Source organism: Benincasa hispida, chromosome 5, assembly GCF_009727055.1.
Source record: "Benincasa hispida cultivar B227 chromosome 5, ASM972705v1, whole genome shotgun sequence".
Taxonomy (NCBI): domain Eukaryota; kingdom Viridiplantae; phylum Streptophyta; class Magnoliopsida; order Cucurbitales; family Cucurbitaceae; genus Benincasa; species Benincasa hispida.
Genome location: NC_052353.1, coordinates 24,803,854 through 24,875,942, shown reverse-complemented (window position 1 = coordinate 24,875,942; position 72,089 = coordinate 24,803,854). Strand labels below are relative to the sequence as shown.

General features: G+C 35.7%; 3 protein-coding genes and 1 long non-coding RNA gene across 9 annotated transcripts in view; 2 read left to right on the top strand and 2 right to left on the bottom strand.

Moving 5' to 3' along the window:
- Positions 1 to 1,416, bottom strand: part of LOC120078754 — a 2,368-nt gene extending 952 nt beyond the window's left edge. For both annotated transcript variants that reach the window (XR_005482085.1, XR_005482086.1), the window contains exons 1-3: positions 912 to 1,416; positions 676 to 818; positions 1 to 554 (exon numbers count right to left, since the gene is read on the bottom strand). The exon at positions 1 to 554 is cut by the window's left edge. This is a non-coding gene — a long non-coding RNA (uncharacterized LOC120078754). The remainder of the gene's footprint in view (positions 555 to 675; positions 819 to 911) is intronic.
- A 5,986-nt stretch (positions 1,417 to 7,402) lies between these two features.
- Positions 7,403 to 21,426, top strand: LOC120078171 (UDP-glycosyltransferase 74E2-like). 3 transcript variants are annotated; one of them, XM_039032398.1, is made up of 3 exons: positions 7,403 to 7,467; positions 8,781 to 9,495; positions 20,533 to 21,426. In XM_039032398.1, the coding sequence occupies exons 2-3, from the start codon at positions 8,827 to 8,829 to the stop codon at positions 21,262 to 21,264; spliced, it is 1,401 nt and encodes a 466-aa protein (XP_038888326.1). In that variant the 5' UTR covers positions 7,403 to 7,467; positions 8,781 to 8,826; the 3' UTR covers positions 21,265 to 21,426. The 3 variants fall into 3 exon arrangements, with proteins under 3 accessions (XP_038888326.1, XP_038888327.1, XP_038888325.1); XM_039032399.1 differs by having other exon boundaries at positions 7,435 to 7,457; XM_039032397.1 differs by lacking the exon at positions 7,403 to 7,467 and having other exon boundaries at positions 8,610 to 9,495.
- A 10,790-nt stretch (positions 21,427 to 32,216) lies between these two features.
- LOC120078145 (transcription initiation factor TFIID subunit 6-like) lies at positions 32,217 to 52,949 on the top strand. 3 transcript variants are annotated; one of them, XM_039032366.1, is made up of 13 exons: positions 32,217 to 32,371; positions 32,655 to 32,832; positions 33,824 to 33,910; positions 34,506 to 34,607; positions 34,688 to 34,796; positions 48,293 to 48,393; positions 48,511 to 48,648; positions 48,742 to 48,837; positions 49,870 to 49,994; positions 50,746 to 50,878; positions 51,712 to 51,837; positions 51,927 to 52,041; positions 52,473 to 52,949. In XM_039032366.1, exons 2-13 carry the CDS (start codon positions 32,707 to 32,709, stop codon positions 52,841 to 52,843), a joined length of 1,629 nt encoding a protein of 542 aa, XP_038888294.1. In that variant the 5' UTR covers positions 32,217 to 32,371; positions 32,655 to 32,706; the 3' UTR covers positions 52,844 to 52,949. The 3 variants fall into 3 exon arrangements, with proteins under 3 accessions (XP_038888294.1, XP_038888295.1, XP_038888296.1); XM_039032367.1 differs by lacking the exon at positions 32,655 to 32,832 and having other exon boundaries at positions 32,261 to 32,371; XM_039032368.1 differs by lacking the exon at positions 32,217 to 32,371 and having other exon boundaries at positions 32,716 to 32,832; positions 33,776 to 33,910.
- On the bottom strand, positions 52,903 to 53,761 carry LOC120078146. Its single transcript, XM_039032369.1, has one exon. It carries the CDS (start codon positions 53,668 to 53,670, stop codon positions 53,098 to 53,100), a length of 573 nt encoding a protein of 190 aa, XP_038888297.1. The 5' UTR covers positions 53,671 to 53,761; the 3' UTR covers positions 52,903 to 53,097.
- Positions 53,762 to 72,089: the final 18,328 nt, after the last annotated feature.

Genomic DNA, 72,089 nt, shown 5'->3' with positions numbered 1-72,089 from the left:
CTTCTATATTCATTAATTTTGCCCTTTTCCCATAAAAATAATCATAATAAAAATATTCTAACTCTTCCTTATTTTTCTTTCTTAATTAAAATACATATTTCTTTTCTCCCTCCTCTTCATCTTCTTCAACTTCACCTTTCATGTTTTCTTTTTCTTTCTTTCTTTTTTTTCCTTTTTTTTTTCTCAAACAACAACTCTATCTATTCTCAAGCATACTTCTACCTAATTTTAGATTAACATTTCCTCCTTATCTTGCTTTCTTTCAATTTATTCAATCTATCCTCCATTTAAACCCAAAAAGTAAAAATAGACTTTAATCAAACTTAATTACTCCAAAATCCTTTTCTCAAACTGAGCAAAAAATCAACAACTACTTCTTTACAAAACTTGAAAAAGAGAGAGTTCTAAACTAGTTTATAGTAAACGAGCAAAGCTAGAATAGCAAAATATGTAATGATCCGACAAAAATGAATGTTAAGAGATAAACCCAATCGTCAGACTTGAGAAGATTCACGACAGTCATGTCTTCATCATCAACCTGAGCTCTCGGATCCCTAAAATTCAAGTACCAATAAGCAGAATGAAAGTATTTAATTAAGACTAGCATCATTCAGCAGAGATATGAACATAATTAAACAAAATTTACAAACTAACATTAACCACACAATCATATACCGCGCATTTCTAGGATTTGAGCGCAACTGAACATCTTCAACATGACAGTAGTTCTTGAGCTTTTCAATATACTCATCAATGAGAAGCTAAACGCCACAAGACCTCTTCTTCCCCACAGTTAAAACGTGTATTGGCGCCGCTCTCTGTCCATTGTCCATATAACCACTTTCATATTAAAATTTAGCCTTCTTATCTATTTTTCAAACAATCTTAACAAAACTTGTAAATTTTCTTACCTAGAAACGTGCAGTCCTTCTTGATTTGGCCCTCTAAGACCAATTTCTTCCATTACACCTTTTTTCCTCAATCCATATCAAATAAACAGTGGATCCGGTGGAGGACTGACCAGATCTAGAATGGGGACAGCGAGGCTGTACGGCGAACGGCGTCTGGCGCGAGGCTGGGCGACTCCAACAAGGGCATCGCGGTGGCAGGGGTGCGAGCAGCGGCGTCTGGTCGGCGCGAACGGCAGGCGGTAAACGCTCCTTCTGGCTTGGGCGAAGGAGACAAGCGGCAGCATCTGGTCACGCAAACGGCTGGGCTCGACGACGACTGACAGCTTCGGCTGGACGCTAGAGGGCGGTGGCTGAGGGAGGAGCTAGTCGACTACTAGCAGCGGAGAGAGGGAGAGTTGGCTGGGGCTAGTGAGGTGCTGCGAAGAGAGGGTTTCGAGGAGGGTTTGCAGAAGAGAAAACGAGTAAGGGGAAGCATTTAGCCCTTTTACTCGTTTAAAATAATAAGTTAATTATTTTTTTTATTTTATTTGATAATTTTGATAGGTGGTAAATCAAATTTGAGAGGGAAATGAAAGAAGAAGGAAGAGAAATAAAAAATAAAGATTAAAAAAATATATTATATTTTATATTTTACTTGACATGAAAAATATGTCAAGTAAGAGCTTATTATACTTGATACGAAAAATGCGTCAAGTAAGACCTTATATTACTTTACACGAAAAACGTGTCAAGTAATGGTTCGTGTGAAAATATCTAAAACAGTCCGTCAACTCCGCTTTTTTAACTCTTTTACTTACATTTTCTTTTCTAAAAGGTCATTATTTGACTTTTTTTTCCAAATAAACGTCAAGTAATTTAAAACTAAGTGTCAAGTAATGTAGATTTTATAGTAGTGGATCCCGAGAATACAAATTAAGAGACAAGAGAAGAAAATTGTTCTCTTACTTACACGATTTAGGAGAAATAGGAACTTGAATATTTATTAACTTGCTTTTCTTTCTTTTCTTGCTTACAAATGAATAATCTTACACATATTTATACTAGTATAAAAGTACATTAAAAGGCATTAACATTAAATATCTACACATGTGACTCTTCATCAATACATGAACATTCATCAATGTATTTAGTAATTCATGTATCTAATAATGTAATTCATATAGTTTAATAAAAGTCTAGATTAATTTTAACATCCTCCCTTAATCTAGACTTGAGTAACTCCAAGTTTTGAATGTGTATGGCTAAGATCAATGACTCATCACATTCGTGGAACATGTGGTTTGTCTTCTAGTAAAAATCTTCCAACGATATTATACAAAGACTGAAGGAACTTGGTTAAAGGTCCTCGAGCGAAAGTGGATCGTCTCAATTTTTCAATTTTCACAAAATATAGAATTTTACAGAAGAAGAACAAAATTATGCATTTATAACAGAAACTACAGCATGCTCATAAATAAAAACAGAAGAATAAATGGGTTTGAAACTCTTACCTTTGAAGATCTAATCTTCACTATAAAATCCCTCAAATTCCAATTGGGCGCCACCGCGAAGGAAACCTTGGCATTCTATGGGATGAGAACTCAGGAGTTTGTGGACTTTAACTATTTTGGTAGAGAGGATATTTTTTAAAGAGGAGATGAAGAGAAGAATCGATCTCACAGAACTTTTATGTAGAGAGAAAATTTCTCTGCATCTTTTCACACGGCGGAGAATTGGGAACCACTTCCCCAATTACAACTCCCTCCCATAATTAGTTTTTCTAAATAAATTAATAAATTTATTTATTTAATGAAATATTATATATATATATATATATATTATAACTACCTTATCCTATAATATATAACTTATAGTTTATAGGGGCAATTGCAACTTTAATAAAAAAAAAAATTAAAAAAATTAAAAATTGGGCGTGTGTCCCTAGGGTTTGCTATTTTGCAAACATGTCAAAAAACTTCTGTCTGAAAATTTTATTGCTATCTGATTGTTATGTGATTGCTATGTGATTGTCACATTTGCAATTACAAAAAAGTTGAAGTCGTGACTTTGGTTCCTTAAAATGTATTTGTCATACAATGTAATTTCCCTAGTTTTGTATCAAATACAATACCTTTAGTTTCAATTATCTCCTACCAATGGCTTTTAATATAAATCCCATTAATATTAAATTTAATTATATGAATCTATGTTGGGTGAAAATTTAACTTTAAAAAATAAGAGGGAACCAATCTTTGGTTGGAGAATCTCACATTGGAAAATTTTGATTTGGAAGCCTCCCTTATGTACGACAATTTTGAGTTGTGGGTTTGAGTCCAAAGGAGTACCCATGTTTTGGAGGGAGTGAGGAGATAGATCATTGTTGGTTCAATGGACGTCCCACACGCGCGCCACCGTCGTCCGTTCGGGTGAAGCGCATGTGTGTGTGATTATTAATTTTAATAAAAATATTATTTTTTTTAAAATCGAGAAAAAAAAAACAAAAGAAAAGTCTTATCGGTCTCGCGAGTCCGTGCACATTCTGAGGCTCTCCGCCTCTTTTGCTCCCTATCGTTCCACGTTGAAGGCCTATAAAAGGCGTGACCTTCAGTAATTCTAAAACACGAATTTTTCATTCATTCGAATGTTCTCTTTTCCTCTCCTAACTCTTCCATTTTCATCTTCCGAGTGGTGGGTTAGAAAGGGTGTGTGTTTTGGTCGGTAATGGTGCATTTTCGATCGGGTTTCTTTGGCTGTTTTATCCTGGGGACGACGTGGCAATTTACAGACCTGCTTGCACACTTGGGCAAAGCCCGAAACGTCTTTAAGAGAGCGAGCTCCGCGACTCAGCCTATAATGAGTTTTGTGCATTTACCGTTTATTGTTTGTCGTTCTGAAGGTTTTGCCGTTTCTAACAATATAATTCATATAATTAAAATTTGAATCATATTCAAATATTTATTTCCTCTCAAGTATACTTTATATTATAATGTCTCAAATACATTGTAGTAACTATATCATATATAATTAATATTAAATTAATTATATCATATATAATTAATTCCTTCACATAATTTGAACAATTCAAATTAATCCAAAAACTAATTCTCATTTATTCCCGTTGAGCTACCGATGGGACCTCATGAACCTGTAGCTTGAAGCTCTAACAATATGTGAATAATTAATTAAATTATTCACCATCCGTTAACTGTCAGATACTCCACTAAAGACCGACAACTGCACTCTTCACACTAAAAATATATTTTTGTGTCCATTGGATATAACCAGCCAACAATATGAGGACTTTTCACAAATTGCTCGTAATTATAGTTGAGCCAAAATTACCATTTTCCCCTGTAGTTACATTTAACTCCTTAAGTACCATTGATCCTTCTAAAGAGCAATAAGTCATAGTCTAGCTATGATTGAACCCCTCTCGGGTCAGGAGAGGGTGTAGCGCCATATTGTTCAAACCCTGAAATCAGCCCTTAAAGGGAGCAATTTATCTACTTACCCCGACATTGGGGAATGAGTGAATTCCTTCTTGTGTAGCTGTGTTCCCAACTCCCCAATTAGACGAATCCTAAAATAGTAGGCTTATTGAGTCAGCGATCTGGTCACTCTCACCCATTCAAATCAAAAGACTGTCTTCATAAACAGGAGCTCACAACTCACTCATGATTCAGGTCATGTTACCTATGGTTATCCTAGTGAAATGTAAGTCTCTATTATGAACGACATTATATAATGAGATTAAAGATTTCGTGATCCAGTCTTATATAAACTTCTTTATATAGATTATCCTCGCTCACATTTCTCCACATGAATGATCATGATCAAATCATTTGAAGCACTTTACAACAATTGTAACATTTACAAAGTGAGCCATACTCGTAGTGTCACCAAGATAAGGTATCCAACCTTATTCATCTACTACCGACCATTTAGGTTATCACTTAAACATTAACTATCAGCATGTCTCTACATACATGTTTAAGCTTGAATTTTAGTTTATTGGTTTGTGTGGTTAATGCAACTAAAAATGAAATAAAAACATCATATATTTTATTAAATAAATAAGATGTTTGTACATTATAATTACAAACTATAGAATCCTATGAGATTTAGGGCATCAACCCCAACAAAGACAACATAGTATGCATATCTTAAATCAAAGGAGGATATATTAAAGGAGATAGAACAAAACATATTTCACCGAAGCTTTTCTACCCGCATGATCTTGAAGAAAATGGTGACATCACTGTACAACAAATTTGTTCGAAAGATAACTTGGCAGACTTATTTAGAAATGTATTACCTATTGGAACTTTTGAAAAACTAGTGCACAACATTGAAATGTGACAACTCATAAACTTCAAGTGATGTTTCTATGGGAGGGAGTAAATATATCTTTTAAGAGTATCAAATTATATGAAATATACTATTTTTCCTTCATTGAGATTTTTTTCAGTTGGTTTTTTCCTAGTAAGGTTTGAATGAAGCATATTTCATATATAATGGGCATTTAAGGGGAGTATTATAAATGTGTTAAATTAGGTGTAATGTAGATGCCTATTATTAGTGTCTATTGGTCATGTATCATTTATCATTACCCTATGTGTTGTCTATATGTCTCAAGATTACACACTATTAGTGTTCATATAATCCACCATCTACTTACTAAGTTTCCTATAAATAGTGTCATTTGGTGGGTTTTGAAAGACACACATATTGGTGATCAATCCAACAAGATTGGAGAAAGTTGAGAAATCCATTCTTTGTTATTTTATTTACTTTTTGTTATTCATTTATTTTAATATTTTAATATTTAATTATATATTATTATTATATTATATTATCTCTATATTCGTTGTACACCGTTGTGCTTATCAAATTATCAACAAAATCTTAATTTTTTAAACAAAAACTAATATGTTTTTTTTAAGATGGTCTATTTGCTGTAAATCCTTGCATACACTAGGGTTATAAATGGAACAAAATCAATTCACACTCCTCCCTAGCCTATGTGAACCCAAACCATACCGTATTTTTTGAAAGTCTAAGCAAAATCCTTTTCAAAATACCAGTTGGGATAGTCTGGTTGTAATTAAACAAACAGATATGCCAGTGATATAAATGAACATAAATTTCCTCAACTCTCCTCTCTAAAAATTTGTGAAGTCATATAGGTATCGTAATTTGTCAATTTTTTAGGACTTTAACCTAATTCATATTGGTTAGGCAAATAACCTCTTAGAAATATGAATACCAAAACTTTACAAAAGGCCAACAAGAAAAAAAAAAGGGTAAGTAATAGTAACTAGAGTCATCATTTGCATATAAATTACGTGCAAAGTTTGGAAAATTTTCAAAAACAACCTCCTCAAATTTTCATTTTTCAAAATTCATTACAATGGTTTTTCTCGGTCCATCTCGTCCGAGATCGACTATCGAGATTTACATAAAAATTTAATTTTTTCTAACTTATAGATCGTTTTGATTTTCTGGATGAAATCTCGGGCGGTTAATATTGAGATTCTATTAAATTTTCTAAATGATATGTAGTCTTCCCAAATTTTACATCAAATCTTATCTAATTTTTCAAATTTTTTAGTCTAAAAGTCAAAGTTTGCCCAAAAAATAAGATTTGGGAGATATAAAGAATCTCATATAACTTGTCAAAATTAACACCGAGATTTGATGTATTTGGACTTTCTTGATGAAATCTAAGACAGATTAATACTGAGATTCTTTATGTTATCCCAAATCTTAAATTTTATTTGCAAATTTTGATCTTTCACAAAATTTAAAAATCATAGTCCATTTGAGATCCATTTGAAAATCACAATTGGTAAATTTATTTGAAAATTTGGAAATCCATATAATTTTTGTAACAAAAATTAGAGTGTAAAGATTTGAAAAATTATGTAAAAAATAGATATAAGATTTGATAAATATAATTGAATTTGAAGAAAATTTGAAAAAGTATAAGATTTGGAAATAATATATAATATTTAGAAAAATTAGAAGTATCTCATTATTAATTCTGTCCAAAATTTCAACAAAAAGACTTAATACTAGAAAAAATCAATTTTTAATTAAATTTCAGTAGTAGATCTTGTCTAAGATAGACTAAAAAAGATTAATTTATTAACTTTTCAAAAAACGTGTTAGTTTTTTTAAAGTAAAAACTTGATAACGTTATTTCTCATCCTTTTCCACCAACTTTGTACAGTTATTCCTCAAACCATGTGAAAAACGTGGTCCGAAACGAAGTAAGTAAAAATATCCACTCTTTGTTGAACTCCAAAGTAATAATAATAAATAATAAATATTATGATAATAATATTAAAATGAAAAAAATAGAAATATTCACTCTTAATTAAATAGTATAGTACGGTAACTAGCCTGTCAATTTTTTCATTAAAGTTATTCCTCCAACCATGTGAAAAACGTGGTCCATAACGAACAACTAGAAATATCCACTTTGTTAAATTCCAAAATTAAAATTATAATAATATTAATATTTTGGCTTCTGAAAATTCCACTTTTTTCCGGAGAGCTTCTTTGGTAGGGAGAGGTTTGAATTTCTTACATATAGCTAACGTTTTAATTTTCAATTTAATTTCATAAATTTTAATATTGTTTTGCTAAAATTTTTATTATTTTTTTCTTTTTTAGTATAACATTTAGATAGACAGAGATAGATCTTTCAGACCTTTGAAAGAACATATCAGTTACCGTTGATTTAAGCTCATAATTTACTATAATTTTTTAATTAGTTGATGATAAATTTGTTTTTTTAATAAATTTATGGGACATGATATTAGACAAATTTTGCAAACAAAACTAGAAAGTTTTCAATTTCTTCTCCATTTTTTTAAGGAATTGAACAAAAGTTAGATTTTTCTCTAGTTTACGAGTTTATATGGAAGCTCACAATAAAAAATTTCGACATTCATTAGAAATATAATTGAAAAATGTTAAAGGTTAAACAATAATGTGGTTTCTTAGTCGTTTCTAGTGTCTATAGTTTCAATTGGCCCTTTTAATTTTTTTTTTTTTTTTAAGTATTATAATTAAAGTGGGTGGAAAATTAAACCTCAAACTTCGAGGTCTATAGTACAAACGTTATGTCAGTTAAGTTACGCTTTCATCGACAAATTTCTCTTTCCTTTCCATGATTTTATTTGAACCTCATGAAACTGCTTCTCAAAAGTCCTTGAAAACCACTCAAAAGAGACAAACTCATCAAATAATTTTAATTTTGTTGTCTTTATTATTACAAATTATTTTAAGTTAACTAACTAATAGTCACATTAAAAACAAAGCGAAAAAAATTAAAATCGACAACAAAAATAATTTGTAGAGTTTGTTTAAATTGCGACAAAACATTAAGGGATGTTTGGGGTAAGGGTTATCATCCAAATATAATAGCCACCTCTTACTACAGGAAAAATTATTTCAAAACCTCCAATTAATTACCTTTAACACTATTTCAAAACTCTAATTTGCTACAGTTTTTACTATTTTACATTAATCATATTTTTATTATTTGTTACGGTGTTTACTATTTCCTTCTGAAACTAAAATAGTTTACACCTCAAATACATATTATTATAACCCAAACTAAAATAATCTTCACCTTAAACACAAACTATCATAACTCAACTATAATAACCTAGGATTATAATAACTAACTAATTGTCCTAAACGCCTCCTAAATGGAAAGGTCCTCAAAGCACAAAAATTCAAGTAAAGTAAAATTCAATTTATATCAACATTTTATTTAGAATGAATTAGATATAATTGAGCTACCTATAAATTATTTCAAATACCTATTTCTAGCCCAAACTTCTAATTGTGAAATAACCATCAACCACACTGTGAGAGCTTCATTTATAAGAGAGTAGTGGTTTGTGAAAAGAAGAAAAAGCAAATGGAGAGAGTGAGAAAAGAAGGCAAAGTTCACATTTTGGTGATTCCTTTCCCCGACGCACAAGGGCACATAAACCCCATCCTCCAATTCTCCAAACGCCTGGCTTTCAAAGGCCTTAAGGTCACTCTCCTCAACGTCCTCCATGAAAGCAATCCGACTTACGAGCTTAACGTTGGCGGTGGTGATGGTTGTTCGAACTTCATTATTAACGTGGAGGAGAGGCCCCGAGCGCCGTACAACGGCAGAGAACCGGAGTCGATAGAGTCGTACATGCATCGTCTCAAGACCTCCATTTGCTTCCATTTAACAAGCCTCGTGACGCAACAGCAGAGCTCAAATTCCCCATTCGTGTACGTTGTGTATGATTCACTCATGCCTTGGATTCTAGATGTGGCTACAGCATTTGGGCTTCGTGGGGCTCCTTTCTTCACTCAATCATCCGCTGTTAATGCCATTTTCTATCACATCAACCATGGCTCCTTCAAGCTTCCCGTAGCGGAGACTGGTGTGTTATTGCCTGGGTTGCCGCTTCTCCATGCCTCCGACCTTCCTTCTCTCTTAATACCTAATCCCCAACACAATCCTTTTTTTCTCAAGTTGATGATTGACCAATTACATGACCTGCCTGATTGGATGTTCATCAACTCCTTCCACGCCTTGGAAACACAAGTAATTCCTCTAACTCTCCTCGTTATACTAACTATTTGGTCGTTTTAAAATGTTACACACATGCTCTTTGAGTTTTGTGTTTTGTTTCAGTTTAATCTCTAGATTTCAAAATGCTACAATTTTATGTTTGAACTTTCGATTTTGCTTCAATTTAATTCATATGTTTCAAGATTTATACTTTTAACTTTAATTTTTTTTTTTTTTTTTTTTACTAAATACTCACTTTCTGTCATTAGAGTTAATTTATGTAAATAAATTAAAATTCGTTAAAAGAATTATAATTAATTAACTTTCACTATTTTTATCACTTTTAAAATTAAATTTAAAATTTTACTTTATAACTATTTTTAATTAATTAATAAAAATTGACGTCAATAAATTAAAATGAATATTTAATGAAAAATCGAGATAAAAAATGTAAAATCTTGAAACTGAGATCAAATTGAAACAAAACTCAAATATTGAAGGATAAAATTGTAACAGTTTGAAATTTATGAACTAAATTGAAATAAAACTCAAAATCTAAAAATTGAATAGAATCTAAAACCAAAATCTAGGGACCAAAAAAGTATTGTTCCCCTTTGTTTAGTTTTTTACAACCCTCTAACTCAGTTTTTAAATTTCAACTCCATTTTTGTAATCATTTGGTTTTTTATTTTTATTTTAAAAAAATGAACTTATTTTCTCTCAATTTCTTACAATAATTTGCATATTTCTTTAAGTACAATGATTGAATTTTTAGTCAAATTTCAAAAACAAAAATGAGTTTTAGAAAGTTACTTTTTTTTTTTCAAATTTCGACTTCATTTTCTAAATTATTGAAATATTTTCAAAAAAAAAAAACTTAATATTGAAATATTACCTATAAACTTAATTTTCAAAAACAAAAACTCCAAAACCAAATCGTTATTAAATGGCTTTTTATTTGATTTTTATGTTTTCAAAATTGGATAAAACATTTATGGAATGAATTTGTTTGCCATAAACAAATAAGATAAGAATTGTCAATAAAAGCGTAGCTCACACTTTAATTACAAAATCTTAAAAAAAAAAAAAAAAAAAAGATAAGGACAGCTAACTTTTTTTTTTTTCCCTCTCTTATGATCAACAATGTTAGTTTTTTTTTTTTTCCTTCCTTTGTATGATAAAAGTGAAAGAACATCATTTGAATCCCTAAATTTTTAAGTAGAGATTTTATTTATTTGAATCCTAATATTATAAATGGATCATTTTGGTTTCTAAATGTTTATAAATATTTTAATAGGTTTTTTTTTTCACTAAAATCAGTAAATTTAAAAATAAAACTGATGACGTGAAAAGATGACTTATATATATATACACACGTGTATATATATTTTTCTTTAAAAATTCACATCTTATTTCTTTTCTATCTTCATTTTCTTTTTCTTGTTCTCTCTTCTCCCTCTCCATCTTTCTCCTTTTTCCCTTTATTTTAACCCAATCAAATTTTAATGGTTGATATAATATTAAATTTACATCCACCTATTTAGTTTAATATTAAATTTACATCCACCTATTTAGTTTTTTTTTTATTATTATTATTTGTAATGATTCAATAATTTTGTAGCTAATCTTATTCTAGAATTGATCCTGAGAATATTATTTATTGAAATCAACGTCTGAAGTTTCTATGTCCAACTTTTTAATTGATTCAAACGTTTTAGAAAAACTTATCTTTGCCACTATTACAATCCACTCTATAATTATAATAATGGAGTTTTTACATCGATTGATCAATTATAATAATTGGTGTGTTTCCAACTATTATAATCTACAGTTGATATGTTATCAAATTTTTCTTTATTACAATATTTATTATTTACTAATTTACTATTTCTTATTCATCATAATTTGTTCTTTTCTTATAGTGTTTGTTATTTACCGTTCAAGCTAAAATAAAGTACACTTTAAACATAGACTATTAAAACTTATAGAATATTAATTAATAGACGAATAGCTAACTAAGCATTCCAAACACCCTCTTAGTCATTATAAGAGAGGAGAACTTACTTAGACTTTATCAATTTCAAACTTCTGTTAAAGCTTCAGGAATGGTTTCAAAGGTCATCAGATTTTTTCCTTTCCTATCATTTTTGGTTCTTCTTGAAACTAAATAAGGTGATAGGATAATAAGTATGAAGTTGGAGTCCTAGCATTTTGTTGGAAAAAGGCACAAAAAAATGAAAGGATGAATAGGAAGGAGAGAGAACGAGAAAGAGAAGCAGAGAGGAAGAAGAAAGAGGAGAGAAATAAGAGACAGGAAGGGAAAGATTATATATTTTTTTTCAAGTTGACTTGAGGATGAAAGGACAAATACTATGACAGTTGAACTATCGATGATTTTTTTTTTTTTCAAGTTATCTTGCCACATTATCCATCTAGTCAATTTTGTTTTTAAACTTAACGATTTTATTAATTAGAGAATAAAATGACAAATTTGAATATTAAGGACTAAAACACTTTTGAAAATTTATAAACCAAAATAATATANTTGATGTATAAATTATAGTATTTTTTTAAAAAAATTATAATAAAGTGTTAAAAAGGAAAAAAATATTTGTTAAGAAAGTTATATATTTAGTATATATATCGATTTCGAGTACTTTTATGTTTTTATTCAATATTATAAAAGCTGAACTATAATTTAAATACTAAAATAATAATTAATATTTTAATACAGAATACCAATAATTTAAGATTTACTTTTGTGAAAAAAGTTAATTTGATTAAGATTAATTTTAAATGGAAGACCTAAGTTATATCTTTAAAAAGATATTTTAATATTTAATAAATATCATGGAATGAGAACCTAAACAAATTTATAAAATGATTTGATATATTCATTATTTATTTTTTATTAAATAGAGAGAATTTTTTTGACAATACGATGAAGTAAGAAAATCAAGTTTTTGACTTCGGAGTAATAATACTAATACTATGTGAGTTAATTTATGTTTATCTTGGATTAAAATGATAAATTTTGAATGAAAAAAGAAATATGAAATTACAATTTTTTTTAGTGGATTATTGTTATATATTATAGCTTACCATTAAACTATTATAATACAAGAAAATAAAAATACAAAAGGCCTTGTTTTACTAATTATAGTTTTCCATAATTATTTTACAAATAATGATTACAATGATATATTTTTTTAGTGAACTCAAAAGATATATGTTAGATAAATTATTTAAATTGGCAACATTTATTTAATGTATATTAAATGAAACTTTTTTTTACCAATTTAATTTATTATAATCCTTTTATTTTTCAAATGTATTATTTATTTCTTTAAATTAAATAAATGTAGGTAAGTTCAAATATAATTAAGAATTAGAATGTTGGTAGACTTTTGTTTTCCATTGACATTCACATTTCATAGTTGTACACTCTCTATAAAATTGGAAGATTTAGATGTAATTTCTTATTTAAACTTCATTTTGTTGTTTTTTTTTCCGTTAAGTTTTCTAGCTAATGAATTATGTGAAAAAAATGTAATGATGATAGGATAATAATCATAACAATATTTTAAAAAAAGACAGATATAGTAAAATCCATCTAGAATAAATTTTTATCGCTAATAGACTCTTATCAGTGATATGATCTATCATTGACAGATTCCTATCTGTGATATAATCTATTATTGACAAATTCTTATCGCCTATCTACGATATGGTCTATCACTGATAGACTATATAAGTTTGGTATATTTGTAATTCTTTTTACATTATACAATATTTGTCAATACTTTAAATCTGATGATTATATTTGTAGTTGAATGATTATTTTTGTGAGTGGGAAATTTTTATAATTTGTGCTTTCAAATTATTTTGGTTTATTAGGAAATATTTTTTAATCTTTAAAAAAATTACTACTCTTATATATATATATATATATATATTACACACATTTCACGCTTTGCAATCCATTTTGTTTTCAATTTTATGTTTTTGAAAACTATGTTTGCATCCTTACCATTTGTAATTTTTTTTTCACATTTCTTTACACATTGAATCTTAAGCCAAATTTCGAAATCAAAAACAAGTTTTTAAGATAGTCTTTGATAACAATTTTATTTTTAGTTTTATGATTTTAAAATTTATACTTGTTTTCTCTAAAATTTCAAATTATGATTTCTATCTTTTCAGAAGAAACACTTGAATTGTTAGTAAAATTTTATCATAATATAAAGTTTTTCAAAGCTACTTTTCTTAGCTTTCAAACTTTCTTAGTTTTCTATCTTTTAATTCATGAAATTTTAACAATTTAGTCCCTGAACTTTAATTGATAATGGTTTAATCTCTGCACTTTCGAATTATAATAATTTAGGCCCCATTTATCAACAAATTGTGGATTATGAATGATTTGATCAATCCGTCTTTCTGTGGGAACAGTTATACAAGAATATGAGCAATCTAGTATAAGAAGTTCTTCCACCCCCTCCACTTTGATAAAGAATTTATAATAATTTAGATTTCATTTGATAACCATTTTATTTTTTGTTTTTATTTTAAAAAATTAAGTCTATAGACACTGTTTTCACCTCCAAATTTTTGCCTTTTTATCTACTTTTCACCAATGGTTTAAAAAATCAAGCCACATTTTTAGAACTTAAAAAACTACTTTCAAAAAGTTGTTTTTGTTTTTGGAAAGATACAAAAATAGTAAGAAATGTAGATGATATAGGCTTAATGTTTTTTTTTTTTAAAAAAAAAAAAATTATCAAATGAAGCCTTAGTCTTTGAACTTTAATAAGTAAAAATTGAGTTCTAGAACTTTACAATATGTATCGACTTAGTCTTAATTGTGAAAAATAAAATTAAGATTTAATGAAATTTCTTACACATGTAAATTGATAAATTGACCGAGAATCAAATCTTTTATAAACTATATAAAGACCCTAGTTACATAATAGAAGTTGAACCTTAATTTTGATAGGATAAATTTGTTTTTTTTTTTTTTTTAATTTTGGAACTAAATTATTATAAATTTGAAGGTATACACAAATTAAATCGTAACTTTTGTTATTACTTCAATGAAAATGTCTCCACTCCCAAACTTTTCTTTCTTGATTTAATTTTCTTAGTTTTTAATGGAGTTGTTGCTATACAAATAATTGCAACGTTTTTTTAAGTATTGCAGTAGAATTAAATTATTGCAACATTGTCCCAAATGTTGCAACATAATTGTTGTAATACACTCTTTTGCAGCATTTAACAAAAGTGTTGTAAATTAATCGTTGCAATAGACATAATCTGCTACAAAAACTGCTACCTTACATGCTTTTACAATGGTTTATTTGTATGTTGCTACAAACTGTTGCAATTTTATGAAGTCTTATCACACTTTTTAAACCGCTACAAAAAATCTACTGCAGTAAACCTGTTTTCATGTAGTTGTATCTTTCTAACATAAACACTTGAATTCTGATAGAATCCCATCCCCCCAACAAATGTAAATGAGGAAGAGAATATAAGTAGTTAGAGGAGAATAAAGAATGGGGACCACTATGGGAGGGGGAAAATCTCTTATTGTTCTGTTATTGTTGTGACTAATTTAATATAAAGCATGAGTTAGGGGAGAGGGATAGATATAGAAATTTCATTTTGAATTAAGCTTGTAAGCTGTAAGAGAGGAGGTCTCGACTTCCTAGGCTATTTTGAGCCAAAACAGTGAATATATAACCGAGTCTCTATCAATTTGGTATCAGAACTGTTCTTTCTTGGGAAGAGTATGGTGAAGAAGATGGAGGCAAGATTATTAGCTGTGGAAGAGCAACTTACTTTACTACAAGTAGGAATGGAAAATAGGATGGATCAACTACTTGGGGAGATGCAACAAGTTACAGAGAGCGTTATGGCAGCTAAGATCGAAACCTTGGGGGAGACACTGGAGCAGAAAATGATTCACGCATTGGAGGTGTGGTCGAAGAAGTCGGAAATACTCAAGGAGGGTGAATCAGGGTCATCGGAGAATCCAGTGATGGACAGAGGGAAACAACCGGTGAAGGAAGATGTTGGGGGGAGGAGAGAGGTACCGTTGTTCGATATGAGATTAAGAAAACTATAAATTCTGATATTCAAAGGAGAGATAGGGGAAGTCCGATGGGTTGGTTTCATAGAGTAGAAAGATATTTCGTGGTCAATCGTTTATCGGAGAAGGATAAAGTCGAAGCAGCGATATTATATTTGGAAGGAGAAGCGTTGGAATGACATCAATGGGTAAAGGAGAGAACGTCAATGAATACCTGGGCAAATTTTAAAGAACAGCTCCTGTTATGCTTCCTACCGGTCAAAGAAGAAGATCGAAGAGCCCAGTTCCTTACAGTGAAGCAGGACGACGGTGTTCGTGCGTATTGGTGGCGGTTCGAGCAGCTATCGGGACTGTTGAAGGATCTTTCAGACGAAACGTTGGAAAGCAAATTCGTCAGTGGGCTGAAAGATGATATCCAAATCGAGATGAGAATGTTTAAACTAATTGGGCCGAAGGAGAAAATGAGGATGGCCCAGATCATCGAAGATATGGAAGAAGCCCGAAGAAAGAAATGGGGCGGAGGCGACCCAAACCCATTGAAATCCGCTGGTGCATCTTCAAACTGGGGTCTCAATACCACCACGGGTCAAACCGGCCCTAACCTGAACCAACACGCACAATTGACAGTGAAATCCGCTGGTGCATCTTTAAACTGGGATCTCAATACCACCACGGGTCAAACCGGCCCTAACCGAACCAACACGCACAATTGACAGCCCGAACAATTTCTCTCAATCCGACCCGCGACGGAGGTACGTCTTCTAACTCAGTCACACTAAAGGACGTAAATGGGAGATCGTTCACGACCGATGCGTTCAAACGGCTGTCCGACAACGAAATGTAGAATCGGAGGGACAAGAGACTGTGCTATCGTTGTGACGAGAAGTATACCCTGGGACATCGCTGCAAGAGGAAAGAATTGAGCATTCTGCTGTGCCATGATAAGAAAGGGGATGAAGAGACAAACGACGCAGGGGAGGAGTTAAGCGAAGTCGAAATTCCGGCGGCCACTACTCTAGAGCCCATGGTAGTTAAGACTACCGAACACGAAGCGGCAGAGCTTTCCCTCAATTCCTTGGCAGGAATTGACTCGCCCCGAACAATTAAGGTTAAGGGGGCTATCGGGGATAGGGATGTGTTCGTTCTCATCGACAGCGAAGCATCCCACAATTTCATCAATAGGGAGCTGGTATCGACTCTGAAATTACCGCAGATGCCCACGACAAGCTATGGAATCATGTTGGGAACAGGGACTTAAGTGAGGACGACGGGTATCTACAAAGGGGTAATTCTTAATCTCCCTAACCTCACAATTATTAATGACTTTTTCCTTTTACCTCTGGGTAGCGCCGATGTAGTGTTGAGGGTACAATGGCTAATGACATTGGGACGAGTTGAGTGTGATTGGAGTACATCGGAAATGGAGTTTCAAATTGGAGATTAGCGGGTGCACTTGAAGGAAGATCGCAGTATAATGAAGGCCTAAATCTCTCTAAAATCGATGATGAAACTGGTCAGGGAAGAAAGCCAAGGTATATTGCTCGAGTTGAATTCTCTTCTAACCACAGCAAGGGAAGACAGAGACCGAACAGAGGAAGAAAGCAAACCAGAAATCCGGGAAATTCTAATGAGGTAACAGTCGGTCTTTCAAACAGTAAAGGGGTTACCTCCAGTACGACACCATGAACATCATATTGAACTAAAGCCAGGGGTTGGACCGGTGAACGTCAGACCATACAGGTACCCTCAGTTCTAGAAAGATGAGATCGAGAAATTTGTTGAAGAAATGCTCACCGTTGGGATTATTCAACCAAGTGTAAGTCTGTTCTTCAGCCCTGTGTTATTAGTTAAAAAGAAGGATGGGAGCTGGCGATTTTGTGTTGACTACAGGGCCTTGAACCAAGTCACGGTACCGGATAACTTCCCGATTTCGATGGTCGATGAATTTCTTGACGAATTAGCTGGAGCACGAATCTTCTCCAAAATCGACTTGAAATCCGGATACCATCAAATTCGTGTGGCACCTTCAGACGCCCACAAAACGACATTCCACACTCATGAAGGCCAATACGAGTTTCTAGTCATGCCATTTGGGTTAAAGAATGCCCCATCAACGTTTCAATCGATAATGAACTATCTCTTACATCCATACTTACGAAAATTTGTATTAGTGTTCTTCGATGTTATCCTAATTTACAGTTCTTCACTGTGTAATCATGTGCACCATTTGTCCTTGGTGTTGCAAGCATTGGAGGATAATCAGTTTATGGCCAACCTCAAGAAATGTACCTTTGCGGCCAATCAGATCGACTACTTGGGTCACATAATATCAGCTGACAGAGTGGCTGCGGATCCCTCGAAGGTTGAGGCTATGCTGCAGTGGCCCACCCTGACCATAATGAAGCAATTAAGGGGATTTTTGGGGCTGATTGGATACTACCGCAAGTTCGTAGTTCACTATGGCTCCATTGCCTTTCCATTAATGCAACAACTTAAGAAAGATAAGATATAATGGAACGAGGAAACACAGGAGGCCTTCGAGACATTGAAGCAAAGAATGGCTCAACTCTCCACCCTCAATCTCCCTGATTTCAACCAAGTATTCATAGTGGAAACAGACGCATCAGAAGTAGGGGTTGGGGTGGTATTGATGCAAGAAGGACGACCGGTAGCCTACTTCAGCAAAGCTCTCCCACCAACGCATCGCCTCAAGGCCGCATATGAACGAGAACTAATTGCCATAGTCATGGCTGTGCAGAAATGGCGGCCCTATCTCTTGGGGAGGAAGTTCACTATGCAGACGGATAAAAAAAGCCTCAAATTTCTATTGGAACAACGTATCATCGCGAGAGAATATAAAAAATGGGTGGCCAAGTTGATCGGGTACGAATTTGATATCGAATACAAGAGGGGGTTAGAAAACTCAGCAGTCGATGCCTGTCTAGATTGCCTACCATGGTGGAGATGTCGATACTCAGCATGATTAGTTCACTTAATCCGGCGATATTCGCCTGTCAAGTTGAACAAGACCCGGAGCTAAAAGTTGTTCGGGATAATATTTGATCAGAACAGCCGCACCCCTAAGGGTATACACTCCAAGGAGATCTTCTACTATACAAGCAACGCATTGCTCTGCCACCACAATCACCCACCATACCATTGCTACTACAAGAATTCCACAATAGGGTAGTTAATATGTATCAAAGGTTGAAGAAAGAATTTTTCTGGAAAGGCATGAAGGCAAGGGCAAAAGCTTTCATAGGAGACTGCTCGGTTTGTCAGCAAGCCAAGTATTTATCACTAGCCCCCGCCGGATTGCTACACCCATTGCCTATACCCGAGCTGACTTAGGAAGATATCAGTATGGATTTCATTGATGGCTTGTCAAAGTCCAAAGGATATAACTCCATCTTGGTGGTGGTTGACCAACTGTTTAAATATGCACATTTCATGCTCTCCGCCACCCATACACCGCAGCAACCATGGCTGGACTATTCCTAAAAGAAATTGTACGACTACATGGAGTTCCTCAGAGCATAATATCAGAGAGAGACAAAATATTCACTAGCCTATTTTGGGAGGAGTTATTCAAACAAATAGGGACTCAGCTTAAGAGAAACACATCTTACCATCCACAAACGGATGGGCAAACAGAAGTAGTCAATCGAGGATTATAAGCATACCTCCGATGTTTCACCATGGAAACACCATGACAGTGGTATAAATGGTTGGCATGGGCTGAGTACAATTACAACACATCATACCACACAGCCATCAAGCGGACACCTTATGAAGTATTATATGGTTGATCGGTACCCTACTAGTCTATTATGAACAGGGGAACGTGATAGTTGGAGAAGTGGATGTGCTACTAAAGAATAGAGATGAAATGCTCAAACAATTGAAGAACACATTAGAAGCAACCCAACAACAAATGAAGGCCCTAACAGAATCTAAACGACGAGAAGTGAATTTTGAAGTTTCGGATTGGGTATACATCAGACTCAAACCATACCGCTAAAGCTCTTTACTAGTGCACAAACATCCCAAATTAGCTCCACGCTACATTGGCCCTTTTCAAATAATCCAAAGGATTGGACCAGTAGCATATAAACTCGACCTACCCCCCGATGTAAGCGTACACCCCATACTACATGTTTCACAGTTAAGGAAGGTCGTGGGTACCTTACTTCCAAGATTCACGGCACCACCAGCCTGGCTATTAGGGAAACAACTCAAACCAGTAGCAGTTTTTGGGGTCCGAAAGATCGGCACCACCATATCATCACCCAACGATTTTGAAGTACTCATCTAGTGGGAAGACTTACCGATCGAAGATGCAACATGAGAAGGAGGAGCACAGATAGCTGACCAATTTTCGGACTTTCACCTTGAGGACAAGGTGGTGCTTTGGGGGGAGGGTAATGATAGACCCTCCATATTTAGAAAATATGAAAGAAGAATTAACAAGAAGAATAGGAAGGGGGTACAAATGTAAATGAGGAAGAGAATATAGGTAGTTAGAGGATAATGAAGAATGAAGACCACTATGGGAGGGGGGGAAATCTGTTATTGTTGTGACTGATTTAGTATAAAGCACGAGGTAGGGAGAGGGATAGATATAGAAGTTTCATTTTGAATTAAGCTTGTAAGCTGTAAGGGAGGAGGTATCGGCTTCCTAGGCTATTTTGAGCCAAAACAGTGAATATGTAACTGAGTCTCTATCAAATTCGTACTAAAATGTCAATCTAATAAAGTTTTTGAGAGCTATTTTTCTTAGTTTTCAAAATTTGACTTGGTATTTTAAAAAGATTTATAGAAAATTGAATAACAAAACATAAAAACTTCCTATAGGATTAGTGTTCATAAGCTCAAAATTAAAAAACTAAAGTGTATGATTATCAAAAGAGAGCATAAAAACTATTTTTTAAGCCTTAATTATTAGTTTTGTTATTTAACGGATTGTCTCGATGTAAATTCAGGCAATAGAATGGATGCAAAGGCACATACCACTGAAGACAGTTGGACCAACAATTCCATCCATAATGATAGACAAGGAGTTGAAGATTGACGACCACAATTACAGAATGAATCTAACCAAATCAACTGAAAACGACAACAGCAAAATCATGGAGTGGTTAGACTCTAAAGTTCATAACTCTGTCATATACGTATCACTTGGAACCACATCAAATCTTCGAGAGGAGCAAATGGAGGAGCTTGCATGGGGACTCAAAGCAACCAACAAAACATTCCTTTGGGTTATTAAGGAGGCCGAAACCCCAAATAAGCTTCCACACAACTTTGTTGAAGAGCTAAAAGGGATGGGGATGGTGGTGAAATGGTGCTCCCAAGTCCATGTTTTGGCTCACAAATCAATTGGGTGTTTTGTCACTCACTGTGGTTGGAACTCAGTCTTAGAGGCTATTGCTTGTGGGGTTCCCATGGTATCAATGCCTCAATGGACTGACCAAATGACTAATGCCAAGTTTGTGGAGGATGTGTGGAAGATTGGTGTGAGGGTTAATCCAAAGCAAAATGGGATTGTTAGGAGACAAGAGATTGAGTTGTGTATTAGGAAAGTTATGGAGGGAAAGAAAAGCCTTGAGATTAGACAAAATGCAACTAAGTGGATGAAACTTACGGCTCAAGATCAAACTTCTGATGACAACATTGATGATTTCGTGACACAACTTACAAATCGTGTTGTATGATTTTTCTTTTTGACGATATGTCAACGTTGTATGTCTGTGAATACCATTGGGGTGTTTCTACTTAGAAAAATGATAGTCATATTATGTTTCACATGTATTGTTTAAAGTTTTGGAGATTGTAAACATGTGTCTAGATTGTGATATGTATGAGTTTGTTAATAAGTCTACGTGTTTCAATTCTAATTTATTAAACGTGGACTTATTAAGTGTATTTGGTTGGTTATTTGGAATTTGTTATAAATAATAACTACATCATTTATGTATTAATAATTTAATTGAGACAAAATGGAAGAAGGTGAATGAAGTTGGTGAAGGAAGCTGTGAATGAAAATGGAATCTCTAATAAGAACATTGATGATTTTGTGGCACATCTCACAAATATTTAAATTTATGATGATTTTTGGTTTTCTTGTTCAAATCGAGATGTTATGTTTTTTTTTTCTTTTTTCTTTTTCAATTTAATACTCTTTCAAAATATTAATGTAATTTAAGAAGACAATTATTGTCATCTTCTATTACATATGTTGCTATTATTTGAGTTATTCAATTTCTCTTATGCTAGTTTGGTATAGATTCAAATATGATGAATTCCAACAATCTTATGCTTGTATCAAAGCTTAGTGAGATATGTATACTAGGTAGGAATGAACATAGAAACCGACCAAATAGAAGCAATTGACTAAACTGAACGAAATAGAAAACTTGATTTTTACTTAAGATTATTTGATTTCATTCGATATAAAATAATAAGAAAATCATCAAATTTTTGAAATGTTATTGTTAGGGAAGAAAATAAAGATAGAAAAGGAAAAGGGAAGATGGAAGAATAATTGGAAATGAGTCACCAAAATCTGTTGAGAATTTATTAGAATTATTCCTCGCCACCAACCAAAGCAAGCCATGTGTAATTATTCTTTTATTCTTTTGTATTGTTGTGTAGCCACATTGAAGGACAATGTGTATATAAGTGAATAGGTTGTATATACCAAAATATACTGAATACAAAGAGAAGAAGATGAAAGGGCATTCCTCTGAAACAAAATTTCTTATTCTTCAACTTGGTATCAGAGCAGCCATGGCAAATGCCACACTCGTCAAAAGCTCCTCCACCACGGAACCTGTGAAGTTCAGCACTCCACCGCTGAATCAGCTGCTTAATCAGCTCACCACCACAAAGCTAGAACACGACAACTTCATGTTGTGGAAGACGCTCGCGTTGCCCATCCTACGAAGCTACAAACTCGAAGGACACCTCTCAGGGCAGATCCCCTGTCCGCCGATGTTTGCCCAGACTACCTCAGAAGTAACCTCCAACTCCCAAGTGATTAGTGATGACAGAGTAAGCTCATCAGTAGAACGGTGCCTGAATCCTCAATATGAAGCATGGCTGGCCGTCGATCAACTCCTGCTAGGATGGCTATACAACTTGATGGCTCTAATGTTGTCGTCTAACTCATGAGGTATGGGAATGCAAAAGAATTGTGGGATGCTATCCAATAGTTGTTTGGAGTTCAATCTTGAGCTGAAGAAAACTAAGACAAGCGTTTTTACAAACGAGGAAAGGAAGTCAGAAGATGAGTGAGTATCTGAAGTTAATAGAGCTACACTCCGACAACCTTGCGTAGACGGGCAACCCTATTTCAACAAGAGCACTGATCTTGCAAGTTCTTCTTGGCCTTGATGAAGAGTACAACCCAGTAGTCATGGGCATCCAAGGCAAACCAGGGATTTCTTGGTTAGATATGCAATTCGAACTTCTATCATATGAAAAACGCTTGGAACATCAAAACTCTATCAAAATGCATAGCTCCTTTGCCCAAAATCCTTCTGTTAATATAGCTTTCAACAGGTACACAAATGGAGGAAAGTCACAGTTTAATCCCTCATTCAATGGGAATTGGCAATAGGGTAACAACTCTAAAGGAAGCAAATCAAACCAAAATCCATTCAATGGACAAAATGGCGGCCGCGAACAAGGAAGAGGATGAAATAGAAACTCAAATAGATCGACATTTCATGTCTATGGGAAGTATGGTCACTCAGCCTTAGTATGCTATCATCGATTTGATAAAGAATACTCTCAGAACAGTGGACAAGGCAAAGGAATTCATGGGTCGATTGGCCCCAACAACAATGTCGCAGCTGTGTTCACGGCCTCACAGACCTCCAACACCTTCATGGCCACACCGGAGACAATAACTGATCCAAATTGGTACATCGACAGTGGAGCTACAAATCATATAACACCTGACTATAACAACATCAACAATTCAACTGAGTATGAAGGTAATGAACTGGTTATTGTAGGTAATGATGAAAAACTGCATATCTCTCACACTGGTAAATCTTATTTGTCTGATGAAAGAAATGAGTTTATACTAAATGATGCCCTATGTGTACCTAACATTGCAAAGAATTTGATTAGTATATCCAAGCTAGCTCATGACAATGTTGTGATTGTTGAATTTCACACTAATTATTGTGTCATCAAGGACAAGGCTACGAGCAAAACACTGTTGAAAAGGGAGCTTGACAAAGGACTGTACCGCCTACAAGGAACTAAAGACTGAAAGACACTGCTAAGAGAAGAGGAACCACTCTATACAAAAATAACCACCCGACTGCACTAGTTATATCAGGAATTAGGATAAATGTGGTTGAGTCAAAAGTTATTTGGCACAGAAGATTAGGACATCCGTCGACTAAGACATTAGACTATATCGTTAGAGAACGTAATTTACCTTTCAAATCTAATGAAAGAAATGAATTTTGTTACTCATGTCAATTAGGAAAAGCAAGTGCTCTACCATTTCCAAATTCTCAATCTCGAGCATCAAACAAGTTTGACCTAATACATACAGATGCATGGGAACCAACCTCTATTTACTCTACTGATGGGTACCAGTACTTTGTAGTATTCTTGGATGACCACAGTAGATATGTGTGGATATACCCTATGAAATAGAAGAGTGAGATACTGTCTGTATCCAATCACTTTAAACAATGAATCCATACTCAATTCAAATCAGGGATCAAAATGCTTCAGTCAAACAATGGTAAAGAGTATGATAAAATTCATTGCCTTTGTGAATCAAAAGGCATTTTAATCAGAAAATCATGCACGTATACCTCTGCACAAAATGGTCGAGCCGAGCACAAAAATTGACATATAGTCAAAACTAGCCTCACGCTACTTGCACAAGCGTCCATGCCTTTGTCCTTTTGGTGGGAGGCATTCTCAACAACAGCTTATCTTATAAATAGAATGCCTACAACCGTGCTACAAGGTAAATCACCTGTCAATGTAATGTTCGGCTCTATGATTTTTTCAATCTCAGGACATTCAAACGTGCTTGCTTTCCCTACCTAAGGCCATACCGCAGTAAAAAAATTCCAATTACACTCAGAGACATGCATGTACATTGGTCCCAACTCACAACACAAGGGGTACAGATGCCTAAGTCCATCGGGCCGAATATATACCAGTAGATATGTGAAGTTCAATGAGAAAGACTTCCCATTTGCATCCCCATCGTGTACCACGATCGCCCAAGCGACAGATATAACAATCGCTAAGCTCTCATCACTTAGAAAAATTGCCCAGACGACCAGCCCAACGATCACTGAGCCCTCATCGCTCAACAAAATCGCCCAGATGATGGACAAAATGATTGCTAAACTCACATCGTTTAGAATGATCACACAAAAGACAGACAGAACGATCGCCGATCGTTTAGAACGATCGTCCAGATGACAGACAACACGATCGCTCAGTCTCCATCGTTTAGAACGATCGTCCAGGCGACAGACACACGATCGCTGAGATTCCATCGCCTAACAAAATTGGTGAAATTCCATCGTTCAGAACAATCACCACAACAAAGAACCCCACGATCTCTGAGACTCCATCATCTAGCAAGATCGCCCAGGCTATAGCCCCCACGATAGCTGAGTCCTTAGTCCTAAGCCTTTAAACAATACTCAATAACCTACCTCAGTCACAGTCATTCCCCCAAATGAATCCTACACCTCTATATGCTCCTGACCACGCTCCAACCACCACAAACCAAACATCCTCTACAAGCTATGTATCCTACCCCAGTCCAAATCTCTCTCCATCGTTGAGTTCTGCCCATCACTTGCCATTGTCCCTGACTCAAACTAGCCCGGACCAATATGACAGCCCCAATATACCATATATACCATATCCTACTGATAACCCGTCATTTGCCACTTTGCCAAAACCTGCCATATTTTCCCGCCCCTCACCAATTCTCACTCACCCCATGATAACAGAGCTAAAGCTGGCATATTTAAACCCAAAGCTTGGATGACAAGCAAAGCTACTGATTGGTCTCAAACAGAGCCCACTAGAATCACAGCTGCACTTGCAACTCCTCAGTGGAAGAAAGTTATGGATGAGGAATACTCAGCTCTCGTAAAGAACAAGATATGAACACTGGTCCCACCATCTCCATCGCACAATATAGTTGGCAACAAATGGATATTTCGACTAAAGAGAAACATGGATGGCTCAATACAATGGTATAAGGCCCGACTGGTTGCGAAGGGCTTTCATCAACATCATGGTGTGGACTTCGTTGAGACGTTCAGCCATGTCGTGAAGCCTTCCACAATCCGAGTAGTAATCAGTGTTGTTGTGTCACAAGGCTGGTCCCTCAGACACTTGACTTCAACAATGCATTTTTAAATGGTAAACTCGTAGAGAATGTATATATGTGCCAACCACCGGGGTATGTCAATGCTCACTATCTGAACCATGTTTGCAAACTTGATAAGGCCATTTATGGCCTAGAACAAGCTCCACGAGCGTGGAACACTGCCCTCAGCTTTGTCCTAACAAAGTGGGGATTTCATCAGTCTCGATCGAACACCTTACTGTTTATCTACCGAAAAATAGGATCAATAATCTTTCTACTTGTTTATGTCGACGACATCATCATCACAAGTAACAATCCTAAACTAATAGAGCAACTCATTGAAACTCTTGATGTTCAATTTGCACTTAAGGATCTGGGACAACATCGGTACTTCCTGGGCATACAAGTTCATTACTTATAGTCTGGTCTTCTGATAAATCAATCCAAGTATGTGGATGATCTACTGCACAAACTGCAAATGATGTGAAACCAATGCCAAATGTACAAGGCAGAAAACTATCCAAGAACGATGGGCAGCCCATCTCTGATCCATATATATATCGCAGCACCATAGGTGCTCTTCAGTACCTAACACACACACGACCGGACATCACCTATGCAATCAACCAACTGAGTCAATTCCTTCAAACACCAACTGATGTACACTGGCAGACAGCTAAGCGAGTACTTCGGTATGTCAGCAGCACGAAACATTATGGCCTTTACTTCCAACCAAGCCCGAACTTAACCGTCTCTGCCTACTCAGATGATAGAAAGTCGGTTGCTGCCTACTGCACATTTGTAGGGAATAACATTGTCTCATGGTCATCAAAGAAGCAAACGGTCGTTGCACGGTCGAGTACAAAATCTGAATACAGGGCACTAGCTCATGCTACATCTGAAGTCCTCTGGCTTCAACAACTACTCAGTGAGATGGGATTAAAAACAAATGCTCGACCGACCATATGGTGCGACAATCTGGAGGCAGGAGCCATAGCTGCAAACCCGGTGTTTCACTATCGAACTAAACATGTAGAAGTTGACATCCACTTTGCATGTGACCATGTCCTAAAAGGAGAAATCACCATCCACTACGTTCCTTCGGCAAACCAACTAGCTGATTGTCTCACCAAACCACTCAATAATTCCCAATTCTACACACTTAGATCCAAACTGAGAGTACTTGAAGTACCCTCCAGTTTGAGGGAGGATGTTAAGGAAGAAAATAAAGATAGAAAAGGAAAAGGGAAGGTGGAAGAATAATTGGAAATGAGTCACCAAAATCTGTTGAGAATTTGTTAGAATTATTCCTCTCCACCAACCAAAGCAAGCCATGTGGAATTATTCTTTTGTATTGTTGTGTAACCACATTGAAGGACAATGTGTATATAAGTGAATAGGCTGTATATACCAAAATATACTGAATACAAAGAGAAGAAGACGAAAGGGCATTCCTCCGAAACAAAATTTCTTATTCTTCAACTGTCATAGTTATTGTCGAAAAATTGATGAATAAAACACAAATTGACTAAGATTTAATACTTTAATGTGAATGAGCCATGGTTATTCTAAAATATGAAGGAAAAAAAAAACAATAATAAGAAAAAAGATTTAGAATGTTTAAGATAATATTAATGGATTATAACTGAAAAAATGATATTAAATATCGTAAAAAAGAACATCTAAATAAGAAAGCATATATAAATTTTTAAGAAAAATGAATTGAAAAAAAAAACTTACTTTTGATAGAATCCACAACTCTTGAAAGGATGAATTTATTCAAATAAATATATCAGGCATGTTGAACAGCACAGTGGCTAGCTTGTTAGCGATAGCTATCGTTCTGGGTTCTTTCTTTTGATTGAGAACCAGGGTCCCCTAGCGGCACTGGGTGGACGGTCTATCCACCTTGAAAATGAAAAATCATGACAATCAATATTTTCATCCCATCTACTTTCAAACAAATGTCTTAATCATTTAAGTGCATGTTATAGCAACAACATGAAATCAAGAATTGACGAAGAAACAACAAATAACCGATATTTGACACTTGCTTCACCCTTTATCTTCAAGGGTAAGCAATATTCTAACCCTAATTTCATTTTCTTTTCTAAAAGCATGCTGTATTTAATTATTATTTTTTTTGTATAATGCATAATATTTTGTTCTGTAAAATTGGGTTTCTGTAAAAATTTTGAAGTTGGGAACGATCTCCTTCCGCTGCGAATCTTCATCGATTCCTTTCATTTACAATTATTGCAACAATTACAAAGTAGGCCGCATCCATAGTGTCCCCAAGATAAGGTATCCAACCTTATCCTTATACTATGGATCGATTTGGATACTACTTGAACTTGATCCACTTTTATGTCGCTGCATAAAGTCCAAGAATTCATGTTATAGCTAGGGGTTCATAGTTTATTGGATTTAGGTTTAAAAAGGTGCAATTCACATATTCAATAACAATTTTACTAAAAAAACCTAAATAACATCTTTATTGTAAAATAGAATATGTTTAATGTTGTCAAACCACGAGTTTCAGGACATACAACCCAACAAACTCTCACTTGGACTGAAACTCCAGTGGATATGTCCATCAAACAACACAAGTACAACGTAAGTTGCAAGCAGCAGTGGGTTCAACCTCGGGGAATCTGACCCCTACTTGGAAAAAAGGAAAACATTTGAAAACGGTGAGCTAGTTGCCCAGTGAGTGACTCATAGAAAAATAGTTCATCTCATGTCTTTCATATACATATCAAACATGTAAACATGCTGAAAATAATCTCAAGCAACTTACGTAGTAACATGCATTAAACATAACATCATAATCGTACATATTATCAAACCTTAGTTGGGAACGAGTGTTTGTAGCTCAAGCTCCCAACGTTCATTCATGGCCATGGGACCCATACTTCGGCCCCATTATAATGACTGTGGCCAGGAGACCTATACTTCAGCCTCTCACACTGAACTACCTACGTGTACGTGGAGTATACGAAGTACTGTTAACACCATAGGTACTTCCTCGGATACCTTCTATACCTTCGACATCTGGCTTACTAGAATCGTAGCATTCATAGAAAATATGTGTAAGTAACCTTTAGGCATAACACTTACCTAGCTTTCACCACAAGAGCATTGTCACAATTCAACACGCATGCTTCACGAAATATAAACATTTAGCTTTTACAATACTTTAGCATTCAGCCTTGACATGCACTCGAATTAGTAAAACTTAATTAAATAGCTTAAAACATCATGCTTAAGAAATGTTATGAAATCTTTAAAATCATAGGCATAAACTTTAGTTACTTGGAATACCCATAAACCTTAGCGTGAAATTCATGTGGAACGCATGATCTTTTATATATAAATTTTTGAAGACACTTAGTTACTCACGGGTCTTTAGGCTTGTTTTTCTTAGGCTTGGTAGGCTTCTCCAATGGACGTTTCTCCTACACATAAGAATAAGAATTTTAGTTACCACTTTGGTCTCCCTTTTGAGACTACTCTTTTTAAACCAAGCTCACACTTAGCAAGAAATTGCATGTTCGTCCAACAAATTCCAGATTCAGATTCTAATGTCAATAACTCGAAAACCATAATTCATTTTAAGAAAGTTCCTTTTTCAAACATGCTCAGAATTATGTTAGCAATGTTACCTCAAACTTTCAGCATAAAACTACTTGTGGTTTGATCTGGGGCTTTAAATCTTCTTCAATGGTCTTAAACCACGAACTCCCTGCTTGTTAGAAAATTCTAGGTTTAACTTCCAAAATATGTAACTCAAACCCCATACCTTATCTTGCAAAAGTTCCTTCTACAAACTTACTTGTAAAGGTGATAACAATATTACCTTAAATTTTTAGCTTAAAATTACATGTGATTCAACGTAGATCTAAGATTCTTCGTCGAGTGCCCAGAATCGCTTGAAAACGAATCTTTGGCTTTTCCTTCCTTCTCTGGCCTTCTTTCCGATGAGAACTTCCTTTTAATAGCTTGGTTTCAGAAACTAGACTCACAGGGCTTTCCAACAGTACCAAAATCGCTTGATTTTCCCGAAGGACTTGTCCAAAATGAGCTCTTGAATTTTCCTTTCCTTTTTATACTACCGCCTAACCCTTTTGCATGAAATCTCCTTAAACCACCTCACCCTCTAGTGGAGATTAAGGGTCCAGATTAAGACATCTGTCTGGATAAATAAAAGAAAAGTTTAAAGCTGAACGTTTCGAGCAAACTCGATCCTTGATGGAAAAACTCGATGGAAATTTCTATGGTATTCTGGTGAATACTCAATGGAAAAACTCGATGCTCAATGGGATACTCGGTGCTCGATGGCTTGCTCGATGCACAATCCTTCCTTGATCGCTCATACTCGATGCTTGACAGCATTTACTCGATGCCTGTCTTATGTTTACTCGATGCACAACCACCATTCTTCACGACCAATGGTTAGCCAAAATTTCTTTTTGCAAGGCTAGCTTAATAAGTACCTGAGAGCCAAGTTTCCAATACTTAAACATTTTCCTTCTTCAAACTTATCCTTTACCCAATTTCCACAATTCCAATCTAGCTTAAATATTTAACCCTTTTACTTTACTAAACTCAACAATAAACAAATTTAAAAAGGGAAAGTAAGGTTTGGGTTTTACACGACCCGTTTTATAGTTGCTATAATTGTTGTAATGTGCTACAGATGGTCTGATCTTGATCCTTCATGTGGGGACATTGGGGGGGGGGTGTCCTATATAAGCTGTCTCTTATACACATCTAGATGTGTATAAGAGACAGGTCATAGATGGTTTGATCTTGATCATTCATGTTGAGGACATGCGAGCAGGGGAGTCCTATACAGAAAGTTTGTATAATACTAGACCATGAAATCAATAGTCTCTCTTTATAACACCGTTGTTAGAAGATACTTACATTTCACCAGGATGACCATATGTGACTTAACCTGAATCCTAACTGTGTTCTGAAGTCTTGCTTATGAAAGTGTTCCTTCGATCTGTATGTGTGAGAGTGGGTAGATTTACTGACTCAATAAGCCTACTATTTTGTGGATTCGTTTGATTTGGGAGCTGGGAACACAACCATACAAGAAGAAATTCACTCATTCTCTACTGTTAGGGTAAGTAGTGAAATTGCAATATCAAGGATTGATTTCAGGGCTTGAACAATGTGACACCACATCCTCTCTTGATTCGAGAGAGGTTCGGTTATAGTTGGACTATAATTAGAGGGATCAATGATACTTAAGAAGTTAGATGTAACTATAGGGGCAAAATGGTAATTTTACTCACATGTAATTACGAGCAGTTTGTGTAGGGTCAATGTACTGTTTACTGTTGATTGGTATATTCAATGGACACAAAAATATATCTATAGTACAAAATATGCAGCTGTCGGTTGTTAATGGAGTGACCGACAGTTAATGAAAGTTGATTAATTTAATTAAATAATTCAATTAATTAATCAAGTATCATTGGAGCTTCAATCTATAGGTCTATAAGGTTCCCTCGTTAGCTCAATTAAGATTATTGAGAATCAAATTAATTTGAATGGTTCAAATTAATTAAAGAGAATTAATTATATGAGATATAATTAATATAATGTATATATTACATTATAAAATATTCAAATATTAAATATATTAATGTGATTCATATAAAAAACTATATGTTAAAATTAATATGAATTTGTATTAATGGAGAGAATTATAAAGTATAGGTTGTATTATATGTGATATAATATAAACCATAGTTTATATATGATATAACATATGGTTAGTTGGTTATTTATATATAAATGATTTAAAATTTAAAATTAATTTTATTTGATTTTTAAATGAATTTTGAGAGCGAGAGTTAGTCTTATAAGTTTCCCTCTCCTCTTAAATCGAGTTAGTCTTATAAGTTTCCCTCTCCTCTTAAATCTTTCAACCTCTTATCATAAAAATATCATAGAGAAGTTATTCATCTTCATCTGCCTCATCCTCTCTTTCATGTTGCTTGACATGGAAAAGTCTTTTCTCTCAACAAATCTCTTCTCCAAAATTGATTAAGAGTAAGGTCACAAATATATCACAGATAAATAGTGAAATTTTGATATATTTATAAACAATTTGATTCATCATCCTATATTTGAGAATAACCCACAAATATATATTAAAGATTAAAAGAAATACAAATTTAAACATTCGGATAAACAAATTTAACAGGAAAAAAAACCCGATAAAGAACCCGTTGGGATTCGAAAAATGGGTTATCCATATCAATCCGGGTTTCTTCCTTGTAGTTCTATATTATGTACGTGTCCATTCTGCTGGATCCACCACGAAAAATCTCGGATCCTCCATCATGCGGGATTCTTCATATAAATTGCCAAACCTTCAAAATTTCTAGTCTGCTTAGGCGCCTGCAGTGCCACTCAACATCCTAATCGTAAGCTCTTCGCTCTTTGAAATCTTGTTTGCTGATTGTAGACTCAATTTTCATGCGTAGTTCTGTTTTTCGGTTGTCGATTTTTTGGGGAAGTTTGGGGAATTTCTTACTTATTTTCTTCATTTTTACAATTTGTTCTTTATTGGGTTTTTGCAATTTGCCTTCATAAGACGATTTGGCTCAAGAAAACCTATTGTAGATTTCTCGGTTATGCGTAAGAATAAGATCTTTCCTCCTCCTCCATCTTTTTCTTCTATGAATTTTGTGTATTTTTACATTGTAGGACGTATGTGGTTATTTCGGGCCCTCAATACATGAGATATTGAAGAAATAAAATGAGTATTATACCTAAAGAAAATATTGAGGTCATTGCGCAGTGTATTGGGATCAATAACTTGTCCCCAGATGTTGCATTGGCTATTGCTCCCGATGTGGAATATCGTCTGCGGGAGATCATGCAGGTAATTCTCGTTTATGCTTGAATTATGGTGGCATGAGGTCTTTTGTTTATGATGAAACTTCAACGCAACGTTGATCCTTTCTTGCTTCATTAATCATTAAGTTTCATTACTACCCTTTGGTTGAACTGTCTTATGGTATATGTTTGGCACAAGCAAAACATTTTGAGGTTGTACTTGTTTTGATTAAGGAGAGAGGAAAAACTGTTTGGTTTTCGAGTTCCATTCACAGGTCTGTTGCAACTGTGAAGATATGAATGGCACTGGCGTGTAATTCTTTAAGGCGCTGGTGCTGTTTAACAATCATTCTTAAGTTAAAATAAAGAATGAAAATAAAAAATAAAAATCGGGGTATAGCTCTCTTATATCAAAAAGGAAAATCGGGTGATTGGTAATGACCAAAAGCACAAATACATACAAGACACGGATACGGCGAGGACATGTTTAAAACATGTAGTTTTCAAAATATATAGCATTTTTAAACAAGAAAGAAATTCAAAGTCGATGAGTTTATGTATTTATATGCTTAAAAAATTAGCTTGATGGACTTCACTATCAATTTTACTTTTATATTTTGTCATATATGTGTCTATTTAGCATATGTAACGAGTGTATGATTCATGTCTAACAAATATTGGTTTTATTTTGACTTTGTACAACTAGTGTCTAACAAATGTATTACACTAAAAAGTGTCCGCTATGTGTCCAACAAATGTTGGAGTGTCCAAGTGTCTGACACGTGTCAAACGCGGACATGTTAGTCAAACTAAAGTGTCCGTGCTTTTTAATATCTTTGAAACCGTTGGATGTTGGAATTCACGAATCGAATCCCGGTGTAGGTAGTGTACAACTAAACTGAATAAGAGGTCATACATCTTTGTTGTACTGCTTCTATGTTACGGTACTCTAGTATTTGTAAGCATAATGCATCGGCCTCACCTTGTAGAAGTTGAAATGATGGAGAAGCTAAATTTTTCTCATACTCAAAATTTAGGAGGCCATCAAATGCATGCGTCATTCTAAGAGAACTACGTTGACAGCGGATGATGTTGATGGTGCACTAAACCTAAGAAATGTTGAGGTAAATACAATACTTGTAATTATGGCTCCAGTATTGCATGTTTTAAATTTGCAAGCCTTCGATGGGTAGTTTTCCTATATGTGCATATGAACTTTTACTTCCTGTATCTTGATTTAGGAGTGATGTATAAACTTTCCTTGTCAATTCTAATGAGTGAGGCACCTAGGTAAGGAAGCCACGAGTTTCGTTAATTGAGGCGATTTAAACTTGGATCATTGGAATTTCTTTGTCATGTCCCGTCTCTGGTGCCTAGTGCATCATATGGACTGCGGCTATCAAAATGATCGTATCACTTTAAAATTCCTAAATTGGTATTACTCTAGAAGAAAATCAACAGCTCCCAGAGGAAAAAATTTGCTATGTTTAATTTGCTAGATTGAAAGCAATTTATTCTTGATTTTCTGGTGCTATTTTATCACTTCCATATAAATGTAAATTTTAGAATCTATGATTTGCTTAATTCATCAATCATCAGGTACCATGCGTTCATTATCTTAAAGCTCTTGCTGCAGTGACTCAATAACCCTTTTCCTTTTTGTCAGTTTCTAATAAAAGGAACACTATTCACTCTCCCTTTTTGTTGTTGATGTGGCAGCCAATGTATGGTTTTGCTTCTGGAGGTCCCTTGCGATTTAAAAGAGCCATTGGACATAGGGATCTGTTTTACCTTGAAGACAAGGATCTGGAATTTAAAGACGTATGTAAATTTTCACCATTCTTGCCGTCTCATTCTGGCCAGTGTCTTTAAATGAATGTAAATGTGTGGTTTACTTATAGATCATTGATGCCCCATTGCCAAAAGCTCCTCTTGATACTGCAGTTTTTTGCCATTGGCTAGCAATTGAAGGTGTACAGCCTGCAATACCTGAAAATGCTCCTGTAGAAGGTTTGTCATAAATCTGACTAAGATTGTTTTTACTAACAAGCTGGGCAGATAGTTTTATTTGGATACCCAAAATGTAAATTACTGATAATTCCATGCTAGCGTGTAGCAAATGTTTCTGTGTGTTTGTTGGTTGGAAAATAAACATTTCATCAAGGGTGATAAGACTTCAAGGGCCCAAATGAAAAACAGTGGCAGTTTGTAACGCCAAATTTCTATTATGTTTCTAGGACGCTAGGTGCATGCATCGGCTTGACAATAAATCTCTCGAGAAAAAATTAAATAAAAAGAATAAAACTTTTATTCCATAAAAAAAAACTCAAATAATAAAATTCTGAAAACACCGTTCGGGGTACCCCTGACCCAAATTTAGAATAAATAACAATTAAACAAATGAACAAATGGACAAATGAAATAATCATGAATTTTAGAATGCTAGACTCTTAAATCAAACCCTATCAAAAGAAACCTAAGTGCGGAAGCGATGACATATCCAAATGGCTGGGTCACGGATCCCTCCGGTCATCCGCCGGTCTATCCTTACTTTTACCTGAAAAACATGAAAGGAAAAGGATAAGTATATAGATATACCCAGTAAGCGATCTACTACTGAGCCCACTGAGTGAACTATTAGACTCCCTATTGGGACTAGGTGCACATTACGCATCGTAGGCATAGGTATAGGCATAAGCATAAGGGGCGAACTCGAAGGCACCCTTTCGTAAGTAGTGACCCCAGAGGGCATAGTCACAAGCATTAGTGGTGATCCCAAGGGAACACTGTAACATAGGCATAAGGTGTGAACCCGGAGGCTCAAGTCATGCGATGTGCGTAGCCCGATAAGAAAGCTAACAGCCACGGTCAATCCAACATAATCATAAGCATATAGACATAGTTTCAATTCATGCTTAAAAGATTTCAAAACAGTCTCTAAATCCATTCATCAATCAAACGTAGCAAACATTCACATAATATCATACTTCCCGTCACATAAACACGGTCTCCACAAACACACCCAACAGCCCACCGTGATAAGTCATAGCAATTAAACCAATCAACACATAACCATGCTTTTAGTGCAATCACAAACTCAAATCAGCTTGGGTTCCGGGGGTAAACCGGTAGTAAATCATGTACCTCGAAATCTAGCATTAACAATTCGATCTCCCCTTTTAGCTTCGAGGAAACTTGAGCTAGACACGTCTACCTAAACCAAAATCAGTTTGAACTTTCAGGTTTAATTCCATACATAAAACCGTCTTAAAATTCCTCAAATCATTTGCCCAACTCGTAGTTTGACCCCCAATTACTCCCAAATGTCAACCAATAAATCCAACCTATGTAATATTCAATTCCAAGGGTTAGAAACCTAAAATCCAGCAACCACCAAAGACTTTCAAGGTCTTGATACTCACCAAAATCTTCCCGAAACAATCTCTAATCTGCTGGACAGCGAGCCATCAATCTCTAAAACCCCAAATCTAACATCAATACATTGATGGTATGTTAAACTTAGTCAAAGGTTCAATGGGCATTTAATATTTTTCAAGAAAACCCAAAAATATCAAGCCTTACCACAAGTGAGGCTCAACCCCGAGCAGCGGCAGCGGACAGCGCGAACGGACTGACGACGTGCGGTGTGGACGGCTGGATCTGGTGTGGAGTCAACGGCGCACGAACGCGGATGGCTGGGCTGAACGGCGGGTCCTCACGCGGCTAGGAGAAGAAGAGATTGGGGGAGGGGGGTTGTTTTGGCTTCACGAAGGAGAAGGGAGGAAGAAAAGGGTTTTCCCCATTTTTTTTCTTTAATGCACGTTTCCCAAGACACCATTAAATACCTTTTAGAACCAAAAATCCTAATTCCCAAAATAACCAAAATAACAAAGAATATTTTATATTCTTTTCCTATCTCAACTTCCAAAACCTCCAAATCAAGTTCCAATAATTTCATTCACTCATTTATTCAAAAAAATAAAAAAAGTCAATTCAATTATTAAATTCCACCTCAGAACCAAAATAAACCCCAAATAATTAAACAAAAAAAAATTACTTGAAAGTTTGGGGGCGTTACATTCTTCCCTAAAAAAAAAAAACTTTCGTCCCCGAAAGTTCTAATCTTGAAAAAGCTTTGGGTAATATGCTCTCGTCTCATCCTATCGCTCCCAGATTGCCTCTTCGAACTGGTGATTCTACCATCGAACCTTCACTAGTGGCACCTCCCTGTTGCGCAAAACTTTCACTTCCCTTGCAATAATCTGTGCAAGCTTTTCTTCATAACTTAAGTTTTTATTTACCTGCAAGGGCTCAAAGTCCACCACATGAGATGGGTCCGTTACGTACTTCCTCAGCATTAAGACATGGAAAACATTGTGAAGTGTAGAGAGAGACGGTGGCAAGGCCAACCGATACATCACAGGGCCAATTCGCTCCAAAACCTCGAATGCCCCAACAAAAAGCAGACTTAACTTTCCCTTCCTTCCAAACCTCAGAACACCTTTCATAGGTGTTACTTTCAGGAACACTTTATCACCTGCCTCGAACTCAAGATCTTTACGCCTAACATCGGTGTAACTTTTCTGTCTACTTTGCACTGCTAGCATTCGAGTTCTAATCTTCTGCGTGGCTTCATTCGTCATCTCCACTAACTCAGTTCCCACCAACTTTCTCTCACCAACCTCACCTCAGCAAATAGGAGACTTGCAACCCTTATCGTATAGAGCTTCAAATGGCGACATGTCAATGGTAGCCCGATAACTGTTATTATATGCAAACTTTGCCAAATGCAAGTGGGAGTCCCAACTCCCTGAAAACTCCAACCTACAAGCGCGCAACATATCCTTTAACGTCTGATTCAAGCGTTTTGTTTGCCCATTAGTCTGAGGGTGGAAGGTTGTACTGAAATTTAACCGAGTTCCTAATGCTGCCTGGAGGCTCTTAAAAAAACTGGAGGTAAAACGAGGATCTCTGTCGGATACAATCGACACTGACACACCATGCAATCTCACTATCTATTTCACGTACATCTGAGCCCATTTACTTACCGAATACGTGGGCTTCCCTGGAATGAAGTGTGCCACCTTAGTGAGCCTGTCCACAACAACCCATATCACTGAAAAGCCTTTCGTTGTCCTGGACAAACCCATAATGAAGTCTATGGACACGCTCTCCCACTTCCCTTCTGGTGCATTCAATGGCTGTAGTAAGCCCGCTGGCTTCTGCCTTGGGGCCTTCACCTGTTGACAAACTAAACATTTGCTGACATAATCAACTATTTCCCTTTTCATATCAGGACTACCAGTAGTATCGCTTCAAATCTTGATACATCTTGGTGCTGCCCGGATGTATTGAGAATGGGGAGTTGTGAGCTTCTACCAACAATTTGCCCTTTAGGCCATTATTTGCAGGTATGCATAACCGTCCCTAATATGGAAGACCTTGATCCATAGATACTGAAAATTCACTGACTTGGCCTAATTCCATCTGACGAAATTTCTGAATAAGGTACGAATCGCCTTATTGCGCATCAATGATCCTTTGCCTCAAAGTCAATCGTACCGTCAACTGGGCTAGCTGCAAGGTTACTTCCCCCACTGCCACTTCAATCTCCATCCGCTCCAGATCATTACACAATTGAACCTGCTTAGTGATCAAGGCAGCTGAATGAGCAGTCTTTCTATTGAGAGTATTGGCCACCACATTTGTCTTGCCTGGGTGGTAAAGAATCTCACCGTCGTAATCCTTCACTAACTCGAGCCACCTGCGTTGTCTCATGTTTAACTCCTTCTAGGTGAAGAAGTATTTCAAACTCTTATGGTCGGTGAAAATTTGGATCTTCTCCTCATACAAATAGTGCCTCCAGATCTTTAGGACAAAAACCATCGCTGCCAGTTCCAAGTCATGAGTAGGATAGCTTCGCTCATGGTTATTCAACTGACGAGAGGCATAGGCAATCACTTTACTGTGTTACATAAGCACACAACCCAAACCCTTCTTAAAAGCATCACTATAGATCACAAAACTCCCGGAGCCATTAGGTACTGTAAGAACCGGTGCTGAAACCAACTTCTGTTTGAGGTTTTGAAAACTGTCCTCACAAGCTTTGCTCCAAACAAATGAAACTCCCTTCCTGTTATAATTCTATAATTAGGATTTTCCATTATTGTAAATATTTTGTGATATTTTCCTTTTCTATGCTTTGTACACTTGTATATATTCATATCTTTGGTGAATGAATAAAGCATTCTGATTCTTTCTCAAACCTAAGAGTTTTACATGGTATCAGAGCTCTCTAAATAAACTTAGGGTTTTTGTGAATCTTAGGATTTGAGAATTTAGAACCCATTTGTGATACGTTTAGGGTTTTGTGAAGAGGTGAGTTTACTCACAGTTGCTGTCTTCGGTTTGTTCGCCGTCGTTAGTCGCTGTCGTCGCCGCCGAAAAAAAAAGGCTGTTTTTTCGACACCGCCCATTCCAAAGAGAAGCCCAGCCGCCGATCTACGCGTGTAGGCGCTGTCTCTTATACACATCTAGATGTGTATAAGAGACAGGCGTGTAGGCGCGTGCGTCGCCGTTTTTCGTCCGTCTTCAGTGAGGTTTCCTTAGTGTTGTTGGCTCTTCTTGGTGGTGTGTTTGTTTGGGATATATAGATATACTCATTGCTTGTGTAGACATCTCTTCGGTAAATTAGGGTTTGATTCTTTGTTGTCCGGTGTCTACTTTTTGAGGTAATGGCTGATAAGAAACCAGTAATGTCTGAGATTGTTCCTATGGTGTCAAAAGTAACTGAACACAAGTTGAATGGATCCAACTACTATTCATGGAGATCAAATCCAGGAGGTGTTGTTTACTATTATTGTCATAAACCTGGCCATACGAAACGTGAATGCAGAAGATTACTGAATAAGGGTCAGAGGATGCCATCACCCTCTGCACATGTCGCCTCTACTCTTGATAATCTTGACAAGTCAATTACGATTTCTGCAGGGGAGTTTGCTAAATTTCAGCAGTATCAAGAGTCATTGAGGGCATCATCTTCTACTCCCATTACGACCATCATAGAGACAAGTAACATTTCTAAATGCCTTCTTTCCTCCACGTTAAAATGGGTCATTGACTCTGGCGCTACAGACCATATGTCAGGTAACCCCAGTTTATTCTCTACCCTTTGTACATCTACCTCTTCACCTAATGTCACTATAGCTGATGGAACCTCCACTCCTGTTTTAGGATCAGGAACCGTCCATCTCACTAAATCAATTTCTTTGTCATTAGTTTTAAATTTACCAAATTTCTCGTTTAATTTGATTTCGGTCAGTAAATTCACTCGTGATCTTCATTGTTGTGTCTCCTTTTTTCCTAGTTATTGCTTATTTCAGGATCTTACGACGAAACAGACTATTGGTAAAGGGCGGGAAGTTGGAGGTCTTTACATCTTTGAACCACAAACACCTACGGCCATCACATGCTCTAGCGTGCCGTCTCCCTTTGAAGAGCATTGTCGTTTGGGTCATCCGTCTATCTTTGTGTTGAAGAGTCTTCGTCCACAACTTCAACATTTGTCTTCTTTTGATTGTGAGTCATGTCAATTTGCTAAATTTCATCGTTTGAGTTTGTATCCTCGAGTCAATAAACGAGCTAGTGCTCCTTTTGAATTAGTCCATTATGATGTTTGGGGTCCCTGTCCGGTTGAGTCCAAAGGAGGGTTTAGGTATTTTGTTACATTTGTCGATGACTATTCTCGTGTTACGTGGTTATATTTAATGAAAAGTCCTTCTGAGTTACTTTCTCATTTTCATAACTTCCATGCCGAAATTCAAACTCAGTTTAGTGGTATTCTTAAAATCCTACGGAGTGATAATGCTAAGGAATATTTCTCTCATACACTCAAGTCTTATTTAGATGCCTATGGCATTCTTCATCAATTTTCTTGTGTTGATACTCCATCTCAAAATGGGGTTGCAGAACGAAAGAATCGTCATCTCCTTGAGACAGCCAGAGCTTTGATGTTTCAGATACATGTTCCAAAATCCTTTTGGGCTGATGCTATTTCCACAGCTTGTTTCTTAACAAATTGCATACCCTCTTCCATTCTTAAAGGTGAGATACCTTTTCGTACTTTATGCCCTAAGCAACATTTCTTTCCCATTCAACCCAGAATATTTGGTTGTACCTGCTTTGTTCGGGATGTTCGGCCTCAGCATACCAAGCTGGATCCAAAGTCCTTAAAATGTATTTTCCTTGGTTATTCCCGTGTCCAAAAGGGGTATGGGTGTTATGGTCCTAGTCTTAATAAATATTTAGTCTCTCCTGATATCACGTTTTTTGAACATACCCCATTTTTTTCATCACCGTCTTTCTCTTCGAATAAGAGTCAGGGGAGCATAAGGAATTAGAGGATGATTTCCTTGTCTACACAGTCTATACTCGACGAAAACCTCCTCCAGTTCCATGCCCTGTACCAGAGTCTTCTTTGTCATTGGATCCAGAAATGGGTGATGATCTTCCTATTACTCTTCGGAAAGGTAAACGTACTTGTGCTCATCCTATTTCCTCTTTTGTTTCATATAACCATTTGTCACCTTCCACATGTTCATTCATTGCATCCTTAGAGTCTGTATCCATCCCGAAAACTATTCATGAGGCTTTGTCTCATCCTGGTTGGTATGACGTAATGGTGGAGGAGATGACTGCCTTAGATGATAATTATACTTGGGATTTAGTTTCTCTCCCTGCAAGAAAGAAGGCTATCGGTTGCAAATGGGTGTTTGCAGTTAAAGTCAATCCTGATGGTTCTGTTGCTCGGTTAAAAGCGCGCCTCGTAGCGAAAGGCTACGCACAAACTTATGGCGTTGACTATGCTGATATTTTTTCTCCTATAGCAAAAATGGCATCTGTGAGGTTGTTTATTTCATTAGCTTCAATCAATCATTGGCCTTTACATCAGCTTGATATTAAAAATGCATTTCTTCATGGTGATCTTCAAGAAGAGGTGTATATGGAGCAACCACCAGGGTTTGTTGCTCAGGGGGAGAATGGAACGGTGTGTTGCCTTCGTAAATCCTTGTATAGATTAAAGCAGAGCCCACGAGCTTGATTTGGTAAATTTAGTCAGGTGATTGAAAGCTTTGGAATGCGGAAGAGTAGGTCAGATCATTCAGTCTTTTTTAAGAGATTTGAGGGTGGTGTCATCTTGTTAGTTGTATATGTGGATGATATTGTGATTACTGGTGATGATGCTTCAGGTATCCAGTCTCTAAAGACCTTTCTTCAATAGTCAACATACAAAAAGATTTGGGCATGTTGAAATACTTCTTTAGGAATTGAGGTAATTAAGAACAAGAAAGGAATTCTATTATCACAGAGAAAATATGTACTTGACTTGTTGAGTGAAACAGGAAAGCTAGGGGCTAAGCCATGTAGTACTCCAAATGATGCCCAAACTTACAGCTCACAAAAGATGGAGAATTGCTAAAAGATCCTTGAAAGATATAGGAGGTTAGTAGAAAACTTAATTACCTTACAGTGACTTGACCCGACTAGCCTATTCAGTAAGTATTGTGAGTCAGTACATGTCATGCCTACAGTTGATCATTGGGCTGCATTGGAACAGATTCTTTGTTATTTGAAGGCTGCTCCCAGGCGTGGTTTATTATATAAGGATTATGGTCATACTAATATTGAATGTTTCTCAGACGCTGATTGGGCAGGATCTAAAGAAGACAGAAGATCAACCTCAGGGTATTGTGTTTTTTATTGGTGGTAATTTGATTTCTTGGAAGAGTAAGAAGCAAAATGTGGTGTCACGTTCAAGTGCAGAATCAGAATATAGAGCAATGACACAATCTGTGTGTGAATTGATTTGGATATATGAACTTCTTGTTGAGCTGGATTTGAAATCACACACTGACAAAGTTGTGGTGTGATAATCAAGCAGCACTCATATTGCGTCTAATCCAGTATTTCATGAAAGGACTAAACATATTGAAGTTGATTGCCATTTTGTACGTGAGAAAATTCAACAAGGGTTGGTATCTACAGGATATGTGAAGACTGGAGAACAATTAGGAGATATCTTCACGAAAGCATTGGATGGAAGACGTATAGATAATCTATGTAACAAGTTGGGCATGATTAACATATATGCTCCAACTTGAGGGGGAGTGTTATAATTCTATAATTAGGATTTTCCATTCTTGTAAATATTTTGTGATATTTTCCTTTTATATGATTTGTACACTTGTATATATTCATATCTTTGGTGAATGAATAAAGCATTCTGATTCTTTCTCAAACCTAAGAGTTTTACACTGGTTAACTGGGTCAATGAGGTGGCTATGCTAGAGAAATTCTCTACAAACCTACGATAATATCTAGCCAACCCCAGGAAAGTGCACACCTCGCTGACTGTTGTGGGGCAGGGCCAATTCATAATGGCCTCAATCTTTGCTGGATCCACAGAAACCCCGTCCTTTGACACCACGTCCCCAAGAAAGGACACCTTACGTAGCCAAAATTCACACTTTGAAAATTTTGCATACAACTTATTCTCCCTCAGCGTTCCAAGGACTTTTTTAAGATGCTCCTCGTGCTCCACCTCTGTCTTGGAATAGACCAAGATATCATCAATGAAAACAATTACAAAGGTGTCAAGGAAATCCATGAACACTCTGTTCATCAAGCCCATGAATACCACTGGAGTATTGGTCAAACCAAACGACATTACAATGAACTTGTAAGGTCCGTATCTAGATCAAAACGTTGTCTTCAGGATATCACTGTCCCTTATCCTCAATTGGTGGTAACTTGACCGTAGGTCAATTTTGAAGAATACAGTAGCTCCCTGTAACTGATCAAACAGATCATCTTGGGGAGTGGATACTTATTCTTGATGGTTACTTTATTCAACTCCCTATAGTCTATGCATAAGCGTAACGATCCATCCTTTTCCTTTACGAACAACACTGGTGCATCCAGGGGGATACACTGGGTCGTATGAACCCTTTATCAAGCAGTTTTTGCAATTGGACCTTAAGTTCTTTCAATTTGGCCGGAGCCATTCTGTTTGGAGCTTTGGATATGGGAATAGTGCTTTGCTCCAACTCGATCGCAAAATCAATCTCCCTGGGTGGAGGCAAACCTGGAAGTTCCTCTGGAAACACATCAAGGTATTCTCTCACAATTGGTTCTGAGGTTAAGGCAACCTCAATTTCTCTGGTATCAACTACGCTAGTCAAGATACTCCAAGTACCTTGGTTAAGCAACATCTTGGCCTTCACCGCTGAAATCACCACAGTCCTGACCCCTTTGAACTTAAAACTAGCTTCCCTAGGAGGATTAAAAAACACCTCCTTAAGAGAATAGTCTATGCTGGTAGGATTGGCAACCAACCAATCCATGCCCAGAATCACATCAAAGTCACGCATGTCCAACACAATTAAAGTTACATCAAGGGTGCGATTCGTTATTTCTAATTGACATGCTTATCTTTTCGCTTGCTATCATTATTTCTCCTGACGGAGTAGACACCGATAAAACATAATTCAAAGGCTCTAAAGCTAGCATAGTATGCTTTACAAACAACGATGAAATGAAAGAATAAGATGATCTAGAGTCAAATAACACCAAAGCATAGTACCCCAAGATTGGAAGCGTACCTGTCACTACTGTTCCAGACTGGCCTCTCGATGGTTCGTGGCGTAAACTCAACCCTGCTGTTGCTGTTGGCTTGAACTTCCTTGATATGATTTTGGAGGTTGACCACTGGACTTCCAGAACCACTTCTAGGGCATTGGTCGGTCGCATGCCCTACCTGCTTACACCTGAAGCAAGTCCCTGTACCATTCAGACGTCGTCCCCAATGAACGCGCTCAACCTTGTTCACCCTTTCAGCTAAGTATCCAGAGGGACTGAGAAATTAATAGAGTACAAAACTTATCTTCAAGCTTTACCTTACGCTTCCCACACGACTTGCACACAGGCTTATCCTTCCATACTCCTCTTGAATTAGCAACTTGCTGCTTGATGTGCCCTAGCAATTTGTCTGTATTCTGAATCTTCTGCAGAGGCTCCGGTGCTTTCTGCTCAGCTTTCCTCTTTTGGCCTGAGGCAGGTTTTGCCGTCAAGGACTTCAGGAACTCTAGCCTCAAGGGACAGCCCACTCGTGCTGCCGTTCGAAACGTTGCTGCATAGGTGGTAAGCTCAAAAGCTTGTACAATACCTCGTATCCCGTCTCGAAGTCCCTGAACAAATCTTTCAACTTTCTTCGCTTCAGTGGACACCAGGTCAAGGGCTAAGCAAGACAGTCTGTCAAACTCCTCCTCGTACTCTTCCACTGTCATGGTCCCTTGCTTCAGGTTCATAAATTTGGCATGTTTGTTGTGTACCTCACATGGACAGAGAAGTACTTCTCATAGAACCGCTCTTTGAATTGGTCCCATGTTGCTTGGCTCCCATTAGCTTCTATCATTCTTTCAGCTGAATGCCACCAGTGCTTGGCATTATCGACGAGAACAAAGGTAGTACACTGCAACTTCTGCTTTTCTGGGCACTTCATGTACTGAAAAATTCTTTCCACAGTGGATAGCCACAACTCTGCCATTGTGGGGTCTTTCAGGGACTCGTTAAACGGGATCATACTTCTTGAAGTCCTGTAGATATCCGGCCTCCAAGGAAGGGCCTGCCATCGCCTGATTCGGTACCCTGTTTGGGTTCTGAACTTGTGGGGTCGGGGAGTGGGGGGGGGGGGGGGGGGTTGGCATCTACTTCGACTGTGCATGTTGAGCTATCTGCTCGACCACAATGTCCCTTCGCTGCCTGTACCACAACCTTTCGTGACGGCATTACCAATTGTTGCAGCCATGGCAGTGTACTCCGCTAGAATCTCTGAGGGTGATGGTCCTAGTGGGTGCACGATCGAAATTCGAGGCCTACTTCTTGTTTTAACCCTTTGCCAGATTGACCCAGAAGGGTCAAGAGGTGGAGGGTCCCGTGTCTCTGGATTTTGCACCTCAGGGTCTTGCTCCCTAACAACATTCTTACCTCGACTACCCCTTCCTCTAGTTCGTGGTGCCATATCCTGATAACCACGCAGAACACTTAACAAAACGCTTACAAGAAATACCGTCAAATACGACTATGATTCAAGTAAAGTTTCATGCATAAATTCCTAAGGGACATACCTGGCGATGACGAGAGATTCGTTTGTGGGCCATAAGGGACATTTTGGACGTACGATGTAAGTGTAAGTCAGTCTACAGAACCTAAAACTTAGGCTCTGATACCAACTGTAACGACCCAAATTTCCATTATGTTTCTAGGACACTACTATGTGCATGTATAGGCTTGACAATAAATCTCTCGAGGAAAAATTAAATAAAAGGAATAGAACTTTTATTCCATAAAAAAAAACCCAAATAATAAAATCCTGAAAACACTGTTCGGGGCACCCCTGACCCAAATTTAGAATAAATAACAATTAAATAAATTAACAAATGGACAAATGAAATAATCATGAATTTTAGAATGCTAGACTCCTAAATTAGACCCTATCAAAAGAAACCTAAGTGCGGAAGCGATGACATATCCAAATGGTTGGGTCACGGATCCCTCCTGTCATTCGCCGGTCTATCCTTACTTTTACCTGAAAAACATGAAAGGAAAAGGATGAGTATATAGATATACCCAGTAAGCGACCCATTACTAAGCCCACTAAGTGAACTATTAGACTCCTTATCAACGTTAGAGGCACATTACGCATCATAGGCAGCATAAGGGGCGAATCCGAAGGCACACTTTCGTAAGTAGTGACCTCGGAGGGCATAGTCCCAATCATAAGTGGTGACCCCAAGGGAACACTGTAACATAGGCATAAGGTGTGAACCTGGAGGCTTACGTCATGCGATGTGCGTAGCCCGATAAGAAAACTAGCAGCCACAATCAATCCAACTTAATCGTAAGCATACATGCATAGTCTCAATTCATGCTTAAAAGATTTCAAAACAGTCTCTAAATCCATTCATCAATCAAACGTAGCAAACATTCACATAATATCATACTTCCTGTCACATAAACACGGTCTCCACAAACACACCCAACAAACCACCGTGATTAGTCATGGCAATTAAACCAATCGACACATAACCATGCTTTTAGTGCAATCACAAACTCAAATCAGCTTGGGTTCGGGGGCGAACCGGTTGTAAATCACTTACCTCGAAATCTAGCATAAACAATTCGGTCTCCCCTTTTAGCTCCGAGGAAACTTGAGCCAGACACGTCTACCTGAACCAAAATCAGTTTGAACTTTCAGGTTTAATTCCATACATAAAACCATCTTAAAATTCCTCAAATTCCTCAAATCATTTGCCCAACTCGTAGTTTGACCCGAATTACTCCCAAATGTCAACCAGTAAACCCAACCTATGTAATATTCAATTCCAAGGGTTAGAAACCCAAATTTCAGCAACCACCAATTGTACCAAAGAGACTTTTAAAGTCTTGATACTCACCAAAATCTTCCCGAAACAACCTCTAATCTGCTGGACAGCGAGTTGTTGATCTCTAAAACTCCAAATCTAATATCAATACATTGATGGTATGTCAAACTTAGTCAAAGGTTGAATGGGCATTTAATATTTTTCAAGAAAACCCAAAAACATCAAGCCTTACCACAAACGAGGCTCAACCCCGAGCAGCGGCAGCGGACAGTGCGAATGGACTGATGACGTGTGGTGTGGACGAGGATGGCTGGAGGTTGCACGCTTCCCAAGACACCATTAAATACCTTTTAGAACCAAAAAAACCCTAATTCCCAAAATAACCCCCCCCCCCAAAAAAAAAAAAAAAAAATATTTATATTCTTTTCTTATCTCAACTTCCAAAACCTCCGAATCAAATTCTAAAAATTTCATTCCCACTCATTTATTCAAAAAAAAAAAAAAAAAAAAAGAAAACTCAATTCAATTATTAAATTCCACCTAAAAACCAAAATAAACCCCAAATAATTAAACAAAAAAAATTACCTAAAAGTTTGGGGCATTGCACAGTTGCCGAAATGAAGCAGCAAAAGAAGGGGAAAAAAAAAAAGATAAATGTTTAATTTTGCCTCATTATTACAGCTTTTCAAGGTCCTTCCAGCCCATAAAGGGTGATAATGTCTTTTCCCCGCTCAATCAGTTCAAATATAAGTTTAGCTGCTCTAAGAAGTGGCTTGAGGTTTTATATCTTTCGTCTGCCCTTTTTTTGCAAATATTGCATCATTAATGTGATCTTAGTGCAACTGTGCAACAAGTCTTTTTGCTTTGTTGATTATGGAGGGTTCTGATAATGTTCGAAGTCTCCAATGTTTGATTCTATTATTATTTCTTTAATAGTCTCAACAGGAAGATACAATTGGACGTACTTTTGTTCTTTATTGTGTTTTTTTTTACTCGTTTGTCTTTACCCCAGATGTAATGACCCAAGTTATTCAGTAACCTCCATATCATCTTTCCTATCTACAGTAATTTTACCACCTTCTGATGTCAAAAGTACAGAACAAAAAGACTGGCTGCCTGTGGATATTAAATTACCAGTTAAGCATATACTGTCGAAGGAGCTTCAGGTAATTGACTTGTTATTTGCTTATATATATGTATATATTTGAAGAGTATTTGCTTATATAGTTCATTTGAATTTTAATTGGTTGCTAATTCCCATGTTTTTATTACATTATTTGCAGCTATATTTTGACAAAATCACAGAGCTTGTTGTTAGTAGGTCCAGTTCTGTTCTATTTAAGAAGGCATTAGCGAGTTTAGCTACAGACTCAGGACTTCACCCATTGGTTCCTTATTTTACGTGTTTTATTGCTGATGAGGTATATATGTTTGAGCATACAAGATCTACAGATTGCATTTGAAGCTCTGATTTTTCTATTTTAATTTTTTTTTTTGTTCTCCCTTGATATCAGGTTGCACGTGGATTGGGTGATTATTCCCTTCTCTTTGCTTTAATGCGTGTTGTTTGGAGTCTTCTTCAGAATCCTCACATCCACATAGAACCTTATGTGAGTTAAATTCAACGTATGTGTTATATCATCTTCTTTTTCTAACGGTTGAGTCGAGGTTCATGAATGTCTAAGTCTAGAAGTATTCTGACAAGTCATTGATGTTTTTTAGCAGCCAGATCTCTACCATCATCTTGCCCTGCCTTGTCCTCCATGGTTCTGGGCTTCAGCTTTTTTTTTTTTTTTTTTTTGGTAAAAGAAACTTTATTAATATGAATAAGGGGAAGACCCCGAAGAATTACAATAGAGATTGCTGATTATTGACTAAGAAAGACAAACTGAAATGAGTGAAATTGTGCTGTAATTTACACCAAGAAAAAGCAGTAGACAAAACTAACTCAAAAGACCGAACAAAAGAAAAACATGTATCATGAAAAAGTCGTCTGTTCCTTTCACCCCATAAGCACCAAAGAAAAGTACGGATAAAAGCCAACAAAATGACCTTCTTAGTTCCACCAAAAGGATGTCCCACTAACACCGAGGCCAAAGCATAAGAAATATCATGAGGGCAAGTGAAATGCCAACCAAAATGAGGCAAGAGAAGGTTCCAAATGCCAGTAGCAAAAGAACAGTGATTTATAATATGGCAATTATTAGTAATACACCTTTTGTAATAAACACATATTGGGCTGTATTTTTTTTTTTTTTTTTTTTTTTTTTTTTTTAAATTTTATTTTATTACATTTTATTTTTAAATACATCAAGGGTGGGGATGAGAGATCAAACTTCTAATCTATGGCCAATCATCCTTTTTGTAACTGTTCTTCTATCAGTCTAAGGTTTCTTTTGTGTTCAGAAAAGAAAAGCAGGGCTTATCACTTGTCTGCCAGAAGCATGTCTTTTGAAGAAACTATTTCAAGTTGATTACAAAAACTATTTAGCCCTGTGAATAATTTTCCTCCGATTGTCTCTATTAAAGACCAACTTTGGCTTCTCATTATTCTTCAACTTATACAAAGGATATCTAGTTTGCTTGGTTCTTTGTGTGGAAGGTCTTCAATCTGTCTCTGAGACAATATATTTTTTTGTCAGCTACACCAAATGATGCCATCTGTTGTGACTTGCCTCGTTGCGAAAAGGTTAGGGAATAGGTTTTCAGACAACCACTGGGAACTTAGAGACTTCACGGCAAAAGTGGTTGCTTTAATCTGTAAAAGGTGACCTATATTTGTCCAGGTTCTGCTTAATTTAATGCTCATCAGTTTTGGGTATGGCCATAAGCATTAGGGCCTGGGTTTTTATATGGTTTTGGAAGTGCATGCAGGATGTGAAATATTAACACGAATGAATTATATATGCTATTAGTTTGCTCCTTTTTTTTTAATATCACTTGTAGTGTTAGCAATTCTTATTTCAACCTCATTTTAAAATAAAATAGTTAGGAAGCATGTAGACAGTAGATCAAACTGGAATTGGTATATATGAATTTTACTTTACAACACCCTGCCAAAAAAAAGTTACTCGAATATTCTGTTTCTATTAAACCTACTGGACTATGCTGGGGGAGGTGATCCTCCATTCCTTAGGAGATGAGCGTATTCTTTGGCATTGGGCTTTCTTTGCTACTGTTTGGGATGTTGTTAGAGAGGAATTGGGAAGTTTAAAAGGTGCTTGAGATATATCGGAAAGAGGTGTGGTCTCTTGTTAGAGTTATTGCGTCTCAGGCATTGTGCTTTTGGGCTGGACCCACTTTTTTGTATAAATACTTTGGGTTGTGGGTGTTTCATTCTGTGGACTTTTATACTTCTTTTATAATCTTTTTGGTATTCCCTTTTGGATTCTTTCATTTATTATCAATAAAAGTAGGTTCTTTTAATTAGAAATTGATCTGCTAGTCTAATCATCATTTCTTAGAGAAGTCCTGCTCTTGGATCTTTCTCTTTAAGATTGCCGTTTCAATGTTTGCAGGTTTGGTCATGTTTACAACACTCTGCAGACAAAGCTCACAAAAACACTTCTCAATGCATTTTTAGACCCTAAACGGGCTTTGACTCAACATTATGGTGCGATTCAAGGACTAGCAGCCTTAGGGATGAATGTGGTATGCTCTTCTCACTTGCTTCTTTAATTGGCCTAGGGGGTTGAAGGTTGGAGAAGCAAGCAAAATGGAATAAAACCATGTGGAAACTGGAAAGAAAACTAGCATGTTTGCGTCAAAAGTATGCAAAGCAATAAGGCGGAAGAAAGAGAAGTATGCAAAGCAATAAGACGGAAGAAAGAAGGGAAGAGATGTAAAGAAACGTTTGCCTCTGTTTGCTATTTGAGATATATAAATATACCAAATCAGATTGAACTTCAAAAGATGTGTAACAATGGCATGCTGATTTAATCCAATTTGGAATTTGCAGCTCGATGAATTTCATCCTTGATTTAGGGAGGCTATTCCTTTAAAAGATGCCCCTCTTGATTTTTTTTTTTTAAACAATATCTGGGATGAGGGGATTGAACCTCTGACCTAGTTGAGCTATACTCATTTTGACTTCTTGTTGCTTCCAGCCAAATGTTTGGTTTTCTAACCTTGTATCAAAGCTTTATGATCAAAGCGAAAATATCAAAGCTGGATATTTCTTATTATCTCACCAACATCAGTCTGGCGGCCTTGCAGCTCCCTTTAATAAACATCTTTTAATTTCTCTCAACACAATAGAACCGTATTCCATAAGACCTCCAACCTTTATATTCATTCCATCATTTTGATAATAAATGTTCCGAGATAAGATCAATGTCCGCTTAACTTTCATTTGCAATTTCAATATATGTACAAAAAGTGAAAAGGTCTTTTGACTTCATAGTTATTTTTTATTTGTCCTTTAATTGGTATATTTCAGTAATCCTTACATAGAGCTTAGCTTATATAGGATTCGTTTGTTATAGGTTCACCTCCTTATACTACCAAATCTTGAGCCCTATCTGGGACTTCTGGAACCTGAGATGCTTCTTGCTTATCAAAAGAATGAGATGAAGAGGCATGAGGCCTGGCGTGTTTATGGAGCCTTGCTGGTGAGCTATTTCTTTTAAGATCTTGTACAACATTGTTACCAGAGTATTATGTAGAAACTGATGGAATGCCATATTGACATGTTTTCCAGCGAGCTGTTGGTCAATGCATATATGATTGTGTCAAGATTTTTCCTCCCATGCCTAGTATGCCCGCTGGTTCTGTCTTGCGGACGAATGCTGGAGTTATCACCACCACATTCCCGTGTAAGATCTTGCAATTTTATTTAAATTGAACTACGAGATACAAAAAACTATCAACTTCTGCCTGCTTTTCTCTAACCTGGCATTTTTAATTCTTGAATGACTTTGTAGTCTTTTAGCACCTATCTCTGTCTGGGATTTTTAGTTTTGAGTTTTATGTCTTTGTCTATATAGAATCATCCCCATTAATATGCTGTGAATTATGTGATTAGTGAAACTGTGAAAGAATGAAATAGAAGTGCCTGTCATAAGGGAAATTAAAATGTGAATACTTGATATATCCTAATTGTTGCTTCTTGTGAAACATTCTATTTGTAGTTGACCAAATCCTTTAAATCCTGAAGTTTTGGAACTTTATAGTTTTTTAGTAAGTACACATTATTTAAAGATTACACAGTTAGAATGATCTTTTTGTTTTGCATGCGTAATCTTAGACAAACGCAAGGCACATGCAGAGCACTTGGAAAGGCAGCCTCCCCTTAAGATGGTAATGGATAGTCCAATGGGTGTCATGCCAACTAATTCTTCTGCATCACTCATGGAAGGAGCAGTTAATCCAGCTTCCTCCGGCAATTCTAGTCTGGTTTCGCCGACATCTTCTCGACCGATACAAAACGAAATCATACCTGGCAGCACTAGTAGGAAAGGCAAGTGTAACGATCAAATTCTTAAAAGGTCAGCTGTTCTATCTCAAGTCTGGAAGGAGGATCTTAAATCTGGAAAGTTGTTAACATCTATGTTAGATTTGTTTGGTGAAAGTACGTTATGCTTCATTCCTGCTCCTGAATTGTCCATGTTCTTGTAATAACTATCATCCATTTTCAAGTAGAAAATGCGGTTCGTTTAGCTGTAGAATGATGTATAAGTTAAAGGCCTTTTTGCCCTTTTAATCTAGAGGAAATTTTCATGCATTGATCATTCTTTGCTGAAAAGGAAAAAGCAATATGTTCTATTTCAGTTGAGAAAAACCTCACTCTTCGGAATTGATTCTTGAATTTACTAATATAGCAAGTAAAAGGTAAATTATTCAGTAATTCATAATAAGAACTTTCAGAATGGTCAAGCGGCCATTATTGCGGTTTCTCTCTCAACAGCCTTCATCAAGAAGCTGCCCTCTTCTAACACCATCTGAACAGGTAAGAAGCCCATCCCATTAGCCATATCTAACATCATCCTTTTGGTCTCAGCCATAAACTCATCCAGATCAACTGTTCCGCTCGAGTCACGATCAAACTGCAAAAACAGAGAACTATAGACAGAAGAAAGCTCATCTGGATCAGGCTTCACATCGATTCCGAAATGGGTCTCAAAGACCCTGAGGGTGTGCAACTCCTCCAACATCTCAGTATAGGAAAGGAGACCATCATGGTTGGTGTCGAGGTGAGCAAAACGGTCTCTTATGAAAGCACCAAAAGCTACATCGTCTTCGACGAAGTTGACAATGGTGGCACTATCCAATATTTCCACACTCATTTTAGGTAGCTCTGATCTTTTAGCTGATGAACAGAGGAAATGGGAAGGTGTAGTAGGAGAAGGGAAGATTTTGAGTTTGGGTTTTTGATGAGGAGAGGAATGGTTGAGGATTTCATATAAATAGGACTCAGAGGAAGCTTCAGTCCTCTCTATGGCCATTTGTTTCTGACGAATTTTTCGTTTTGAAGATTCTGGGGGCAAATATTTGAATAAATGGGGTGAAAAAGGATGTTGTAATGGAATGTATAAAATACAATTAAATAATGGAAGTGAAGTCAACATTAAGAGAAGTCGGTGCAATTACAATTAGCTTCAACGGTTGAGGATTGACCGTAGAGAATTCCATTGGTCAATTCCCAAAGACGCGCCCCTTGAAAGTTTTAAGGTTGCTACCTGGCATCACAAGTCCTTTTTTTATTTTTTTTTAAAAAATTTAAATGTATTTGGCGAAAATTTAAGGGTGAAACTGAAATTGGACATCTTGAAATTTAGAGATTAAACGAAACAAAATCTAAATCTCAAAAGTAAAATTGTAACCTTTTGAAACTCAATAACTAAATTGACTAAAAATATAAGGTATATTTTTAAAACTCATGTGGGCCAATGAGACCAAGTGAAATTAGACCCAGAATATCTATAAATGTATATATATATATTTTTTCTTTTTCTTGAAAGCGCACCCATATACAAGTTAAAATACTAACTTGGTTTCTAGGAGATTGGCCAACACAAAATTGTTCTAAGCTAAATATGCTAAATGTTAGAGTTTCTAGGATTGAGTCATCGAAAAAGAAAGTGCACCTTGTTTGTACAAGTAATAATTATGAATTTTTAAGTGTGTTTAGATTTGAGCAATTCTATATTGATAGCTATTACTTGTACTCGTGAGTTGTAATATACTTTGAAAAGTCCAATTTTGAGGTCTTATACTTTCAAATGTTCAAGTTTAGTTCATTTACTTTTACTAAATCTTAAATTTAGTTTATACTACTAATTTATGGTTGATTGTTTTAAAAAAACATTGGTTATTTGTTACCATTTCACGATAAGTTTAGTAACATATTCACATATTTTATTTTCTTATATGAAAATTATTATTATTATTTAATCCATTTCGAGAAAAGTTAACTTAAATGGACTAAGCTTTAGATTTATTTACAACACAGGGATTAAAATTTAATAAACCTCAAATAGTTTAACTTTTCTTGTTTTGAAAAAAAAAAAATATTGGTACTTAAAAACTTTACTAGAATTAAGTCGAACAAGTTCTCGATTTAGTTCGACTAGATTTGTAGTCTGTGTGTTATCTTTGCTATTTGAAAATGAATGGTTTGGCCTTGAGATTGATAGCCAAGGAACATTGCGACTCAGAATATAATTGTCAAGCACGATATTTATAACAAACTAATTGACAGATAAAATAACATAATATCAAATAATAGCATCAAAGATAGTGAGATACATAAATTGCTAACCCAATTCAATATAATATCACCTATATCTATGAGTCTGTATGTTCGATAGAAGGAAACTCATTATACAAAGAGTTTAGCAATTCCAACGAAGAGCTTATTTGATAAGCTCCCCTCAATACCACATAAAAAGCTCATCCTGAGTTTTCACTTACTCCCTAAATGATTTGTTACACTCACAATAATTCAATCATGCTTTATTGACCTCTGGAACAATCCTATATTTAGGAAAGATAAAGCTTTTTAGTCACATTAGATTAAGATTGAGGCTTAGACAATCTCTAAGCTCAAAACTCTCAATGCACACCTTTTTTTTTTTTTTTTTTTATTAAATAAGGAGGCCAACCTTAAAATTAAACAAGACCACAATATATATATCTTTGAGAAGATCTTCAAGGAAGGAATAAATCATCTCTGTAGAAAAAAAAAGGTAAACTATGAAATTTGCAAAATTATGCTTACAGATAAGGAAAGAATATAATGTAAAATTTGCTATCTGTCATGTTTGTCTTGACATCATTCATAACATGTTGCAAAACATGTTGTTCAAGATAGGAATGCAAACCAATAAATATGCACTATACATATCAACATATAAAGAAGAAACTCGAGGCAGAATTTGCATGAAACAAAACATATTGCCGAAACATGTTGTCGATAATGATATAAGACATGAATTATGTTGTTTAAGTTTTGTTTGTAATAAAATCATTCAATCATACTCCAATAACAACAATTTCTCTATAACTCTTGTTACGAAAAAAAAAATATATTTTTTAAAGTTCGGTACCATTCACAACCTTTTTCCATTGTCAAGCAAAAAAAAAAAAAAAAGAGATTTTAAGTATCTAACACTTCAAATTATAAAATGTTTAAGCTAGCATGAGCATAACATAATTGATATAGAAAAATATATTATCGATCCAGAGGTTAGATGTTAGAATTTCCTACTCAAATAAAAAAGGAAAAAATTTTGTAAAGGTGTTTTTAAGTGAGTTGAGTACAAAACAACGTCATAAGTTTCTTCTACACAATATAGCCTATCATTTTCATTATCTTAAAGTTGTAATATTTTCACTTTCTTAATATACGGGAAAAAAAAACACAACAAAAATAAAGGAGATGAACTGCATTGAAGACTTGTAAAAAAACTACTAGTTTGATTGTCTGATCATACTTATTTTAGGGTAGTTTGTTTTTCCATTTTTTTTTTAATAAATTATGGACTTAAACTAAAACAATAAAAATAGTTGGTCGAGTTGACTCACACGGAGTGCTCGTGTTTTCCTTTAATTATGATTCAAAATTCTTGATGTAACCAATGGGAGGTTTTGTTGTGATTGAAAATGTGAAAGTAAATTACAAGAATGTAGATAGAGAAAATTGTGAAACAAATTACTGAATTGAGAAAAGTCTAGTCTAGGAATTTGGATGCACGAATTTGATTGGTTGATCATAGAATACAAAAGATTTTACAAGCTTAGCCTATTTGTCGCAGTCGCACTACTTGACTAATTACATTCTTAATTAAACTAGATGCTCAATAAAGTGAGTTCGATAGCGTCCATAAAAATCTCATGTTTACATTAAACTTAGGGGATTTCGCTAATATGATTAGACTTGGATAGTCTAAGTTACTAATCGATTTTTTTTCTTGAATTATATCAATCATGTAATATTGTAAATGGGCTATTCTAAATAACCAATCAATCTATCCAGAAGCATGCTTTGACTTTTGCTACTTGACGATTCATGCAAGGTTATATTGTCACATACCAACTACGAATCTCTAGTCTAACAATGAAAAGATGATCAAGATTGGTCAAACCACTCATAGATTCAAAGAATAAAAGTTTTAATGCATTCGAGAACCATTTAAATTCAACAAGCACTTCTATAAACAAAAGTTCTTACAGTCAATTCAAACGAGTTTTACCGTAATCCTAAGCTATAAAGACCTTACCTTAGCCACAAAACATGTTAAAAAATCTTCCCGTGGACAAGATTACAAACAAAAGAATAAAAAGTTAAAGCTCATGCTCTATATGGATAGATGATGAAAAAAATGAAGAAAATTAGTGGTCATTCGTCCAAAACGGCCACTCAGATTAAAAGTTATGACCTAATTATGAAATGAGAAATTTATAGTAGTGTGTCGACACCACTATGCTACTCCAAACTCCATATTCTGTGTTACAGCGTTATGGTGGTGCCGCACAGTGTCACGGTCATGCTTGTACAGGGCGTGTTGCCCATGGTCGCATGGCCGCCTCCACCTCTTTTTACTATGCTTTCATCCTATGTATTTTCTTTTACTAGGTAGTTAGGTTTATATGTACTTTTCTTAGTGAGTGACTGCTCGCCCATTTCCATATGCAAGGGTAGCGGATGTATTTTTGTTCAGAATGCACTATATGGGGATAAGACTAACCATCACTTCCCCATACTCAGAGTAGTATGTTATAAAGCCATTGTTGTTTATTGCTTTCTAGCCTACTACAATCTTTCTCTTCTCTATTCTTACAATCAAACTGTCTGTGAAAACCTTTTCTCCAAACCCGTTTTTTAAAACCGTTTTCTCTAAAACGGGGGTAGAGGTTGCGAGAGGCACCCGCTGTGCCATCAGTTGTCTGTATGCGAATTAGCTGACTTGTTCGTGAGCGGGAACAAGTGCCGCACAATCGCTTAGTGAAGCTTCGGAAAGTGCGATTATGACACACAACAGCACGATGCCACCTTTTAGGGATGTTTTGGCATTTTTCACTTTCTTTTGATCTAGTTGCTTGGTTAGGGTTTCAATTTGATCCATTTTAGCTTTGTTTTCTCCCTAACATTGATTCTATCTCCAAATTGCTCGAACCTACAAAATAACTAATTAAACACATTAAATAGCATAATGATCTTAAGTTAAGTTGAACGAAATAACATATTTTAGGTACTATCACAACTAAGAGTTTTTTAGAAGAATATGAAATTTGTTTAATGAAAACTAAAATGAATATAAAAAAATTGAGTGGTTGAAGTTCAACCATCTACTTTCAAACATGATCAACCAATGTTTCATTAAAAAAAGATTTTGGAGATAAAGAAATAAACAAACCATGTATAAAACTAATTCCCTTAAATCAAAACGATCTTTTTGTAGGCATTTACCCCTGTTTAAATTGTAGGATCGCGAATTGATTATAGAAACATGAGTTTAATTAATCAGTTTATTTGTGAACAAGGAAAGTTATTATCAACACGAGTAAATAGACTGGTCGTATGTAAGGACCTCATCTTCTATTTTGTTAATAGGAATTAAAATTAATTGACTGAGGTTGGAAGTTGAACTTAATTTTGAAAATTAAAATAAGGGATAATTACATTATTCTCAAGTAGAGAAATAAGTTGTAATTAACAACACAAATGGCATCCAGAATCATAGAGAAAAAGGGAAATTAGACAGCTGGTATGAGATGAGCAAGAGTTGGCAGGCGTTGGCTGTGATTCTGTTGGCAAGGGAAGTCCAAACCACTTATCCTGTTGTCTCTATAAATACCGAGATAGAGGCTGAAGAAAAGACTGGACAAAGTCTAAAGGAAGGAGGGAGTTTGTCTCTGTGTAAGTGAAACGAAGAGAAGAAGAAGCAAAAATGAAAGAAGCACTGTGTTCAAGTTATCTTGAAACTGTTATGCGAGGAGGGTGGTGAAGGGTATAACAGTTGTTGTCTTTGATGAAGAGGCTGCTGGATGGAAGTACTACAAATTGAGATGGAGAAGAGAATTCAAGCTTCTAGGCAGAGATTGATGTTAGGCGCATCGTTGATGGTTGTAGCAGCCGCGATATTTGAAGGAAGGATGCTGAGTTGAAGTTGGGGTTGAGCAAGGAAGGTTTCAGTTTTTTTAAAATACGTTTTGGGCCTTGTGTAGCCAGACGCAAGTTATGTTGGTGTTGATTGAGTGTGGTGTTGAGCGCATCGTCTCACTTATTCTCGCTCTCACAGCCCATGCACGACACACTTCGCACATAACTGGATGCCTTGTGCGTTGAATGCAGTGTTGCCTACTTCGAGAGCACACTATTGCACGCCTCACACGCAGCTTGGATGCGTCATTTCATGGGACACATCAGCGAGTTGAATGCACTCTTACTGTGTTGGACGCACCCTACTGCATGCTTGAGACAACGTTTAGACTGGACGCGTAGGTTGCGCTGCGCACATTCCACGTCTAGTTACTTAAAGCACGTCCCGCAGCCACCCCTCGTGTGTTGATAGCTACTCCTTGGTAGCTCAAATTGTGAGTGATTCTTTCTTAAAAATAATAAAACTTATATGCCATTGAATTTGATTTTGATGCGTTGGAATGTGATTTGGAATATACTTCCCTGACTCTAATTTTAGATGTGATTTATCGTTGAGTGGCTTTCATAAATGTTATGAAAAAATGATGGTTTATGATAGATTATAAAAGATGGTTTCAAACCACTCAGTCTTGTGCCCGTAGTGACTTTACTTATATGCTATGCAAATATGTTTTCGTAGCGCCACTCAGATTGTTAAGGGAATTGTTGGGGCCAATAGAGGTTGTATCCTGGATCCAAATCTTGAGACTATGGTGAGGTATATGATATAGCCCTTTGGGGGCAGTTCTGATAAAGTATACATACATGTAGCAGAAGAAATCAGAATCAATAATCACTCTAATTATACTTAATTTGAGTTTTTAAAGTATGCATATAAACTGTTATATAAAGTAGGATTTCATAAGTATATTATCTTTGATGAAACTCTTCAAAATTTTGCTCTTCTTCACGAATTTGGTCTCCAAATGCACAATAGACCACCAACATAATCTTCTCTACTATCTTCTTACTTAGATTGTGTGGTAGAAATATTGAATTGAGGTTAGTTGGGTTGAGAAGGAAGAGGGTTTGGGAGAGAGTCAGTCAATCTCAAAATTTCCAACAGCATGGTCATCTTCAAAGCCGAGATTCAACTTATTTAACAAGATTAGTCATGCAAGCACTTACTTAGATGCTAATTGACACTTCAATTAGTACTAAGTAATTGGGAAAGGTGTCTAAATTGGGTGATACCACTCCAATCGAAGAGAAAAAGTTGGATTTTTTTTTTTTTAATTTTTATATTTCAATGTACCAAATAGCACAATGATTTGAAACATCAAGATACATGTTCAATTGGAAACATTCTTGTTTGATATAAAAGTTCGGTTAAAGATTTGGAATTGGCTATATATTCGCTTAAAGTTGATTGAATTTGTTTCTTAGATTGTTTCGGTGATGTCTCAGAAGTTGCCTCACAAAATGTCTCTCATGTTGGAAAATTTCACTCAAACTGGAATTTCCAATTTTTCTATTTAATTTAGTTTTTACTAAAACTGAATAAAATAAAAAATCAAATATGAATTTAATTTTCAAAAATTAAAAAAATGTTTTATTTAAATAATTAATTAAACAAATTTAGTTAATTAATTAAATAATAATTTAATATCAAATATTAAATTAATCAAACACCTAATTCATACTTGAATTCTATTCATGTAATTCAATATTTAAATCAATATTTAAATATTCTAGTCTCTCAGATTTCGTTCATTTTCCAAAAAAAAAAAAAAATGAACGTTTTAATTATATCAACTAAAATTAATTAAACCCTAATTTTGATTTTGAACATTTCAAAATCGCTCAATTCACTAATCTAAGATATAATTTTATGAGCTATAGAGGGACCTTATGAACCTACAGAGCATGAGTTTCAACGATTTGAGATTAATTGGCTAAACTCTATAGACCGAATTAATTAATATTCGTTAACGACCGAGACACATCACTATAGCTCGATAGTAGCGCTCTCCTCACTGTAGATATATTTCTGTTCACTTTAAGCATAATCAGTAAGTTGATCCTTCACGGTCATTTTTATTTACAGCTAGGTCAAAATTATCGTTTTACCCCTGTAAATACATCTTGCTTTTTAAGCTCTCACTGATCCTCAATTGAGTAATTGGTTTATAGTCCAACTAATAAAACATGTCCCTCTCGATCATGAGAGGGTAGGGCCCCATTGTTCAAAATAAAAAATTAGTGCTTAAGGGAACAACCTATCTGTTAATCTTAAAACGAGTAGGAGTGAATTCCATCTTGCAGAACTATATCCCCAGCTATCTATCTGGTTTTATCTTCAAAATGGGAGGTTTATTGAGCAATGTTGTTGGACTACTCCCATCTATGCAGATCAAAGGACAATCCCGAATAAATAGGAGTTTATAGTTAGCTCTAGGTTAAGATCGAGTTACCCTAGGTCATTGAATTTGAAATAGTCAGTTTTAACAGTAAACGGTCGTTATAAAGAAAAGTGACTATTTTGAGGTCCGATCTCATGCAAACATCCTTTGCATAGGATGGCCCCACTCTCATGTCTCCACATGAATGATTTTGGGATCACATCATTTGTATCAGTATACAAAGTGAGCTGCATCCAATAGTATTACCAGGACGAGGTATCCAATCTCATCCATATACTTAAAGATAATTTTGACTATATACTAAAACTTAATCCACTTTTATGTTTCCACATAAAGTTAAAGTATTCATATTATAGCCACGGATTCATTTATTGGATTTTATAACAAAATGAAATATCAATAACATTTTATTGAATGAAATACACAATAATAATTTTATTGATAAATAGAATATATTTTCTGAAGGAAATCACAAACAGAGATCTCCATGAGCAGCGAAAGTGGATCGTTCCAAATTCTATTTAGAATGAATACAACAATTACAGTCTAACTGGAAACAAACAGATTATGCATTAAACCGAAATTACAACATGCTACAAGAAGACACAAGGAATAGAGTATGCGTACCTTTGAAGAAGAATTCTTCAAGTATCCCTCGATCAGTCTCCAATTCATCCAAAGCCGAACGCAACAAACAGAACATGAACTCCACGAACGTCTGAATGAGCCTCGACCCCAATCGAGTCCAACTCGATCCATCAACTGAGTTAGAACCTACCACAGTCGTTACCTTGGTATTCTCGGTGTGAGAATTTAGAAGTTGTGGGCTCTGTATGATCTTGGATTGAGGAACGAAGGAGTTATATGATTGAGTCGAGGATTGAGTAAGTGGAAGATATGAACACTGTCTATCGTATAGACGATGTACTCGATCGTTTAGAAGATGAAGCCTATCGTATAGACTTTACTACTCGATCGTGTAGCAATGATCAACGAGTAACTATTGTATAGTCAACTCTAAGCAATCATGTATGCTCTCAATGATTATCGCTTAGTAAAAACTCTTTTTACTTGATCGCCGTTTTCCCATGAGATTCTTCCTGTTGGAAAGTACTATTGTGCAGTGAAAGTGACCAGGATCCATAAGCACTCTAATTCATTAATTTTGACAGAAATGAAAGCACACTTCAACAGAAATAAATGAGTTTCGTGACATACCTTTGTAGAACTTCCTCAAAGCTTGAATTCCAGCTGCAAATCTCCTCTCAATCTTGTTGTTGACCACCCCAAAATCTTCCCTACTATCCTCTTAGTGCTCTAGATTGAGTAAGGGACTCAAAATAAGGTTGAATTAAGGGAATTCAGATACAAGCTCACAACAGCAACCCAACAGAAGAACAACTTCTTCTCTCGAATTTTTCAGAAACATTTGATCGGTTGCATTATTTCAAAATCACTTCAATCTCTTTAATATATTGCAGACAATCATGTAAAAAGATTTGTTACATGAGATGCAGCTCATGCTTGGAGTTAATGAAGCTTGAGAAGTGGGTTGTTAGTGAACTACTTGATGAAGACAATGGAAAATACTTATTTTCCATTTTGAGATTTTTCATTCTTTTTCAATTTATCAAAATTGATTTCACAAATCAATTTATCTTATAAAATTGAAAATATTATTAATTTTATAAAATTAATTTCATAAATGAATTTTCTTAATAAAATTAATAAATAATTATCTAACAATTTAAACAATTCTAATTAATTTAATATAAAATATTAAATTAATTTTACACAATTCCATCTTCAAATATTTAAATCATATTATTTCTCCAATTTCATTTAATTCTAATTTGAATGTTTCAAATTAACTTATCACGCCACTCTAGAGCTTATCCATTTACGAGCTAGTACGAAGACCTCACAGACCTACAGATCTTGGGCTCCAACGATCCGAGATTAATCAATTAAACTCATTAGACTGAACTAACCCCCATTTGTTAACTAATGAGTGATTCCACTAAAGCCTATAGCTAAACTCCCCTCACTGTAGATATATTATGTCCACTTGATATAACCATGATTAGTAAGTTAACCCTTCATAAGTTGTTTGTAATAACAGTTGGGTAAATTCTCTGTTATACCCCCGAAATTACCTTTTCTTCCTTAAGTCCCATTGATTCCCTAATGAATAATTGATTTGTGATCCATTCAACAAATCGAATCCTTCTCAGGCCAATGAGAGGGTGGGGCTTTTTGTTCAAGACCCAGAATCAGCACTTGAAGGGAACAACCTCTCTACTAACCCTAATCAGGTAGGAGTGAATTTCGTCTTGCACCCTATGTCCCCAGCTATTCATCCGATCTTATCCCCAAAATGGGAGGCTTATTGAGCAGAGACATTTGGTCTACTCTCACCGTTTGTAGATCAAAGGATAATTCCGAACAAACAGGAGTTCATAGTTAGCTAAGGATTTGTTGGATTTTATGTCCTAAAATTCATAGTTTGTAAATTAATAAACATATTCTGTTTTGTTTTTCGATAAAGTTGTTATTGAAATAATAATCTTGAATCCAATAAACTAAGGTCCTAAGGCTATTTAATGTAGTTTGAACTTTATGTAGTGACATAAATGTGGATCAAGTTCAAATATATAGCCAAAATGGTCTATAGTATATGAATAAGGTTGGACGCCTTATTATGAGGATACTATGGATACGACCCACTTTGTAGTTAGTACAAATGATATGATCCTGAATCATTCATATAGAGATATGTGAGTGGGGGCATCCTATACAATGAGTTTTCATAAGACTGAACCATGAAATAGTCACTTTTTACGTTCTAAATGCTGTTTTATGTATAAAACTGGTTATTTCATTAATTGATGACTTAAATAACTTAATCTTAATCCTGAACTAACTATGAACTCCTGTTCACTCGAAATTATCCTTAGATCTGCATAGGTGAGGGTAGCTCATCATCGCTGGCCCAATAAACCTCCCATTTCAGGGATAAAATCGGGTGGATAGCTGGGAACATAGGGTGCAAGACGAAATTCACTCCTACCCGTTATAGGGATAGTAGATAGGTTGTTTCCTTTAGTACTGAATCCAGGTTTTGAACAAGGGGCCCCACCCTCTCCTTGGCCCGAGAGGATTTGGTTTATAGGTTGGACCTTAAACCAATTGTTCATTAGAGGATCAGTGGAACTTAAGGAACAAGATGTAGTCTTGGGGGTAAAACAGTTTTTATGACTTAGCCAAGATTACGAACAACCTGTGAAGGATTAGCTTACTAATCATGGTTATATCAAATGGACACAAATATATCTATAGTGAGGGGAGTGCAACTACGGGACTATAGTGGAATGATCAGTTAGTTAACGAATGTTGATTAGCTCTGTCTAAAGAGTTTAGCCAGCTAATCTCGGATCATTGGAGCCCATGATCTATAGGTCCATTAAGTTCCCCTACTAGCTCATATGGAATAAACTTAGAATAGTATGATAGAATGATTCGAATTGTTCGAATTAGGTGAAGAGAGAGAAACCGACAAGTATATATGATATAGTGGTCGGATTTTTTAGTTTAGAGATACAAATTTAATATTTAAATGTGATTTGAATATCAAGAATATGAATATATTCATATTCAGAAGCTCGGAAATAATGGAAATGGTCAAATATGTAAAAAGTCAAAGAGTTGACTTTTGACTTTGAAAAGTCATTTGACCGACCTTATATTCAAATGTGATTTGAATTTCGAGAAAATGAATGCGGATTCATGTTCGGGAGGTCAAAATTAGTCAACACGGAAAAAATCATAAAAAGTCAAAATGTTGTCTTTTTAGTCAAAGTTTGACTTTAGCCAAATGACTATTTTGCCCTTTGACTAAAGTTAGTGGGAAAATCCAAACTTTTGTTGGATAATTCTACTAACAAAATAGTGGGCTAGGTATTGACTTATAGTGGAGACATTAAGCTCACTAAAATAATGGATTATAGGTGTTGGGTTTTTATGGATTTGGTTCATGCAATTGTTGCATGGCTTTTTTTTCTATAAATTGAGCTTTTCAATTTAGTAAAAGACTTTTGCCCATTTTTGCAAAAATTGTTTTTCAAATTTGGGCTGAAAAAAACTATTTTCTTTGAGAAAAATTCATAACCCAACCCAAAGATCCATCTTATTTTCCATCTCTTTTCTCTCTCTCATTTTCTTCGTCCACCGGGTCCCACATTCCAGTTATGAGTCCAGAGGATAGTAGGTCAACTCTAGTGGTGGTCCGAAAGAGTTTAGGTCGAGATTCAGCAAGGAAAAGGAGTTTTCGGAAGCTTCAAAGGTAAGTTAATTATTGTTTTTTTCCTTCAATTGCATGCATTTTTTCCTTCAAATTAAAAGCAATTAGAGTGTAATTAGATCCTAATTCCGTTGCGTATGTCTCGTGTTCTATCAGGATTAAGGTCAAGTTACCTAGGTTATCACCTTGAAATAGTTAGTCTTAAACAATAAACAACGTTATAATGTAAGAGTGATTGGTTTTGTGGTCCGATCTCGCATAAAACTCATTTGCATAGGATGCCTCCACTCCTCATGTCACAACATGCACGAATTAGAATCACTTCGTATGTAGCACTTTACAACTCTTTGTAAGAACTACAGAGTAGGCCGCATCCAATAATGTTGCTAGAATAAGGCACCCAACCTTATTCATATACTATAGATCATTTTGACTATTTACTCGAACCTGATCCACTTGTATGTCTCCGCATAAAGTTCAAGTACTCATGTAATAGTCAAGGGACTTAGGTTTATTGGATTTCTAAAAAATAATATATTCAATAACAACTTATTGAATTTTCAGATTAAGTTCTATTGTTTACAAACCACGAGTTTTAGGACATAAAACCTAACAAACTCCCACTTGGACTAAAACTCCAGTGATAACTTTATGTATCTGATATATAAGACTGAGTTTCTGAGTTTTATAGATAAATACAATAAACTAGGGCATCCCATAACCATGGTTTACCATTCGGTATCCCATACCCAATATTTCTCCCACTTGCCCTAGGTTATTTAACTGGTATTTTTAGTCTTACTAGGTGATTCTCAAACACTTTAGCAGAGATAATCATTGTGAACATATTAGTGTACAATAGGCTTCTTGTTAAACTATATGGGGAATGCATCTAATTCTCAATAATGGCCAGAAAGCACACTTTCTTTCCACTACATTGAGGTACTCTCAACTCTTTGATTAAGATGCGTTTGACCTGTCTTAACAACTCTTGTTAACAGTTAGATCAAGAAATCTTTATACTTACTATACTTTGATCTTAGCCATTTAAATATAAATATTTGCAAATAGCTTTTAATAATTTGATTCTTAACAGAAGTTGCTATGATATTGAAAAAACATATTTCTCTGAAAAATGAACATTTCATTCAAAACAAAAATATGTACAATATGTTCATTACATGATCACAAAAGCAGGTAATATTATCATCAGCAGCAAAATCTCCCACAAGTCAAGTTGAGTAAGCGGTCTCCAGGAACTAAGTTTCCTATTTAGCTTTCTCTACTTTATTCTCTGCAAGATATTTAGGGCAATTTCTCTTCTAGTGCCCTTTCTCGTTGCAGTGGAAATATTTCCCTTTCTCTGCAGCGGTTTTCTTGCTTTTCTTGCCAGTAGACTTCTTCTTCCCTTTCCATTTGTCTTTCTTTGCTGGAATACTCTTACTCTGCAAAGAGAAGGCGATATCAAGCTTAGAGGACGTTCCTCTCTTCTCAGCAAAAGCAACATTTACTTCCGATTCCAGACCCTTAGTTCTCAACATGGTCTGGAAACCTGTAGCTCATTCAATAGAGTGGTCAAGTTGTATTCAATTTTGTTCATCAAGGCATTCATACAGAATTGCAAAAAACTCTTCGGAAGAGATTATAGAATAAAACCAACTTGGCTTCTCTCGTCCATAACAACACCGTTTACTTCTGTCACATTAAAGTGGACCATCATGTCCAGGACATGTTCAATTGAGGTCCCCTCTTTCATGTGGCTATTGTAAACGTATTTGATAGCATCATGCCTCAGGGTGAAAGCCGGTTCTCCAAACATCTCTTTCAGGAGATTCCATAATCTCTTTGGCAGTACTCGTATCCTTGTGTTTCTTCGCCAAAACGTCAGACAAGCCAGTGAGAATATAAACAAGGGCTTTATCATTCACCCTGATCCATCTATCAAATGCTTCTCGAATAATTTGGTTGGAATTAGAACTAGGAATGGGAGGACATTCCTTTGTTAAGATAAATCGCAAATCGTTTATCATAAGTATCGTGTTTAAATTTGATTTCCATGTTACATAGTTATCCCCGATCATTTGTCCGATGCCAACAATTGTATAAATGAACTCGTCATTATGAAATTATAAACAAATTGTATAAGTGAATTTTTTAAAAATCCAAGCAAGTTTTAATAAAGTTATAATGTACCCATAATCATTATTTTTGCAACGATACTTAAGTGATATAGAACAATTGCTACGAGGGGTAGTCAAGAATTCCTTTACAAAAGCCAGACATTTCTTGACCAAATACTATCTCCAGAATAACTGATATTCCAATAGTCATTTAGTTATCGTTTTCGGTTAAGATCATTACTAACACTTAGTAAGTCTTGAAAGTGTAGCCCCACCATTTTCAAATCTTACAGAACAGTATGAGTATGCCTCTGAAATAGAAGATAAATACCCAAGACGAAACTATAAGACCCTAATCATTTTACTGAAGCCTGGGTTGTTCCGAATCCTATGTTACAACCCTCTGTGGGAATCGCCACAGTTAACGACTAGCTAGTGCCGCCTAAAAACGACAGCAAGCACAACATAGGAATCTCACGATTCAAACTAATGGAGGAGACCGTAGGACAATGTTGACACATTTCCTTTACCCATTTACTATGAACGACTTCCTCCATTCACCTTGTTATTGACCCATGCAAACACTTTCTGAATGGAACAGTCGAGGTAAAAGCGACACGAAGTCGAGCATGGATCTCACGGTGTGAACTCTTAAGGACGTGAGAGCTAATAACTTTTATTATCCCACTAAAGTGTTCTAAATGCTTGGGTAAATTTTATACTTAGGTTATTTCCAGCTAATAAAAAAAACTCTAAGTCTAGGTGGTTTATCCAAGCATAACACTTATAAATGGATTTTAAACCTATGATGTCTAGGTGATAAACCATTTTTATTACCTCACATCGCTCACATATGCTCATAAAACCGATTACCAACACTCAATTATTCGATCATAATCCCCTAGGTAGGAGGTGTTCTGTAGATCGTCAACTTAAGTACCCCTTAGCCTTCGACAGGATGATACATCGGTTGAGTTTGTAACCCTAGTTTTACAAGTTTAACGACCTATTTTAACTATTAAAACAAGTGGTTAACCTAAATAAGCATGTAATTGTTCTTTGTAATGGATTTTAAACGTCTAACCCAATTTTATAACAGCTTACAAAATTTTAGACATGTTAAACATCCACAACAAATAACAAAGGCATTCAATATCTAATATAACTATTATATTAAATAAAAGAAACCCTAACATGCATACTATATATTATAACATTTTATAACATACTTTTAATGCATGTAACATGCTTCCTATGGTAGGATTTTAAATCTACATGTCATACTATATGCACATACAAGATTTATTTAATTATAACATAAATCACATGCATAAATAATTAAATACTAAATGATATGGTTTTTGTTTTGGCATAAACAAGCAAACAAAACTTAATTATTACAAAATAGCTTCTAAACTGCTTCCGGACTGCTCGAACTGCTCCAAAACAAACTCAAATAGCTTGAATCGAACCCGAATTTTCTGAACCAGACCAGCCAAAAACCATTTGAGGGTGAACCGGACTGAACCCCAAGAGAACCAGTCGAATCGAGAACTCTCGCTCTCGCTCAATATCTTGCTAAGTCTCATCGTTTAGCAATGACAACCATCATCATGCGTTTGCGTGATCGTTTAGCAACTATCACATAGCTCCTGATCAAGGTATACAATCGTGTAGTGTTTGCCTTTTATCGCATAGTGTCATCGTCTAGTGCCGAAGGACGCTACACGATCGCTTAGTGTCTAACACTATCGTGCAGCTCCATCACTTAGCACCAGACATTTACTACACGATCGCTTAGCGCCATCATCTAACACTTGAAGTTAATCGTTTAGCGCGCGTACATGGTAAGTGATCGCTTAGTGCTATCGTATAGCAATTGATGCATCGCTCATCTACCGCACATAGGTAAACGATTGCCTAAACCTATCGCTTAGCTGCCGCATAGAGGTAAACGATTGAGGTAAGCGATCGTGCAACGCTATCGTATAGCTCTACACTACATTGCTTAGCTCTCACCCGAAGCGACACGATCGTCTAGTGCCATCGTATAACAATACAACGCATCGCTTAGCTCCCACAGGTACACGATCGTCTAGCACACAACACCTCAACGATCAATGCCCAAAGCTACACGATCGTTTAGCTTTGCTTCACATTGTATAATGCATGAAGCTAAACGATCGTTTAGCTATTGAAGCTCAACGACGATATGAACAGAGGCTGATTTTTTGGAATCTGCAACTCAACTTCTTCATTTGTTTCTTCAAATGACAGCTTAATTTCAACTCTATTGACTCCAAATAAATTACAGACTCTTGGGCACACATATAAGCTCATCAAACAAGATCCAATTATAAATTTAATTGAGAAATCAAAGAGAAATTAAAAGCCAAAGCTCAAAGAATTATCAGTATAGAAGTTTCATATAACTCATATAAAACAGCCACCATACCAAAATTAAACCGAATTGAATGTTTATATGATGCTCTGATACCAGTTGTAGGAAAGTACCATCGTGCAATGGAAGTGACCAGGATCCATAAGCACTCTTATTCATTAATTTTGGCAAAAATGAAAGCATGCTTCAACAGAAATAAATGGGTTTCATGACATACCTTTTCAGAACTTCCTCAAAGCTTGAATTCCAACTGCAAATCTCTTCTCGATCTTGTTGTAGACCACCCCAAGGTCTTCCCTACTAGCCTCTTGGTGCTTTAGATTGAGTAATGGGACTTAAAATAAGGCTGAATTAAGGGAATTCAGAGACAAGCTTACAGCAGCAACCCAATGGAATAACAACTTATTCTCTCGAATTTTTCAGAAAAATTTGATCGCTTGCATTAATTCAAAATCACTTCAATCTCTTCAATATATTGCAGACAATCATGCAAAGAGATTTGCTGCATGAGAGCAGCTCATGCTTGGAGTTAATGAAGCTTGAGAAGTGGGTTGTTAGTGAGCTACTTGATGAAGACAATGGAAAATATGTATTTTCCATTTTGTGATTTTTCATTCCTTTTCAATTTATCAAAATTGATTTCACAAATCAATTTATCTTATAAAATTGAAAATATTATTAATTTTATGAAATTAATTTCATAAATTAATTTTTCTAATAAATTTAATAAATAATTATTTAACAATTTAAATAATTCTAATTAACTTAATATCAAATATTAAATTAATTTTATACAATTCCATCTTCAAATATTTAAATCATATTATTATCCAATTTCATTTAATTCTAATTTGAATGTTTCAAATTAACTTATCACGCTACTCTAGAGCTTATCCATTTACGAGCTAGCAGGGGGACCTCGCGGACTTACAGATCATGGGCTCCAACGATCTGAGATTAATCGGCTAAACTCATTAGACCGAACTAACCCTCATTCGTTAACTAATGAGTGATTCCACTAAAGCCCATAGTTGAACTCCCCTCACTGTAGATATATTATGTCCACTCGACAACCATGATTAGTAAGTTAACCCTTCACAAGTTGGTCGTAATAAAGGCTGGGTCGAATCTCTGTTTTATCCTCGAAATTACCTCTTGTTCCTTAAGTCCCACTGATCCGTTAATGAACAATAGATTTGTGATCCAATCAACAAATCGAATTCCTCTCGAGTCAATGAGAGGGTGAGGCCTCTTGTTCAAGACCTAGAATCAACACTTGAAGGGAACAACCTCTCTACTAACCCTAATCAGGTAGCATACAATTCTGTCTTGCACCCTAGGTCCCCAACTATTCATCCAATCTTATCCCCAAAATGGGAGGCTTATTAAGCAGAGATATTTGGTCTACTCTTACAGTTTGCAGATCAAAGGATAAACCCGAAAAAATAGGAGTTCATAGTTAGCTCAGGATTGAGGTCAAGTTACCTAGGTTATCACTTTGAAATAGTCAGTCTTAAATAGTAAACAATGTTATAAAGTAAGAGTGACTGGTTTCATGGTCTGATCTCGCACAAAACTCATTTGCACAGGACGCCCCCACCCCTCATGTCACAACATGCACAAATTATAATCACTTCGTATTTAGCACTTTACAACACTTTGTAACAACTACAGAGTAGGCCACATCCAATAGTGTTACCAGAATAAGGCACCCAACCTTATTCATATACTATAGATCATTTTGACTATTTACTTGAACCTGATCTACTTGCATGTCTCCACATAAAGTTCATGTACTCATGTAATAGTCAAGGGACTTAGGTTTATTGGATCTCTAAAAAGCTTATTGAATTTTCAGAATAAGTTCTATTGTTTACAAACCACGAGTTTTAGGACATAAAACCCAATACTTATGAGTGAATCAACTTCTAATTTTGGAAAACAATGTTCCTTTTATTTCACGGTTACCATAAAACTTCCAATAACCTCCCACTCAATTCGATTATTAGAGAAAAAAAATTAATTATCATATAATTA

What these genes read in the sequence shown, in the direction of transcription:
- LOC120078146 (XM_039032369.1), bottom strand. Translation starts at nt 53,670, where the DNA reads ATGGCCATAGAGAGGACTGAAGCTTCCTCTGAGTCCTATTTATATGAA.
- LOC120078145 (XM_039032366.1), top strand. Translation starts at nt 32,707, where the DNA reads ATGAGTATTATACCTAAAGAAAATATTGAGGTCATTGCGCAGTGTATT. An exon ending in ACATCCACATAGAACCTTAT is followed by an intron (nt 48,838 to 49,869) that starts GTGAGTTAAATT and finishes TTTTTTTGTCAG; the next exon opens with CTACACCAAATGATGCCATC. An exon ending in GTTGCTTTAATCTGTAAAAG is followed by an intron (nt 49,995 to 50,745) that starts GTGACCTATATT and finishes CAATGTTTGCAG; the next exon opens with GTTTGGTCATGTTTACAACA.
- LOC120078171 (XM_039032398.1), top strand. Translation starts at nt 8,827, where the DNA reads ATGGAGAGAGTGAGAAAAGAAGGCAAAGTTCACATTTTGGTGATTCCT. An exon ending in TCCACGCCTTGGAAACACAA is followed by an intron (nt 9,496 to 20,532) that starts GTAATTCCTCTA and finishes ATGTAAATTCAG; the next exon opens with GCAATAGAATGGATGCAAAG.